The following is a 72,089-nucleotide window of genomic DNA, read 5'->3' as shown; positions in this document are numbered from 1 at the left end:
CAATGTTACTTTTTATTTTTGTTATATGATTTTTTTGTTCTGCAGTGGGCTGGCGCCCTGCCCGGGGTTTGTTTCCTGCCTTGCACCCTGTGTTGGCTGGGATTGGCTCCAGCAAACCCCTGTGACCCTGTAGTTAGGATATAACGGGTTGGATAATGGATGGATGGATGGATTTTTTTGTTATGCAATGTCATATTTTACATAAGGTCACTAAATCGGTCTGTGTCTTTTTTCCTAGGTAGTTATGCCACTACTACTGTAAGCTTAACTAATGGCAGATATCCAGCAACTTGGAAAAACGTTTTCCAATTAAATCTATTCACAGAACATTTCTTGGGATGTGGGTACAAGTTTATTATTTCTAAATAGTTTATTTAGGAAGCATTGGTGATGTCCAGTGATTTTCTATTGCTGTAGTGGTCAAAGCAAGAATATTCTACTTTATTACATATTTTTAAAATTTATATTTTAATTGCTACTACTTGATTACATTTTAGAAATGGCAAGTGATGTCAATTAAAATTTTACTATTAAACTAAAATAGTTACAGTAAACTATATTTTACATAACTAAAGGGAATGCCATCAAAATGAGCAATTTAAGTGTTTAGTGGCACAAACTAAACAGCAAAACATACAATACTACATCATATTTAACACAGATTAGGTACTCTTTTGTCAACCTATCAAGAAGAAGAAGAAAGAATGTTTAATTTGAAGTTATTACTCAAAGATAATAAAATGTTTCAAAGTATAGCGATGGTTTCACATGCTCAACTAAAGGGGGCCAACATTATTAAATACCTGTCAATTTCTAAAGAACTTCTGAATGGTACCTTTCAAAGTGAGTTTATTTCCTTATTTTTTAATATGGAAGAAAAAAAATAACTTGCATTAAATAAAATTAATATTTTAATTAAATTAGGGGGCTTCGCCCTCTGCTCGCTTCGTTCACTAACCCCCCTGCCTGTGCTACGCGCCAGCAACTTCGCGTCTCTGCCGCTCCCATATGTGGATTTCACTTTCACCAAACAACAAAACTTTTAATTCTCGTGGATAGGCCTCTTTACTGGGAAGAAACACTACTTTTCCGTGATGGCAACACAAATTAGACAATCTACAAGTCTCCAACTTAAAGTTTAAAGCCAAACAATAGCTACATACTTCTATCATATCACCTATGTCCATATATTCGATCTCTTTTCACTGTTCCGTAATTTCACCAAGTAATAATTTCCATTTGTTAGTGCTATTGTGATCTTTATTATCAGTTTTTCGAGACTTTTGAATTTTAGTACTTTCATAATCTCTAACCTGCTCTGCATTTATGTTTCATGTTGCATTAGAGGTATTGGTTGCGTTATACGTTTTTGTTCCTTTTGGCTTTGAATTTCTTAAAATACTTTTTAAACTTACACTTTAACTGTAACACTTCAGTAAAAACAATATTTGGAATTACCTTTTCATCAATATCGCATTGTATTATGATGTCGTGTTTGGAATTATATCGTGACAACACGATATATAACTGCCCATGAGTGAATATCATTTCTTCCTCACTTCATGAACTGTGTCTGACAATAGCATTCACACAAATGAGAAATGATTGAACCGTGTGCTTGGTTGTAAAAGCTTTAGATGTGGGCAGGACTTTTCCAAATCTCTTTGCATAAAGTCTCGTCTTGCGGGATTTGAAATTATCTCTCATGGGTCTTTAAATTATCTCAGAGAATGTCTTGTCTCAGGTTTTTCTTTTAAATCTTTAAATCTTTACTATTGTTCTTTACTATAATTTTTTTGAGACTTTCGAATGTTAGTACTTTCATTATCTCTAACCTGCTCTGCATGTGTATCGTGCCAACGTTTTTGCATTCTTTACGATTTTCTACTTTGTCATTTACTCTTTGTCTTTTATTTCTGCTGTGGTTACATCTCTTGGCACAAAGTCTATCTCGTGGGACGTGAAACTATCTCTCTGAAAAAGTCACGTCTCGTCCCAGGCTAAATAGAGAGACATCATATTTTAGGGAAACTTTCAATGATACCAAAATTTATCCAGCATTGTTAGAATACACATCTGTGTGAAAGACCTAATACCAAACACATTTCATATATTAAACTTTGTGTGCTTTGGGGTTGGTGAAAATATACTGGCTCTTAATAAGAATAAAAATGTCAGTAAAATCTTAGCTTTCAAGTATCTGCTGCACTGAACCCATTTTAAATTTAAAGGAGGAACTGTTACTAAATATTAATATACAATGCAAAAATATGTAGATTTGAGTGGATATTCACCTCAGAAATATTAGTTCTCCTAGCTAATGATATCAGTTATTAAAACCTTGTTTGAGACATTTGATAAAACTGCTTAAACGCTTAACCATGTCTTTAAACTGTTTTGGTATTCTATTCTGGAACCATCATTTGTTGTCTTTTTTTGGCATTGCCGCCACTGTCTAGCATCTGTCTTTGCATGCATGCAGAAAATGTTGTTCGTAGTCGCTATGCTTTTTGCTAGTAACATGCTTTATCATTGCTTTCCACCTATGTAACATGATCACACCCAGATGTATGATCCAACTATTACTGGAACAAAAGTATACAAATAATATTAATGCAAAAGAGGGACTGCAAAAGAAATAGCTAGCATTAGAACCTTTGCTAAAATTATTTTGAGTATGAGTTACTGCTTTTGTGTTTTGGTATACAATTTGGATGGTTTATTTTGGTTATTTTTCCTCAATCTCGTCCCCTGACTGGACTTTTCTGTGCCAAGCAGTGTGGTATTTCAATTTGTAGGGTTTTCATAATAACATTTTCAAGAACTTTGGCATAGAACAACTGGGATGAATTTGGTAGGTTTCCATGTTTCATTCTCTGGGACAATGTTTATTGTAAGGCTCTTATTACAATATTTTATTTTAAAGTATGTTAGAATCTCACATATCTTTTTCAGCAATATCAAATGGTGTGAACTTGTCACTTGTCTCAGTCGCTGCTTGCTCCACTTCTTTGATATGCAGTCTAGCATGTTTTTATATCTTCCTTGTCATTTATTTCAAGCTCTCTGACCACTTACACAGCCTGTATTATTCCTGAGTTTCCAAAAATCTCCCTTAATTTCCTTTTATGGCCCAATTATTAAGCTCTTCAGTTTTGCAACATATTTCATTGTGTATTTTGTACAGCCTTTGAATTATGTTTAGGTAGAGTATTATATCCATTTACAGATAAAGAAGAGGATAATAAATGAATCATTGTTAATTGAAGAGCACAGTCATGAATCTTTGCTCCCAAAATGACTGGCAACTTGGCTAGGGTCAGGAGTCATTTGCTCTGCTCTGTTATTTTCTGTTGCTGTAGCTTCAGTTCTGTCAACTTTTAGTTTCCCTTTCTTGGCATCCAATCCATACAACCCTGGCAGTTTTGAGTTGCTATTCTTTTATGTTTTAGTGCTTGTTTAGTATTCATCACTTTCTCTGTATAATTAAAGGTTCATTAGAAAAACCTTCCAGAATCAGTCTAATTGTATTGTGATTTTTGCCATAATTGAACTGTACAGGTAAAGTGCATTAGAAGAAAAAATTAAGAAATGTGGCAAAATCACCAACAAAATTCCAACAAAACTCAGCAAAACAGAAATTTGTACCTTACATTAGATTTTTCAAACAAAAGTAAATTTAGTTTGTTAGTACAAAAGCAAAACTTACACTAAAGCTCAAATGACGCACTTTTAAATGATACAGGAGTGAATATAATGTCATTTTTAGTTGTGACTAATTTCTGCATTTATATATCAGGCTGTCCAATTCTGATCTGATTCTGATCTACCATCGACCATATCCTGCCACTGAGAGTTCTCATGGAGCGCAAACGCAAATATTGACAGAGTTTCTTTGCAGCTTTTGTCAATTTTCGCAAAGCGTTCGACTCAGTTGATTAAGTTGCCCTGTGGGACATCCTGAGGATTTGTGGGATCCCCTTGAGGTTGCTGGATATCATGGCCGGCTTGTACACTGGTACTGTGAGTGCTGTGCAGAGTGGAGGCAGGACCTCTGTATTTTTCCAAGTTGATTCTGGGGTTCGTCAGGGGACTGGGTGTTGGGCAAGGTCGTGGAGTCCAGTGGCAGTGGGCATCTGTTGGTGAAGAAAGGTTCACAGATCTTGACTTTGCTGACAATGCTGTGATCTTCGCAGAGTCAATGGAGGCTCTGATTGGGGCGCTCGAGAGACTGAGCGAGGAGTCTGAGTTTCTGAGCTTGCAAGTGTTCTTGATAAAAACCAAGATCCAGGCCTTTAATGACCTCTTGGGCACAGCCATCAGCAGTGTGTCTGTTTGCGGAGAGAGTGTTGACCTTGTTAAGAGATTTACTTACCTGGGCAGTGACATTCATGTCTCTGGTGATTTTTCCTCTGAAGTCAGTAGATGGATTGGGAGAGCATGGGGGGTCATGAGGTCGGTGGAAAGGGGTGTGTGGCGCTCCCAATATCTATGCAAAAGGACGAAGGTCCAAGTCTTTAGAGTCCTGGTTCTTCCTGTCTTGCTATATGGTTGCGAGACATGGACGCTATCCAGTGACCTGAGACGAAGACTGAACTCCTTTGGTACTGTGTCTCTCCGGAAAATCCTTGGGTACCGTTGGTTTGACTTTGTGTCGAATGAGCGGTTACTCATGGAGTCGAGAATGAGGCACATTACCTGCATTGTAAGGGAGCGTCAGTTACAGCACTATGGCCATGTGGCATGTTTCCCCGAGGGTGATCCAGCTTGTAAGATCCTCATTGTTGGGGACCCGAGAGGCTGGACCAGACCAAGGGGTCGCCCACTTAACACCTGGCTGCGGCAGATAGAGGATCATTTCCGGAGGGTGGGACTGGGGGGTTGCAAACTGGGATCCCGAGTTGTTTCGTGGTGTAGTCAGTGCGGCAATGCACTGTACCAGTGCATGCTCCCCAACTTGACTTGACTGTCCAATTCTATGACTAATTCTGCATTAATGCTCAGGCAAAACCAACAACAAAGTCTTAAAGCGTGTGTAGGTAACATGAAAACAACAGAACAAAGACTATTTTATTTCATATATAATAATTTTAACCCTAACATACTGTTTATATTTCATGCCTTCAAAGCATGGTCAGTTTTGACCCCGCCAAGAATTCCCTTATAATAAGTGTCTACACCGAATTTTGAACTACATATCTATTTAGAATGCATAAATAGCCTATCTGACATTAATAAATCAATGAGTAATACTTAATTAATGTTTCAGAGAGCAGTGAGAATGTATTTTATAGGTTTTACAACACTCATTTTTGGAGGAAAACATCTACTATCACATAATATCATGTCCCGCTTTACCTAAGACATGAAAACATAACAGCCACAATGATTTAAATATATTTTATTGAAAGTGAAAATTGCAAGAACATTCTGAAACTGTTGGGATTTATTATATAACAATGTATAACCGTTACAACCATTAAACGCTGTCCTCACTGCAAAAAATTCATTAATTTTTTTTTATTATCATGAGATGCAGCAGTTCCACCCACTTGTCCCAGGTATCCCTGATTGCTACCAGTTTGTCAGTGACATGCGATGCAGCTCATGTCTCACAATTGTCAAATCTGAATACCACCGATATGGTACACAACTTTTTCTTGAACATGGTGGCACAAAATATTGGTTTTCCCATCTCAGTATTCCAGAGACTAGAAGCAGTCTCACATTGGGACCTGTTCATGCCAGCCAGTATTAGAAGCCCTATGTATGCATTTAGTCAGTCACATCCATGGTCTTCCATTCTTGACCATACCGTTTATCCATCCATCCATTATCCAACTCACTATATCCTTACTACAGGGTCACGGGGGTCTGCTGGAGCCAATCCCAGCCAACACAGGGTGCAAGGCAGGAAACAAAACCCGGGCAGTGTGCCAGCTCTCCACAGAACAAAAAAAATCATATAACAAAAATAAAAAGTAACATTGGAGATGGATATTACTTCAAAACAAAATGCAACTACTGTAGCTTGTACACATTTATTTGGTTTCAAACCAAACAATAAAAGAGAGACAGGAAATTTAAAAGAGGCTCTTTGCTTCCAAAGGTTTGTTGTTAAATTCTCAAATAAAATAATTTGTGAACACACATAAAACACAATCACACTGAAGCTTTTCCTCAGGTGTTAAAAATGACTTTAGTAATAATCCTCTTGATTCTAGTGAATCACCTAGTTTAGTGTTAAGAAGCTTTAGTTTAAGTATGTCTTCGTATGTAAAAACTTCACAGCAATTGAATTCAATGCATTTTCTGTTTAGTTTTCTGCACATTTGTTTTCACCATTACTGTTCCTACTATACTGGAAGAAGTGCTTTCTGTCAACTTTTGTAATTTCATGTAATTATTGTAACTGCTCTTTGGCATTCTTAGTATCTTTATCAAATGCCCTCATGTGCTAATAGGTTTTACAGTTAATGCTGGGAAATTTGTCTTGTATGTATTATGCAGATGTATTTTTCCTTCTGCACTTTGTTTTCTAAATCATTATTCATCCATTTTGAATGTTCTTAATTTCCTAATGTTTCTAAATTCACAGATGAACAGATGAATTTGCCTTGCATTGTATAGTATGAAAAACACTCCACTGCTACCTGAGTGTCTCCATAATTACACACACACACCAAGGACAATTTAGAATCGCCAATGCACCTAATCTGCATGTGTTTGGACTGTGGGAGGAAACCCGCACAGACACAGAGAGAACATGCAGACTCCACACAGGGAGGACTCAGGAAGCGAACCCAGGTCTCCTAACTGCGAGGCAGCAGCACTACCCACTGCACCATCATCATACCGTTTACTCCCTCTATACATGTCATTTCAATGACAATTTTTTCAATGGCTGGAGGGTGGAAGAGCTGGAATGTTATCAATATGTTGGATGCATGAGAAACAGCCAGTCTTGTGGGTCCTGGAGTCAATCGAATTACACTTTCTACTGCCATACTGCCTGCAGCTTGATGTGTAAGTGAGGACCAACTGATTGCATTGTTTTTGACATAGATATCTCCTTTGCTGCCTCAGAGTCATCTTCATCTTCTCCTTTTGTGTCATCTTTATCAGAGCGGCAGTAATCAGAGCTTTCCTGCATGTTGTCTTCCTGCTCTGAAACATCCTCCTCCAAATCACTAACTACTTCCTCATCTTGGGAGATCAGATCAAGGGCCTCTTGCACAGTAAGTCTTGTTGCTATATCGCTGTCACTGAAATAGGAGCTCAGGTGCCTTTATAATCTTAAGACCCTACAACCCCTCTTTTGATTTCTGTTTTAATCTTAATTAGCTCAGAATAAATGGATTCTTATTTGTTTATTTTAGGTTATTTCATTACATTGCAGGTGTTTGTGCTTGCAGGTACCGATCTAGTGTCTGTATCAAGGTACCCTCTGACCTCTGTTCCTTATGTACACTATATATGATCACTCCTCTGCTGTTTTACTATTTCACTGTTTCAAGATTCCCCCATGACCCTTCAAAGAGCAGCAAGTGCCTGTCTTTGTGGAACCAGGGCAAATGTGGTGGGAACACAGACAGTTCTTGTGACAATGTTAGGTCCCCCTTTGAATTCTGTCACCACTGTCCCCTAAAAAATACACACAGGCATGGTATGTACAGTTTCACAGTTTCAAGATTCCCCCAAACCACCATTTTCCTTAATTTGACCCACATTGGTGGATCTAAATCCCCTCTCAATAGATAACGGTCAAATTTGACACAGAACAGCCCCAATGTCCAAAGATTTGTATACCTATACAACAGTGTAAAATGTTAAAATATTTTTATTTTTTGTATTTTGGGACACTTTAGGAAAAGTCATCTAATGTCAGCCTTAAAAATTGACACTTATGGTATTTTTGCTGCTGTCAAAAGTCAAAATGGGTCAACTTTGTCCTGAACAGTATGAACAGAGTTAAATTGATAACTTTAAATTAACAAAGGTAATCTTAAAGTTGTGAGAAATATAAAAAAGGAATGAGAGATTTAGGAAATTAAAGCATCAGGTGTGTTTGATATTTTAAATTTTAATAATTTGACTTATCTGTTAAATATTACTCTTCAGCAATTGTTATTAGCCAGCTGATGTCTCCTCATTTCACAGATGCAGTCTCAGAACATCATTTATCACCACCAGTCACCCATTGCACTCGGGTCCCAGTCAGGTGTTTTGTTATGTGGTGGGTGTGGCAACGCACTATCAGCGCATGCTCCCATCCTGACAAGGTAATTTTCTGACAAATCTGACTTGAAAAGTATGTTTTTATAAAATCAACTTTAAAGAGTTACTTTAAATGAAAACATTTGGAATTTCTTTGAAATTAATTAATTCATATGATAATGACATGGTAGTGTTTACATTTTAGTATTAGTTTTGAGCAGTATTTATTTTTCAGTTAATAGAATCTGTAAGTGAATAAGTTTAATATATGCACACAATAAGATTATGTATTCCACGATTATCATATCATTCCTTACAAACAACATGCTGAAATCCCTCAAAACAAGTGTAATCAGAATATAAGTTTAATGTCACTGTGCTCTGTGCAAATATTTTAAATCTATTTTTTTTTTCTTTCTACATGCACAGCTGAGCCAGATTTAGTACAAAGGGACTCAGCATTTAGAACTGCTAGGCCAAGCATAAGACAAGATAGACAAAGACAAATGGGCAATGTGCACTATTTCTGTGTGACACAGTCAGCATGATATTGGATCTTCTCTTTGCCTTGTTTGGAATAGCATGATTTTACCTAAGTAAGGGCTTGCACATCGGAGAAAGAGTATAAAGCCTTGGAACATTGCCCGGCACACCTTTGAAGCCGATGGATGGATGGGAGATAACGTCATCCAATCCTGAAAATCCTTCCAGCACAGCGACGAAAATGGCAGACTGTATACATCAAGACCCCACTTCGATAACAGTCTTGCTATGGCTTTCTCGTCTGTTACGCTGCATTATTCGTCATTAAAGAAAGCCAAGTTATTTCTTCTTATGTAATTGCTTACCGTCATATCACTATGTGAGGGGTATCGCCTTTTAATATTATATCTATATAGTTTCAGGTTACTTAAGACGCTGCAATTACAAAAGAACTTATTCCATCCAGGGAGCTAGCGCCCCCTAGAGGAAAACAACAAGTACAATGCCCCATTTATTGCTAGCCTCGGTGTAATCCCTCTCTCTAAAAAGCATGAAATTCAAGTTTTAACTGTACATTTTTTATTAATTAAAAGTATTAGTAGTAGAATATACCAGACTAATGATTTCCCATATGTGCAGCAGCAGAAGGGCAATGTTTGGAAGCAATAGATCGTGTTTGACACAACATTGGCGACAACATCGGACTTACAGTCCCCTAGGTCGGAAGGCATTCATTATGCTACTGGGGAAGAGTTGATGGTCACCCAGAATATGACCAGTGTTTGTGAATCTGCTGGATCAAAACCATTAGGTCATCTTGATGCTGATGTTGTTGTATTGAAAAAAAAATCAGAAGCTGTAAAGATATTCTCAGCATATGAACATGGAATCGATTTAATAGGGTTCAATGAACTCAAATTGACAGAACAGGGACACTTTCAGACAAACAAGCATTGAATCTGCTACTCTGTTCACGAAAACACACAGGAAAGCACAATATTGTAGAAAGAAATGAAGCCAGTGATAACTTGATAACTGCTGCAAAACCAATCATCAATCATAAATATGCACCACAAGCATAGCCAATACACATTGACCACTCCAAATGGCTTGTATTGAAATCAAATTGACTATATCTGCATAGAACAGAGATGGAAACCTGCAGTTTTGATGACAAAGACTAAACCAGGAGCTGATTATGAAAGCGACCATGAGCTTTTGACATGTAAAATCAAGGTAAATCTTAGCAAGAAGAAGATCATCAGAGACATTCCAAAAAAACATTAAAAATATTCCACAAGATTATTGGATAAAATTAAACAACAGATTTGCCGTTCTTAATACAAGAGATAGACAGTCCAAAGAGTTATGGAATGACATCAAAACTAATTAGTGATGAAGATGAAAAAACACTCCAGGAAAGAAAGCCAGAAAATCACCTTGGATTTCGGAAGAAAGTAGAAAAAGTAGCAAAATAAAGAAGACAAGCAAAATTTTCCAATGATAGAAAAAAAGTATCACAAATTAGCTGAACGTTTCAATGTTAAGTTCTGAAAGACAAGGATATTTATCAGAAAATTGGAATTGGAGTGTGTAATAAACAGAAAAAAAGACAGGCTTATCAGGATGTTACTTGATGCAGAATTTCCAGCCTTGACTGGGGATGCTTAAAGACACCAATGGAATGATAATTTAACAATGCTGAAAGAATTAATAAAAGACTGAAAGAATGTATGGAGAATGTATGCAAAAAAGGCAATGTGGATAACACTGGGAAAATTGAACTGGAAACTGATGCAGAAAAAGAACCAGATACTTTAAAAGAATGAGCTACACCTGCGATTAAAGTTTTACTAAACAATAAATCACCTGGCATCGATGGTATTCCAATGGCCTCACTCAACTGTGTCAACATATCTGGAAGGTAATGACATGGCCAACCAAATGGAGAAGATCATAGTTCATACCTATATTGAAGAAAGGCAACGCCAAGGATTGTAACAACTACAGAACAATTACATTAATTCTACATGCCAGCAAAATATTGCTGAAAATAATACAGTGAAGGCTGTAATCATATGTTGAGCAAGAACTACCCGAAGTTCACACTGGTTTCAGAAAAGGTCCAGGAGAGAGAGATATTATTGTCAATGTTAGATGGATATTGGAGAAGACCAATGAATACCAAAAACCCATATACTTTTGCTTTTGACTGTTTGGACTATGATAAACCACGGAGAACTCTAGCACAAACAGGAATACCCAAACACATAACTCAACTGATAATGAGTCTATATAAAAATCCAGAAGCCCTGTCCACACCACATCCAGACCATCTCCAGGGAAGTCAACACAAGAGAGAAGATTTGTCTGGGGAAAAGAGAAGACAGCTGCTGAGGACATTTCTTAATCCCCCCTCTCTAAGAAACGGTCCAAATTATACAACAAGCCCAGAGGGCCATGTTTTAATTGCCAGCGACTGGAACACTATTGGAAATGCTGTCCCCCCTGGTATTTAAGAAGTGGAGGCCATAATAGTTGACACTAATCCATTCATTTAGATGGCTTTAGCAAGGGCCAACTATTATTTGACTCTGATTTTGTTTCTTACAGGAGCTGGGGTCATGGAACATTTGAGAACCCTACTCCTGTTCATGGAACTAACCCCCGTGTGAGACTGGTTGCTGACCTACAGGGCTCAGCTAAGGGAGGGGCCATGTGAGTGCTACAGGAGATGGACGGCATAGGAAAAGAAAATGAAAGGACAGGCTCTCTGGCCAGATGGGCACAAGTATCCTTACCCGGAACAGATGCCAGCATGATGGGAGAACCAGGAGAGACACCCACATCCAGGTACTATGTCCCCCGATATGCTAGAACGAAGTATCCCTCGGATTCGGGTCCCCTTTGGTGCTGCAGGAGGATATGGTCTCTAATTTGGGGAACTTCTTTCTGACCCAGAAGTGCTTTCTAAGGACAATGTCCTAGGCATGGAATTAAATGATGAAAGAAGCCACATCACCTAATCCGACAGACAGAGCTGGGAGGAAGTTTGACAGGACAAGTGTGGAGAAGGAGGATTGTTTTCTAGGCTGTTTACTTTGTTTGATCTTATTTTGATAACATTTATCAATAGAAAGGGACAATATTTAAAACTGTGGCTAATTTAGGTGTGATTGTGTCTGGGGTTTGGGGTTCAGTGGAGCCCACTACTGGTATATATTGTGGTCCCCAGGGGGCACTGCAACTCCCCAAACTCCCAACACACAAGCCTAGATACATGTTTACCAATGAAACATAGAGCTTATTGTATGAAACTCATACAAGGCAAAAGCTTCCCACATCACAACCAACGCTCTTTCCAAACAGCGCTCTGTCTTGCTCAATAGCTCTCTTCATGTCTCTCCTCCACTTCTTACAGCAAGCTTTGTCCTCCTCCTGACTTTGGCTTTCAGATTGAACCGGGTCTGCTTCTTTTATACTTTTCTTTATAATTCCAGTAACACAAGGCTGAAGCCCCACAAAGTAAAGATTTCTGATTCCCGCAGCTCCCCTTAGTGGACCCCATGGAACTCAACAGAGCTGCCCCATGGGACTACAGCACCCAGGATGCCCTGCAGAAATCTATATGGGAGTCCAAGCCTGGGTAGGCTTCCCTCCAGTGTCTTGGGGAAGGAACCAGTGTGAATAAACTGCCTTCCCCTGTTCTTCCATTATAACAGACTCCTGACCAGGTAATGACCCATGTTCAGTCCCGGCTGGGATGTCTGCCCATACAGGTCATCCATCACAATATATATATATAAAAATATAAAACTAGCTGTGTTACTCAGGGAAATTTACAATAGCACCATCAGTTAATTGAATGCTTGAGAAGTATATTATGTAATTTACTGAGTAGTTTTCTGTATATAATATTTGCATTATTATTATTATTTTACCAGGAAGTAATGTTTAGGTAACTGGTGCTTTTCACTCTTAAATATGCCATGTACAGTTTCACATGAGTAAAACATTCCTTCTGTAGATCAGTCCCTGTTTTTCTTGATGAATGACCCTGGCTTATGTTAATAGTCATGGCAAAACACAATTTTGCAGGAAACTATTCTTTTGAATTCAAACATTTATTTAGTAGGAATACTGGAAGCAAGAGTATAATTTCACCCTGTAGCACATCCTGTAAAAATGGTAGTTTAATAAGATTTGAATGTAATGCTTTGATCTGTAATCTTGTACCGTTACAATGATTTGGGGGCTGTAGACAAAAAGCAATATGCAAATTGAAGCAGGCTTGTTGTATGGGAATAATAATTTATCTTAGAGAAAATGAGGAATTGAAAATTGCAGACAATAAGAACTGAAATAACTGCTAAATAAATGTGAAAAACTGAAATGATTGGAAATCAAATAAACAGTACAGCAAACCACAAATCTATAACAATATGCTCTATGTATGAACCACACAGTGGTAGCAAGACAACTGAATTAAACTTGGCTTCGGATGTGTGTTTTTAGTTTGTTTATTCAAGAATTTGCTTGTTCAACTGAAGTCATATGTTCACCTTGAGGAGATAAGAGGGCAATACTTTAGTATTATTATTAATTTGTTTTTATTTTTTATTTTATCCTAATCCATATCCAGACAAGAAGTGCTAAAACTGAATTGTGTTTTACTTTAACTTATTACAAACAGCAATGCGTTATCAGGCCATGCAATTAATTGAATGTTTTAAGCATTGCACAGAAATGAGCAGGGGAAAAGAAATAAGATGACGAACTATGTACAGTGTCCACACCTCATTTTCCTGGCCATTGGAGACTCATTAAGTGAGCTGTGCTAGCATTTAAGCTTAACAAGGGCCACCATCGCTCCCACTTTATCTTGGACCCAAGGTTGACACTTCTTTCTCTGCTTCTCTCTCTTTTTGTTTGTGGTGAAGCAACACATGCACTGGAGCTTTATAGCACACTTGCCAACTCCATCTTCCTTAGGCTTCACTAAATTTTCATCTTTCCACTTCACAGCTCAGTTGTACATGTTAAATCACTTGATCTGCCAATTGGAAAACCAAAAGTAATGTTACCAATTGTATCATAAATGTTGCAAGCTGCCTTGGATAAAGATGTCAGCCAAATAAGTAAATATAATGTAATGTAATGTCAATGTGCCTGCCAAACATGATCCTGTCTCTTTTTGTTGTCCAGGAGACCTAACTTCTTCACTTGTCCATCCAACCGATTGGTCAGAACCTCTCTTTTTATACCCCTGCTCATTGTTTCTTCTGGCAGCTTTATGTGCATAAACCAGAAAGCACCAAATAGCCAGATGGCATCTTTTCTCTCAGCGATTCCTTCTCAGTGCCGAGATGAATGTGTGTTGTTATAGCCTACTCACTGAAGTATTATTAACAAAAAATATTGCCAAAAAAAAAAGGTCAACTGATTTTCTTTTATCTATAAACTTGCCAAATTTCATTAAAAGGAGTCAAGGCTTTTTAAGATTTTGGGATATTTGTTTTTCTATTGTAGCATTTGTTTATATCCACTAAATATTGATACTTTGAAATATCCTTTCTTAGCACATATGTACATATGTCTTAGATATACTGTACAATCTTGGAAATTTTTGTTTTTTTTAACTAAATGTGAAAAAAGCACTTTTGTTGATGAGTGAGTGAGTGAGTCAGCTTTGCATTTTATATACTAGTTATAATAAACAATAATTGCTGCAATAGGCTACAGCTGCTTCAAAACCCTGCACTATATTATTAGGTTGGTAAAACAGATGAATAAATGGTCTCAAGAGATCTCGTCATATTACTTTTTTCCATTAGGTGGCAGTATAACACAATTTGATACAGAACAGGTGGGTTGGGAAATCATGATGAAAGAAATAAGCTACCATTAAAATTATAAATAACGAAGAAATGAAACTGGTCTCACATTTTTAAATGGACACATCTTGAAAAACATGCTGTTTCAGGAGAGTCTGCTACTATGTCTTTTGTTTGCAGTTCAAGGTACCTTGATAGTAAATATTTAAAGACGAACAAATTAAAATAAAATATGTAATTTTATTTAACTGTTTCATTAGATAAAAATCAATTAGGTCTAATTTGCAAAATATGAGGATCTCATTAAAAAACGGTATTACTGCTGTTCTGTTACAGGTACTACAAATTAAATTTATGTAAGTTAATGTATTTTTGTGCATTTATTTTTACAGGCTTCAGTGGGAAAGAGGAGAATTCTGTAAGTCAATGGCCAGCCTCACTGAAAAAAAGAGAAGGGGATATGATTACACTAAATTGTAACTATACGCTTTATTCAGCTAGCACAAATGCTTACCTTCAGTGGTACCGCAAAAGTACTGAAGATAAAATGCAATATATTCTTCAAACAAGCTCAGTGGGTGGGATGACTTCAGATTCAACTGTTGATGGTCATTTCTCTGCTTTTATAAATACAACAATTAAAACAACATATCTAACAATAAATACAGCACAATTAAGTGACTCTGCAGTCTACTACTGTGCCCTGAGTTCCACAAAGGAGCATATGCTTCCACAGCTTGCTCAAAAACCACTCAACCACAACACAAAGAAGAGATTAGTATTATTGTTGAAATACATGCTCATACTTAATTGTCTTCCTTTTAACACATTCCATTAATTTTGTTCATTAAATTAATAATGTATTTATTACATGTACATCTTCACTGTAGCACACAGTTGATGCAATAAATTACAATATAATGCAATACAATATAATTTATTTTTGCATAGCCCAAAATCACCAAGGAATGCTGCAATGTGCTCCAAAAAAAAACCCTTATAGGAGGAAAAAAATGGAAGAAATCTTGTGAAAGGCAATTCAGAGACATACTCCTTTCCAGGTAGGTTGGGCAGTGGGTGTCAAAGAAGGAAGGTAAATACAATAAAATACACAGAACAGAACACAGTACTCCTCAATACAATACAACAGTAATATTACAAGTACAGAGCAAAATGCAAGAGTAGATTATATCACATAATAGGATTCAGATTTGTCCTGGAGATCTCGCCAATCAAGCTGCCTCCCCCGTACTGACCATTCCACAGCTGAGTCAGTGCTGGGCCAATCTGATGAAAGGACCCTTCTACTTGATGATTCCAGTGCTCCTCCATCAGATTTAAGTTTTTCTTAGGTAGGCAAACATCCTAGTAGTAGGGCAGTGGCACCAAGTGCCACATTTGAGTACCAAGAAGAGAAACAGAATAGGTGTGTTTAGTAACAAATTATAACTATCATATTACTTATGCTTTAGTATTAATGACTAACAACAGAGATTCAATATGCACAGTCAATCAGCAGCTCTTGTCTGGGTATGCTAAACTGAAGTAGTGAGTCTTCAGTCTGGATTTGAAAGCTGAGACTGAAGGGGCACCTCTTATAGTTTCAGGAAGACCATTCCACAGTTTAGGGGCCTGGTAGCTAAATTGCAGTTAATGTTGTACTAAATGTGAACATCTTTGTCCTCTGTAAATCTGGTATAGTGGAGATTTTTTTAACCATTTTTAATGGTTAGTTACTAGGGCTGCGGTGGGTTGGCACCCTGCCCGGGATTGGTTCCTGCCTTGTGCCCTGTGTTAGATGGGATTGGCTCCAGCAGACCCCCGTGACCCTGTGTTCGGATTCAGCTTGTTGGAAAATGGATGGATGGATGGATAGTTACTAGGGTAAACTTTAAGGAAATGAAAGTGATGAAACCTCACATTCTTGCTGGACAACCATACTTAGCAGGCAAATACACAGCCAGAAGAAAAACACACATTACAGAGGAAACAGGCATTTGTGTAAAAGAAAGAAGATACCAGTAACTAACATGAAGTACTACTTTCTTCCAGTGGAGATTACTTCATGTTCTCATACCTTCAACATGCAAAGGTCTTCTCCTAGTTGTTAAAGTGGAGTACACTTTGATAGTGACAGTACAGTAACAGCTAGGATCACAGGAGATTCATTTTGCATATTGTACTGCAGTGCAATTGCTAAGGCATAGCTACATTCCATTTTTGCTTTTGCTCAGTTTAAAGCTCCAATAATTTTGCATTTCTTAGATCAGTAATTAGACACTGTAAATGAAAACACAGACAAAGAAGATGTCTGATACATTGTCTCTCATCAAAATTGTAAATGACTTACATACAAATAAAAATTCAAATTATGGGAAACAGAGCACTCTGTCCTGGCAAATAAAGAACTCAGTTGGATAGTGATGACCTTGGAAGTGACTTTGCAGTAGATCTCTTTTGAAGTAAACTAGAGAGCATTAAGTTTTAATAGGGGAGTTTGTGAAGTTAAACTTTATTGTCATGTAGTAGTCCACAGTACAATAAAATTCTTACTTGCTTGCCTCCTCAGCAGAGGCCATGGAAAGTGCCAATAATTCTGCATTTCTTAAATCAGTAATTTGACTCTGTACATCAAAATATAGACAAAGAAGATGTTTGATAACATTGTATTTCATCATAATTCTAAATGACTTACATAATTTAGGTATGTGAGTGGGTTTATGGATTCAGAGAAACTATGGATAAAAGAGCACTATGTCCTGGTAGCTAAACAACTGAGTTGGATAGCAATGATTGTGGAACTGACTCTACAGTAGATCTCTCTGAAAGTAAACTAGAGTGCATTAAGTTTTGATATGGGACTTAGAGAAGTTATCTTTATTGTCACATAGAAGTCCACAGTACAATAAAATTCTTACTTATATGCCGCCTCAGACCAATTGACAATATTACAATACCAACAAAAGACACACTCACACAAAAAGCATAAACAGCATACAATACAAATAATTTTATACAATCTACTATATATATTTGCAAGTATTTGTTTGCACAAACAGTACACACTAGGAGATGTTATTTTTTTCTTTTTTTTATACATATGGATATCTTCACTTAAACAGTATCTATGGATAAATGTATTTATAATATAACAAAGATGTGCCACATTTACATTTTGCATTCCATTGTATAATTTAAATAAACATAAATGGAAATTTCACATGTGGAAAAAGTAAGTACCCGCTACATTTATCACTACCTAAAATTCAAATGAAGTGCACATTATCAGGTACAAATGATTAGAACATCATTTTACAGGATCTTGCATAAAGCTGTCATTTGTAAACCTCAAACCTTAATTTGGTTGGCTCTTTGTTGTTGAAGTGTTTGTTATCACAATGCTTAGATTAAAAGAGCCCTCTGAACAGGGTTGCCAGATTTGACAGACACTTTACAGCCCAATCACAGTCAAAATCCCACCCAATTCTACAAAATCTAGCACAACGTTGATTAGTCTATTTCAAGTAAGCAAATTGCCATCCAAAATATTTCTTCCTACCTCCAAAGCTGCCAACATCTGTAAATATCACTCATCTGATTAGGTAATTGTTCCTTAATTTGCATGAGTGGGTGGGACCAAAGTTAAATTTGGTGAGTAATTTTACCGAATGGATAATGTCCAAGTGTAGAAAAAAAAACATTAAATGGATTTTTTAAAATAAATGTCATCTTTTTTCAGCTGCAACTCTTAGGGGTTGCCACAGTGGATCATCTTGTTCCATATCTTTCTGTCCTCTGTATCTTGTTCCATTACACCCATCACCTGCATGTCCTCTCTCACCACATCCATAAACCTTCTCTTAGGCCTTCATCTTTTTCTCTTCCCTGGCAGCTCAATCCTTAGCATCCTTCTTCCAATATACTCAGCATCTTTCCTCTGCACATGTCTAAACCAGCACAATCTCGCCTCTCTGACTTTGTCTCCCAACCGTCCAACTTGAGCTGACCCTCTAATGTACTCATTTCTAATCCTGTCCATCCTCGTCACACCCAATGCAAATCTTAGCATCTTTAACTCTGCTACCTCCAGCTCTGTCTCCTGCTTTCTGGTCAGTGCCACCATATCCAACCCATATAACATAGCTGGTCTCACTACTGTCCTGTAGATCTTCCCTTTCACTCTTGCTGATATCCGTCTGTCACAAATCACTCCTGACACTCTTCTCCACCCATTCCACCCTTACTGTAATTTCTTTTTCACCTCTCTTCCACAATCCCCATTACTCTGTACTTTTGATCTCAAGTATTTAAACTCATCCACCTTCACCAATTCTACTCCTTGCATCCTCACCTTTCCACTGACCTCCCTCTCATTTACACACATGTATTCTGTCTTGTACCTACTGACCTTCATTCCTCTCCTCTCTAGATCATATCTCCACCTCTCCAGGGTCTCCTCAACCTTCTCCCTACTCTCGCTAGAGATCACAATGTCATCAGCAAACATCATAGTCCATGGGGACTCCTGTCTAATCTCGTCTGTCAACCTGTCCATCACCATTGCAAATAAAAATGGGCTCAGAGCTGATCCCTAATGTAATCCCACCTCCACTTTGAATGCATCCGTCACTCCTACCGCAGACTTCACCACGGTCACACTTCCCTCGTACATATCCTTTAGAACTCTTACATACTTCTCTGCCACTCCCGACTTTGTCATACAATACCACAACTACTCTTGAGGCACCCTGTCATATGCTTTCTCCAGGTCCACAAAGACACAATGCAACTCCTTCTGGGCTTCTCTATACTTCTCCATCAACACCCTCAGAGCAAACATTGCATCTGTGGTGCTCTTTCTTTGCATGAAACCATATGCTGCTCACTAATCATCACCACACTACTTAACTTAGCTTCCACTACTCTTTCACATAACTTCATATTGTGGCTCATCAATTTTATCCCTCTGTAGATACTACAGTCCTGCACATCACCCTTATTCTTAAAAATCTGCACCAGTACACTTGTTCTCCACTCCTCAAGCATCCTCTCACTTTCCAAATTTTCCATTAAACAATCAGGTTAAAAACTCCACTGCCATCTCTCCTAAACACCTCCATGCTTCCACAAGTATGCCATCTGGACCAATGGCTTTTCCATTCTTCATCCTCTTCATAGCTGTCCTTACTTCCTCCTTGCTAATCCGTTGAACTTCCTGATTCACTATCTCCACATCATCCAACCTCTTCTCTCTCTCGTTCTCTTCATTCATCAGCCTCTCAAAGTACTCTTTCCATCTGCTCAACACATTGTCATCACTTGTGAGTACGTTTCCTGTACTTCCCAATTCCACCACCAGGTTTCCTTTTCCTCCTTCTTCTGAAGATGTCATGACAAGCACCCTTTTTGCTGTCACCCTTACTACACCTGCTGTAGTTTCCCAACTGTCTGGTAATTCTTCACTACCACCCAGTGCCTGTCTCACCTTCTCACTAAACTCAACCTTGCAGTCTTCATTTTTCAACTTTCACCATTTGATCCTTGGCTCTGCCCTCACTCTCTTCCTCTTCTTGATCTCCAATGTCATCCTACAGACTACCATCCCATGCCGCTTAACTACACTTTCCCCTGCCACCACTTTGCAGTCTTCAATCTCCTTCAGATTGACTCTTCTGCATAGGATGTAATCTACCTGTGTGCATCTTCCTCCACGCTAGTACGTAACCCTATGTTCCTCTGTCTTCTTAAATACGTATTCACCACTGCCATGACCATCCTTTCAGCAAAATCCACTATCCTTTGACCTTCTTCATTCCTCTCCTTGACACCATACCTACCCATCACCTCCTCATCTCCTCTGTTCCCTTCACCAACATGTCCATTGAAATCCGCTCCATTCACCACTTTCTGTCCCTTGGGTACATTGTTTATCACTTTGTCCAACTCACTCCAAAAATCTTCTTTCTCATCCATTGCACACCCAACTTGTGGGGCATATGCACTAACAAACATTCATCATCACATCTCCAATTTCCAGCTTCATAATCATTACTCTGTCTGACACTCTTTTCACCTCCTTCAGAATAACCCCTACTCTGTTTCTCCTTCCATCCACACCATGATAGAACAATTTGAATCCACCTCCGATCCACCTGGCCTACCTCCTTTCCATTTAGTCTCTTGCACACACAATATATTAACCTTCTTTCTCTCCATCATATCTGCTAACTCTCTGCCCTTACCAGTCATACTGCCAACATTCAAAGTCCCTACCCTCAGTTCCACTCTCTTTTACTTCCTCCTCTCCTCCTGCCTCCGGAAACATCTCTCCCCTCTTCTTCTTCTTCTTCTTCTTCTTCTTCTTCTGCCAACAGTAGCCCAATTTCCGCCAGCACCCTGTTGGCTAACAGTACTGGTGGCAGTCGTTGTTAACCCGGGGCTCAACTGATCATGTATGGAAATTTGTATTGTTGTCCGCATATTGATTTGGCAAAATTTTACCTGACGTAATCCTCCCCATTTATCTGGGCTTTGGACCAGCACAAAGAAACACACTGGTTTGTGCCTCCCCTGTGGCTGGGTTTTTAAAATAAATTTGATGAATGGTAGAAAAAAGTTATGCTTGGAGCCCATTTGGCTATGTGTGTCCTTTTTTTTAGGTGAAGCAGTATAACAGAATAAATAAATAAATTTCTACGCTCAACAAAAATTTAAGAGACACAATGTTATAGCTGTATAGCCTTTCTCAGGTGTGTCACCAAGATGTTGTTTCTCTTACCTTTTTTCTGGTTCAATGTAGATACAAACTTTATTTTCCTTATCAGAAAGATATGACACCACTAAGCCCAATCAATACAATTACAAGCACCCCGGTAAAATTTAACATATTTTGTTAACTCAAGGAGCCATCCTTTTAAAACATATGGTCCCAAATGTGTAAATGTTTTTAACAGTTTAAAGGTTTTAACCTTAGTATTGGCTCAAGGAACAGAAGCGATCAAATGTTTTAAATCTGGAGTATCTCACAATACTTTCTAATACATTGTTTTTTTTCTGTTTTTTAATTTTTTTTAAATTTAATTCCTATATGTTTACAAAACATGGTCCAACAATAGCTGAGTAAATGCAAGTTTACTTTCATTACTGATGTCAGCCTTTGAATTGCTTTTTTCAATACTCATTTGTTCTTTTCTTTTTTTAGACAGGCTGTTTAATCAACTGTTATTGGTTGATTCCTTACTGCATTGCTCAATTTTATCAATGATTGAGTAGCAGTAGCTGTAAATGGTATGTCATTAATGGAATGAACTGTAACCATCTTTGAAATTTACAGGTTTTAAATGTTAAATGAAGAAGGTTGTATGACATTTCACTGTCATTATTTTGGAAAGAAAAATAAGTTGCTTCTTGGGCTAAAGTTGTGGAAATGCAAATAGAATTTTTTTGTCTTTACAAAATCATTCACAATTTCAAGAAAATTACCCAAAATAAGGAGTCACACCTAAGCCATTCTTTCATATACAATGGATTAAAAAATAGCCCCTTTGGGTGTGAAACTGCATAATTTGGCAACTATGTCTCTGAGATCTTTAGAACGAAGGTTATTGATGCCTGTAAGTCTGGGAAGGGCTTAAAAAAATCTCCAAACAAATGGAAATGAACAACAAATAAGATTTCTAACAACTGTCAGGCAATTAGATTTGCATGGAGGTTATGCCAGGAAGAAACCTTTACTGTCCAGAAAGAACATCAGGGCAAGACAAACGTTTGGTCATGAACACCTAGACAAAGGTCAGGATTTCTGGAATAATATGTTCTGGACAGAATTGGCAAAGATAGTGTTATTTGGCCAATAACTGGTCTCACATTATTCTCAGAATGCTGGAGGATAATGTGAGAAAATGTATCAAAAGACTGAAGGTAAAATGAAAGTTGACTTTGCAACATACCAGTAAACCTACCAATAAAGAGCTGAAAGATATAGAGGGTTCTGGAATGGTCAAGTCAAAGACCAGATCTGAATCCCATTGAGCTGCAGTGGGGGGAAACAATTTGAAAGAAACTGTTTACCCAAGACATCCCTCAAACACTGCAAAGATGAAAGACTTCTGTGTGGACATGTAGGAAAAACTTTCTTCAAGTTGATGTGAGAGACTGGTAGACAGATATAGGAAAAAGCTACTAGAGGTCGTTGCTGCCAAAGGGGGCAATACCCGCTGTTAGAACCAAGTGTGTCCCCAGACAGAAATGGCATATCTGTTAATCATTTGTTGAATAAACTATTACATAATCATTTTGTTTCCAATTACATCACTTTTATCTAAAGATAACATTTAACTGAAGATCAAATCATTGCTATGTCTACAGTAAATATCTCTCTATTATAATAAAAAAATCTTGGGAGACTTTTTATCCTGTGATGAGACATGATCTTTTGAAGAGAGACACTTTCATGTCCCGTGAGACGAGACATTGTGCCAAGAGATTTAACCATGCCCGGGGTCGGAAATTAAAGACAAAGAGTAGATGACAATTCTCACAGATAGGCATCTTCATTGGGAAGAAACACTACTTTTCCCGGATGGCAACACAAATTAGACGATCTACAAATTTCCGACTTAAAGTATAAAGCCAAACAATATCTACAGTAGCCATCCATCCATCCATCCATCCTCTTCCGCTTATCCGAGGTCGGGTCGCGGGGGCAGCAGCTTGAGCAGAGATGCCCAGACTTCCCTCTCCCCGGCCACTTCTTCTAGCTCTTCCGGGAGAATCCCGAGGCGTTCCCAGGCCAGCCGGGAGACATAGTCCCTCCAGCGTGTCCTGGGTCTTCCCTGGGGCCTCCTCCCGGTTGGACGTGCCTGGAACACCTCACCAGGGAGGCGTCCAGGAGGCATCCTGATCAGATGCCCGAGCCACCTCATCTGACTCCTCTCGATGCGGAGGAGCAGCGGCTCTACTCTGAGCCCCTCCTGGATGACTGAGCTTCTCACCCTATCTTTAAGGGAGAGCCCAGACACCCTGCGGAGGAAACTCATTTCAGCAGCTTGTATTCGCGATCTCGTTCTTTCGGTCACTACCCATAGCTCATGACCATAGGTGAGGGTAGGAACATAGATCGACCGGTAAATTGAGAGCTTTGCCTTATGGCTCAGCTCCTTTTTCACCACGACAGACCGATGCAGAGCCCGCATCACTGCGGACGCCGCACCAATCCGCCTGTCGATCTCAAGCTCCATTCTTCCCTCACTCGTGAACAAGACCCCAAGATACTTGAACTCCTCCACTTGAGGCAAGATCTCGCTCCCAACCCTGAGAGGGCACTCCACCCTTTTCCGGCTGAGGACCATGGTCTCGGATTTGGAGGTGCTGATTCCCATCCCAGCCGCTTCACACTCAGCTGCGAACCGATCCAGAGAGAGCTGAAGATCATGGCCTGATGAAGCAAACAGGACAACATCATCTGCAAAAAGCAGTGACCCAATCCTGAGTCCACCAAACCGGACCCCCTCAACACCCTGGCTGCGCCTAGAAATTCTGTCCATAAAAGTTATGAACAGAATTGGTGACAATGGGCAGCCCTGGCGGAGTCCAACTCTCACTGGAAATGGGTTCGACTTACTGCCGGCAATGCGGACCAACCTCTGACACCGGTTGTACAGGGACCGAACCGCCCTTATCAGGGGGTCCGGTACTCTATACTCCCGGAGCACCCCCCACAGGATTCCCCGAGGGACACGGTCGAACGCCTTTTCCAAGTCCACAAAACACATGTAGACTGGTTGGGCGAACTCCCATGCACCCTCCAGGACCCTGCTAAGGGTGTAGAGCTGGTCCACTGTTCCGTGATCAGGACGAAAACCACACTGTTCGTCCTGAATCTGAGGTTCGACTATCCGACGGACCCTCCTCTCCAGAACCCCCGAATAGACTTTTCCAGGGAGGCTGAGGAGTGTGATCCCTCTGTAGTTGGAACACACCCTCCGGTCCCCCTTCTTAAAGAGGGGGACCACCACCCCAGTCTGCCAATCCAGAGGCACTGTCCCTGATGTCCATGCGATATTGCAGAGACGTGTCAACCAAGACAGCTCTACAACATCCAGAGCCTTTAGGAACACCGGGCATATCTCATCCACCCCCGGGGAGTTTTTTGACCACCTCGGTGACCTCAGTCCCAGAGATGGGGGAGCCCACCTCCGAGTCCCCAGGCTCTGCTTCCTCATTGGAAGGCATGCTATTGGGATTGAGGAGGTCTTCGAAGTACTCCCCCCACTGACCCACAACGTCCCGAGTCGAGGTCAGCAGCGCACCATCCCCACCATATACAGTGTTGACACTGCACTGCTTCCCCCTCCTGAGACGCCAGACGGTGGACCAGAATCTCCTCGAAACCATCCGATAGTCGGTCTCCACGGCCTCCCCAAACTCCTCCCATGCCCGAGTTTTTGCCTCAGCAACCACCGAAGCTGCATTCCGCTTGGCCTGCCGGTACCTATTAGCTGCCTCCAGAGTCCCACAGGACAAAAGGGACCGGTAGGACTCCTTCTTCAGCTTGACGGCATCCCTCACCGCCGGTGTCCACCAACGGGTTCGGGGATTGCCGCCACGACAGGCACCGACCACCTTACGGCCACAGCTCCAGTCAGCTGCCTCAACAATAGAGGCACGGAACATGGCCCATTCGGACTCAATGTCCCCCTCCTCCCTCGGGATGTGGTTGAAGTTCTGCCGGAGGTGGGAGTTGAAGCTACTTCTGACAGGGGGCTCTGCCAGACGTTCCCAGCAGACCCTCACAACACGTTTGGGCCTACCAGGCCTGACCGGCATCCTCCCCCACCATCGAAGCCAACTCACCACCAGGTGGTGATCAGTTGATAGCTCCGCCAATCTCTTCACCCGAGTGTCCAAGACATGTGGCCGCAAGTCCGACGACACAACCACAAAGTCGATCATCGAACTGAGGCCTAGGGTGTCCTGGTGCCAAGTGCACGTATGAACACCACTATGCTTGAACATGGTGTTCGTTATGGACAATCCATGACGAGCACAGAAGTCCAATAACAAAACACCACTCGGGTTCAGATCGGGAGGGCCATTCCTCCCAATCACGCCCTTCCAGGTCTCACTGTCATTGCCAACGTGAGCATTGAAGTCTCCCAGCAGTACGAGGGAGTCCCCAGATGGTATGCCCTCTAGCACACCTTCCAGGGACTCCAAAAAGGGTGGGTACTCCGAACTGCTGTTCGGTGCATACGCACAAACAACAGTTAGGACCCGTCCCCCCACCCGAAGGCGGAGGGAGGCTACCCTCTCGTCTACTTGGGTAAACCCCAATGTACAGGCTCCAAGTCGGGGGGCAATAAGTATACCCACACCTGCTCGGCGCCTCTCACCGGGGGCAACTCCAGAGTGGTAGAGAGTCCAGCCCCTCTCAAGGAGATTGGTTCCAGAGTCCAAGCTGTGCGTCGAGGTGAGACCGATGATATCTAGCCGGAACCTCTCAACCTCACGCACAAGCTCAGGCTCCTTCCCCTTCAGAGAGGTGACATTCCACGTCCCAAGAGCCAGCTTCTGTAGCCGAGGATCGGACCGCCAAGGTCCCCGCCTTCGGCCACCACCCAACTCACACTGCACCCGACCTCCTTGGCCCCTCCCATAGGTGGTGAGCCCATGGGAAGGGGGACCCACGTTGCCTCTTCGGGCTGTGCCCGGCCGAGCCCCATGGGTGCAAGCCCGGCCACCAGGCGCTCGCCATCGAGCTCCACTTCCAGGCCTGGCTCCAGAGGGGGGCCCCGGTGACCCGTGTCCGGGCGAGGGAAAACGGCGTCCAAATTTTTTATTCATCATAGGAGGTTTGTATAACCGCTCTTTGTCTCATCTCTCACCTAGGACCAGTTTGCCTTGGATGGCCCTACCAGGGGCATAAAGCCCCGGACAACAGAGCTCCTAGGATCATTGGGACACGCAAACCCCTCCACCACGGTAAGGTGGTGGTTCGAGGAGGGGTAGCATACTACAGTAGCATACTTCTGTAATATCACCTATGTCCATATATTTGATCTCTTTTCACTTTTAACTTTTCATCAATATTGCATTGAGTTTTGATTCCATGTTTAGAATTACATTGTGACAACGCAACGTACAGTATAACTGCCCGTGAATGAATATTGTTTCTTTCTCTCTATAAAAAATGTGTCTGACAATAGCATTCACACAAATGAGAAATGATTGAACCTTTTGTGTGGTTATGTGGGCAAGACTTTTCCAAATCTCTTTGCATAAGCTCTTGTCTCACGGGGCTTGAAATTTTCTTTCACGGGATTTCACTTTCAGCAAACAACAAATCTTTTAATTCTTGTGGATACACCTCTTCATTTGGAAGAAACGCTACTTTTCCCTGATGGCAACACAAATTAGATGATCTACAAGTCTCCGACTTAAAGTTTAAATCTGAACAATATATTCGATCTCTTTTCGCTGTTCCATTATTTCACTTTGTAATAATTTCGGTTTGTTTGTACTAATGTGATCTTTACTATCATTTTTTTGAGACTTTCAAATTTTCGTACTTCCATTATCTCAATATTGTTTCTTTCTCTCTATAAGAAATGTGTCTGACAATAGCATTCACACAAATGATAAATGATTGAACCTTTTGCGTGGTTATGTGGAAAGGATTTTTCCAAATCTCTTTGCATAAGCTCTTGTCTCGCGAGGCTTGAAATTTTCTCTTGTGTTATTTCACTTTCACCAAACAACAAATCTTTAAATTCTTGTGGATAAGTCTCTTCATTGAGAAGAAACACTACTTTTCCCTGATGGCAACATGAATTAGACAATCTACAAGTCTCTGACTTAAAGTTTAAATCCAAACAATATATTTAATCTCTTTTCGCTGTTCCGTTATTTCACAGATTAATAATTTCTGTTTGTTTGCGCTAATGCAATCTTTGCTATCATTTTTTTGAGACTTTCGAATTTTCGTACTTCCATTATCTCTAACCTGCTCTGCATGTACACTGCACCAACATTTTTTAATTCTTTACGATGTTCTACTTTGTCATCTATTCTTTGTCTTTTATTTCCGGCCCCGGCTGTGGTAAAATCTCTTGGCACAATGTCTCGTCTCGCAGGACGTGAAAGTGACTCTCTGAGAAAATCACGTCTCGTCACCTTCCAAGATTTTTTATATAATAGAGAGATGTTTCTTACAATACCTGTATTTGTTATTATGACTGGCTATTCAGTAACCTTACGACCTGTGGATAGACATTGTCCCTGAAACAAGTGGTGTGATTGTCAATGTCCCTTTACCATTTACCAGATGGATAATTAAAGAAAAGAAACTGAGGGATAGCTGTGGTCTTCATTAGTACTTTTATCCTTTCAAAGGTTGCAAGTGTTGTATATGTCCTGAGCAGAAGACAGCTGGCTGCTGGTAATATTTCGTGCCTCCTTCAACACCGTGTGCAGGTCTTTACAATCTTGAGCCAAATAGGTGCCAGACCAGAATGTGATGCAGCCATCGAGAATGAACTCCATTTTGCATCTGCGGAAGTCTGTGAAAACAAATGGAGAAATGCAAGCTTTCCTCAGTTTTCTGGGGAAATAAAAGTAGTGGTGAGCCTTTTGTATAAGAGAGTTCAATTCATCAGTGAAGGTCTCTGCTAGAATTTTAAAGCTGCTCACCCTTTCAACTTCATCTCCTCTAATAAAGAAAGATGTGTGGTCTGCTTTCTACTTTCTTAAGTCTATAATTAGCTCCTTTTTTGCTGAGAGTGAGATTGCTGTTTTTCATTACATGTACTGAAACAATTTGAATGACTGTAAGTGTGACATTTTTTCAGTGATTAGTTGTCTGCCAAAATGAGACAGCAAATCATACTGAGAATAGATACTGCAATTGTTCAATAATGTTGATAACAGTAGCAGGAGGGGATTTGTCAAAATAAAAAAATATGTAAATGCAGTGAAGTGCCAGAGTTTAAAGAATAACCATGAGTCACACATGGGTGCCACCACTCAATGCTGTTGTTTGTGGCAGTAATAGAGGGTCTTTCATGTAAAAATAAAAAAGAAAAAATTTTGAGTTACAAAAGTACGCCATATGCAGGGTAGCTATTTAACAAAATTAAACAAAATTAAAATAAAGATGGGAGTCCTTTGGTGTTATCCATGGCGCTTATAATGTTAATTCAAATGGAAGTGAGTTATCAGGATGATGCAGCAATAGTGTAAAGGAAAATAAAACATTGCCATTAAGGAAGTTTCTTGAGGTTCTGGAATCAATTCAGATTGTTTAAAAAGATTTCTTAGTAGTGGGTAGTACTTTATTGAACAGAACCGTATTAGGGCCATGGAGAAGAAAAAAAATAGACTCAGTGAAGAAAAAAAAGTGTATGTCAAGAAAAACGTTGACATTATTCTGAACATTTCCACTTTAATCTTTCCGTTTATGTTGAGATTAAAGTCAACATTTCCATTTTAATCTCGACTTTTCCACTTTAAACCCTTGTTTTTTTTCTCTCTAGTCAAACTTTGCCATGTGTAAACTTCATCTTAAAATCAATGTTTAATTTACTAGATTTTCTCAAACCCCATCATAACTAATGTAGCACATTAAATGCTTTGTATTAAGTGTTTCCTGACCCAGTTGTTAATCACTACGTGTTTCTTAAACTGGCTCAATTCTCTTTCATTGAGAGGAGCTGCATGCAGCGATCGCCACACAGAATACATTCACTTCATAATATTACTGCTTCCTGAACATTTAGAATGCTAAGATAAATTCCTGATATCATTTTCACGATGAAATGCATTAAAGCATGTATTAAACATGTGGGGGCATGGTGGCGTGGATATAGTGCTGCTACTACACAGTAAGGGGTCCCCAGGTGTACGTTAAATGTAGGACTCATTTAAGGCAGCTGTGACGAGGCTCCAAAAAGCTAGATGTATGAATGGGTATCAACAAGAACAACAACATTTATTTATATAGCATGTTTTCATACAAGTGGTATAGCTCAAAGTGTTTTACAAAATGAAGAAAGAAAGAAGAAAAATATAGAACTAAGATTAGGCAATACTATGTAACATAGAATCAAGTAAGGTCCAATGACCAGGAGGAAAGAAAAAAACTCCAGAGGGCTGGAGAAAAAAAAAACAAAATCTGCACGGGTTCTGAGACCACAAGACTGCTCACGCCCCCTGGGCATTCTACCTAACATAAATGATCTAACTCAGTCCTCATGGTTTTCAGGCTTAATTTGGAAGAGTTAGATGATGATGGCCATGTGGACATCTGGCCTTCAATCCATCAATGTAGGGATCTTCATAGTGCCTTGATCAGGTGGTGGTGGCACTGATTTATCTGAAATATTGCATGAGCTGGTGGTTGGACACAAACACAGAATTCAATGGATGTTCTTCTGAGCGGGCTTTCTTTATTGCAGAAGTGCTGTCTCTGTCAAAAGTATCAAACCCCCAGTTCCTATCCATCCTTTTTATTTCTCTACATAACCAATCACCACATGATAAAAATCTCTGTGAAAGTAAAACTAGCTATAAACTTAGGACATGGAGTGTTCAGAACTTTTAAGGAACTTTGAAAAATCTTCGTTATACATGTTTAATAATGCCATCCATTCAGGGTTGTGCCCATCCCAGCAAGCATCGTCCTCAAGGCAGGAACAATTCCTGAATGGGGTGCCAGCTCATCGCAGGTTGAGTACGAGCACACACGTACACAAGGGTCAATTTAGCATAACAAAACCCCCATCCTACATGACTTTGAAAGGAAACTGAAACATGCAGAGTAAGCCCACCAGAAAGACATATGGACTTAAGGCAGGGAACACCCAGGAACTCCTTGCTGCGTTGCTGCAGCGCAACCTCCACACTTCAGAAAGTGGAATAGCAGACTATAATATATGATAAAATGCATATGCATAAAGATAGATAGATAGATAGATAGATAGATAGATAGATAGATAGATAGATAGATAGATAGATAGATAGATAGATAGATAGATAGATAGATAGATAGATAGATAGATAGATAGATAGATAGATAGATAGATAGATAGATAGATAGATAGATAGATACTTTATTAATCCCAATGGGAAATTCACATTAAGATACTAGTATAGAAAATGTATGCATAATTGGTAAAAGAAGCCTACTATATGTGCATAAATTTATGTAATACTGTCTTTGTAAATACTGATATAAACAATATATTTTCACTTTTGATGGTATTAAATGTTCACCCATGAATATTCTGAATACAAACACAATTTAAAAGCCTGTGCTCACTGTACATATTTTTTCTCTTATTCCTAATATATGTGAGAGTTCAAAACATAATAACTAAGATAGCTATTGTTTTGTCACAGAATCACACCATGATCCATCCCTGGTTACACAATTTGAACTGTTGTAACTGCTAGTGGTCAGCTGTAAGCCCACAGTGTCTGGATTACAAAGGCACTCAGAAGCAGTTGCCTCTACACCATGAGCAATAGGAAAACTGTTATTTATTTATAGGAAGGGAGTACCTGTAAACACTGAAATTGGAGTGCTTCCCAGTGACCTCAGCTGATGTCTCTTTCACTCAGGCCCCACATTTTTCATCCAGAACCAGTACTACACTCAACCCATCCATAGTGCAAATGCTGCCAATTATGCTGAGTGTTTTATCATGGGGTGAGTGGAGCTCATTAAGTTCGTTTCTGGATTGATCTACTTTCACACTGTAAATTTAACACACACACAGAAAGATGCACGCTCATACACATAAACTGACCACATCCATTTAAATACAAAGCTTATCTCTCCTCAATACACTAAATAGGGAGCTAGACATAAAGGCTAACACACCATAAATCCTCAAAAATAACCTAGACACATGGATGCTGATACAAATTGACTGATGCTATGAACGATGTATTATTTTCATTGTGCTGTCCTCTGTTGGTATCTCTCCCTCAGAATGATATCTTTTGGGAATGAAAAGTGGTAATATCCCCACTCCATGGGCCTCATGTATAACGCAGTGCGTAGAACTCACACTATAACATGGCGTAAGCACAAAAGTGGAAATGTGCTTATGCACAAAAAAATCCAGATGCAGAAATCTGTGCGAATGCCAACTTCCATGTTCTTCCGCTGCATAAATCCCGGTCAGCGTGAAAAGCAACGCACGTGCATGCACCTTCTGTCCTGCTCCAACTCCTCCCAGAATTACACCTCTTTGAATATGCAAATCAATATAAATAGCCCTTAAGCTCAGCCTTCAGCGAAAAGACAATGGCAAAAGCAAGAGGGAAAATAGAAGAATTTCAGCAAATACGAAGTGGAGGCAAGGAAAAACATACTATTTGTTGGTTTGAACAGTGGTGTAAACACCAAAAGGAAGTTGATCGAGTGACATAGCGTGTCGGAGAAACTCAAAAGCTGAAGTTCACAAAGTCGCACAGTGCCCGAAATAAAAAAGAAGTTGTCATATATTAAAGTCACCGTGAAAAGGCGAGTCGGTGCCCACCGTCTGAGTGTCATATGCAAAGCTTAATAGGTTACAGAGAAAGAAAAAAGGCACACATTGGGAAAAAAGCACGAAATGTCAACTTTAATCTTTAAATTTCCACTTTAATTACATAGTTTATTTTGTCATTAAAGTACAACATCATAAACTTCACCCTAAATCATTTACTTTACTAGTTTCACAAACCCATAGTAACTAAAGTAGCATGTTAAATGCTTTGTTTTGTATTTGATCTTCTATGTGCTCTGTGTGTGAATCACTACATGCTTCTGGGCTTTCTCTTTCTCCGACAGGACACAGAATCCATTACATTCGTGATATTACAGCTCTCTGAATAATTAAAATACTGAGATGTATACATAATATCATTTTCATGATGACGGGAATTAAAGCATGTTATTAAACATGGGAACACTGATTTGCATTGGATTACTAACCATAGTGACACTTAACCCCTATAAAGAGGAAACAGAAGTTAATTTATTCAGTCACCTAATTCAATAGAGTGGGCAATACTTTTCAATATCCAAAACTAAAATCAAAACACAGAGGATCAGTCAGTCATTGTCCAACCTGCTATATCCTAACACAGGGTCACGGGGGTCTGCTGGAGGCAATTCCAGCCAACATAGGGCACAAGGCAGGAACAAATTCCAGGCTGGGCACCAGCTCACCGCAGGGCACACACACAACAAGCACACACTAGGGACAATTTAGGATTGCCAATGCACCTAACCTGCATGTCTTTGGACTGTGAGAGGAAACTGGAGCACCCGGAGGAAACCTACGCAGACACGGGAAGAACATGCAAACTCCACGCAGGGGGAAGCAAACCCAGTTCTCCTTACTGCGAGGCAGCAACGTTACCACTGTGCCACCGTGCTGCCCACACAGAGGATCCAATATGTTAAATACCATATAAATTGCCTGTTTGGATTTTGGAAAAGGTGGTTTGTTCAGTGTCTTTTTATCTACCAGATCTGTATTCACATATTAGGAAATCCCTAAAACAATCAAACTGTGTCTTAACCTGTTCTTAAATTGCCTTTTAGAACCAGCTTGCCCTGCATATAGAACTGTTACTTTTATTTACTTATAAAAAGTAACACTTCCCTTCTTTATGTATCCAGACGGCAATTTCCTCTCTGTAATGCTCAACAGGATACAAATGCTTGCCTCAGGTCCTTGTTTCAAGCTTATAACTTCCCACCGTTTTTCAGACAGCAGCATATTACAGAGTCTCTTCACTCTCTCTGTTTTTTTCTTTTAATTTAATTTTAGAATTAAATTTTATATGGCATTTGGCCTGTCATTGAAAGTATTTGCCAAAACTTGTATGAATTTATTTTATATCTCCCAATGATCTGTTACTTTTATTGCAAACCTGTACACAAGCTCTTCTCGACTGCCTTTTGGACAAGCTGCGATCTCATGAGATGTCACAGAGAGAGTGTACAAGATCTGATGGCTACTTTCTGCAACTCAGGGAAACATAACAGACACTAAGAAACTAAAAGTGGGGTGTTTTAAATATCCCAGAACTAGCTGAAATACCCAGGGTTGCCCGGGAGGAAAATAAAGTGTTTTTTTAATTGTTTGAGAAAAACATAATAAAAAAAAACAACTTTAAAAATAAAAATAAATTAACAAAGAATAAAGACCCACTAATGTGCTTGTTTTGCGGTCTTGTATGTATGTTATCATCCATTTGACGCTCGATCGGAGCAGGCCAACTCAGTTTAATTTGAAAAGCAGCAGGGGCGCAGTGGTGCTCAAACATAAAGAATGCTGGCAGTCGCCTGCTATATACTATTTGTGTAAGCAGCACGGGATCCTAGAAAGTATTTAAATTGTCAGAACTATTCTGGGCATCTCTCTGCTATGAGGATTCGTGTTGCCAACGTGCTCGCATCGTTTGTGCATTAGCAGCTAAGCGACTGTCTTTCTTAGTAGACATCCTTTTGCCGATATGCTGGCTTCGCTTGCGTATCCTCGGAGCTGGAGCCCTCACCCCGACTGTACGTCTCACTTCCGGGCCGGACAGATAGACACACTTGCACACGTAGAACTCTATTTCATTTCAAAAGAAATAGGTGCGTCGTGGTGCTCAAACATAAAGAATGCTGGCAGTCACCTCCATTATACCCTGAAAGATACTGATATTATTATGCTACCAGTAGACATAGATGGTGATATTTAAACAAAGGTCTCAGACAATTAGATAACACTTCTTTTTACAAGTTAATCCTATGTCACATAGATAACTTTTTCAGTGATTTTTCAGATGTAGCCTTTATTTATATAATCTTAGCCAGCCTCAAGCAGTTGGAGGCATGAAGCTGATAGAATAATGTAAAATTCCTAATGACTGACACCAACTAGTCTGTGCCTGGCAACAATAAAATCAAACAGGTTTGATTTTATCTTTAGTCAGGGAGATGGCAGGAGAATTGACAACCAACGAATACTCATCTAGAAGTTTAATGCAGAGAATTTTGCTGATGAGAAAAAAGGACAACATGGGTTTTGAACCGAAGAGATGTTCATCTTTCTGGTGTCTCATGTTTTACATAATATTAAAGGTTGTAAAAAAGAAAAAAATGGGCCAAGACTGAGGCTAAGCTTGTTGCAAATGTTAACCGTTCACACAGCAGAGGCTCAATCAGGCAGAAAGTGGACTTTGGACCTTAAAAACAGAAGAGAGAGTCATCTGTCTGATGTCTTGGGATTTAAACAATTTGACAAAAATAAAAAAAATAAATAAAAAAGGCAAAGACTGTTGCACTGTGTGTCAGGCAACATGCTATTGACTGTTAATAAAAAGGGGGCAAGCACAGTTATGCTTGAAGGTTGTAAGTTGGTCAGTAAAACAGACATACCTAGAAATTTCTGGTGCCATTTAATTTGACATGGTGCAGCAACAAGATAAGAGATTACGGTCAGCACATCTAACATGCCACATGACAAGTCAGTGTCACACACAAGCGAATAGGAGTCAACCAAAGGGCTTGAATAATGGCAATTCCACATCCAACTAGGGGGCGGCGGGGTGCACTAACAGTCTCTCTGGATTCCTTGCAGACCATTCTTGGGAAATTCCACAGGGTTCCAGTGCCTCAGATGATGTCACTTCCGGTCCCGCCTCCAATTATGTCTCTTCTGGTCCTGCCTCTGATGACGTCATTTCGTCCACTGGCCTTTAAAGGCGCCATTTTGTCTGTATTCATCAGTTCTACTTTGGACTCAGTCAAGTAAACAATGTTCTGTTCTACTAAAAGACCTTTTGCAGCCAGAGGACATTATATGGGTGGCTGCCCAAAACCTTTATGAATGTCTAAGTGTCGTTCTTGTCACATCAGGTAATGTGACATCAGCTTGTAGGTCATGTTACATATTTATGACTGTTTCAGCAATTTTCAGTTACAGCCTTCATTTACATAATCTTAACAAGTCTGAGGCAGTCAGCATCATGCTCATGTGAAATCAGTTGCTTAATGTGACATACCCAGTGACACATTCAAACTACTCTGTAACATGCCAAGATAAAATGAAACAGGTTTGATTTTGTTATTATTCACTAGTAGCAGGCTTAATCTATGTGCATGACAGCTGACAACCAGTGAATGCTCATTTGGAAGTACAATAGAATTTGGTGATGAGAAATAAGGAATGTGGGTGTTTTGGACCTTACAAACATAAGAGGAGCTTGTCTGTCTATTGTCATGTGTTTTACCTACCATGGTGGTGCAGTGGTAGCGCTGCTGCTTTGCAGTAAGGAGATTGTGGGTTTGCTTCCTGGGTCCTCCCTGCATGGAGAGTGCTTTGAGTAGTGAGAAAAGTGCTATATAAATATAAAGAATTATTATTATTATGATATTATTGTTATTATTACTGAGTAAAGAAAGAAACTAAAGGGACAGGATTGCAGCTGAATTTACTATATAGATGCTTACCCTTCATACAGCTCCAGCTCCATGTAAATCTGCTGAAGTCTCTTTATTGTTGCCCCTCTGTAGGTCTCTTGCATAATTCAAATATCTCACATCCCTTCTCCATTAGTAGGGGAGCTAGGCAAGGCTGTCCTTTGTCAACTTTACTCTTCAGCTTACTTCATAAACTGCTTGCAATTGCCATCCATAAATTTCAAGCTTCTAACTCCCTTTACAATTTCAAATTCCAGTCAAATAGTATTCTTATACACTGATGACATCCTTCTTTATCTAGGTTAGCGGTTCTCAAACCGTGGGTTGTGCAGTAACAAAAAAGGGGATGCGAATGTTGCCATATGTGGTGTAATTTCTCTATTCATAGGAAAATTTTAAACTTGTAGCGGTGTATCGGCAGCAAAAAATATAGGAATACATTTTATTAGGGATTCAAAAAAACGTTAGGGGTGCGTGATTAAAACTGTTATGAAAACTAGGGTCACAAATACTTAAAGGTTGAGAAACGCTGATCTAGGTAATGCCCCAACTGACATCCCTTGAATGCTAGAACTGTTAGGCCTTTTCAAGCCCTGTCTGGTTACAAAATTAATTGGTCTAAATCTTCTCTCTTGCACCTTAATGATAAGTGCTGTCAATTCTCCCTACTAACTGTCATCCCTGTATCTGGTAGCCTAAGATATTTAGAAATTGAGATTACTGCCTCAATCTCAGACATATCATCTAATAACTATCACAACATCTTCGCTGAAGTGAAAGCTTACATTAATATCAGGTTCAAACTTTTTCTCTCTTTTCAGTCTCATTTGACCATTATCAAAATGAATATTGTACTCTGTTTCAACTTCATTAACTCTATATTGCCACTTCCCCCTTAAATATTGGTCCGAAGTTAGGTCACTGATCTCAAGGTTCCTCCGGAACGGTAAGAGACCACACCTTAAACATTCAACCCTGGTTAGAGATACACTGAGTGGAGGTGTATCACTGTCTGACCTAGAACTATACCATTGGGCTTTCAGCCACCACCCTCTTTGGTCATGGCTCTGTTCTCCCACTCATCCCCTTCCATGGATCCCTATAGAATCCTCCCTTGCTTTCCCACTTTCTCTTCACGATGTTCTCTTTACCTTCTCAAAGTCTAAAGCCACCAAACCTTCCTTGGGACCTGTCTTGTCATATACCATCTACATCTGGCACCATGTGGAAAAGTTACTTGCACCCTCTGCAAAATGGCACTCCCTCACTGCTATATTTCATAACCTTGCTATCTCTATAGGTGGCCAGCCTTGTGTAATTTCTTTTTGGTAGCATATGGGAATAAACGTGTTGAGGGATTTATTTAATAGTTCAATGCTTATGATGATCCAGTCTTTAGAAGCTCATTTTAGTTTCCCTTGTTCTAGTTTCATTCCTACCTACAAATCTGATCTGTACTCAGAACATGTGGGATTCCCTTGATTGCCCCCATTATTTAATCACTCATTCTACTCTCTGTTTTTATTTTCCTCTCCCAAGAAAAGAACTGTCTCTACCCTCTTCTCTTTATTTTGCAAAGCATCTTATAACTCTCTGCACTTGATTTATTTTTGGTCCAGAGACCTTTCTCCCCTCTCTCTCCACCATTTTCTCCAATGTAAGGTTTTGTTCTAGAAACCCATCTATCAGCACACCTAGTTCAGAATTCTACACAGGCTTCATCCTACTCCCTGCAAGCAGTATCTGTTGATACTCTCTGCCAATTATGTTTCCTTGGTTTACCTGGCACTCTTCTCCACATGTTCTGGCACCATCCTCCTTTCTTTTCCTTTTGGGCACACATTTGTCACATACTGATTTCCTTTCTTTCCTGCAATATACCTCTGTTACGTCAAATCTTTCTTATTTTAAACCTTTCTAGAGTTCCACTTAAACTATCTGAACGCAAGGTATTTAGTCTGGGTACCATGGCAGCCAAATTAATTATCGCCATCTGATGGAAGACACCTGAATGTATTACTGTTGACAACTGTCAAGCCTCCTTCTATAACTTAATACTTTAGGAGTTGTCTGCAGGATGGATTATTGGTATTTCCAGTAATGTAACTGAAATCTGGTCTGCTTCTGCTTGGTTGCATAAACTTTTTTTTTCACGTCTTGACTCAGGCTGAGTGGGAGAGGGTCAGGGGTGGGTGGTTTGGGTTCCTTTGTATGTTATGTTCGTTTATTGTTTATAACCTGTAATTTTATCTTTATTTAATAAAAAGTTGATCACAAAAAATATGTTGACAATGGAAAGAGTATAATTGCACACAAACTTTCCCCAAGCCTCTGCTTTACTTATTGTTCAAAATATGCTATTAAAATGTTTAGCTTTTCAAAACTTTATTGACTTTGTTTGCATGGCTTTAACATAATAGCCTAAATAAGAATTTCTTTGTGTTTAACAACATATATTTTATTTGGAATGGTGATTTAGATTCTTTCCACCATTTTCATACATAAATCTATAAAGACTAAAGTAATAGTTTAGCATATGAACATACATTGTTTATTAACACACACCTATCGCTCACAGCCAAAAACTTTTTTAACAGAATTGTTAGTAATTACATTCCCTTTACAATATTACTTGAACTAGCATGCAGCACAGAGAGAACTTCAATAAACAAGTTATTTTTTCTAAACTTTTCCCTTTAGCTTATGAAGTTTGTTGTGATGAACTGACAAGCAACCTGTTGTATGTCTTTTGTCTGACATTGAAAATGACACCACAAGTAGATCAGTTCCAGAAATAAACATGGGCTTATATGCACCCATCCCTAAAGATTGATGCTTATGAAAAATATGTTGATTCTGTTTCAAGCAATATGGACAGGAACATAATATGCACATAACTTACACAACACAAACTCTGGCTCTACCAGGAAAATAGTGTTGATAAGGTTGCTGTAAACCAAATTAAAAACAAATTGATAGAGTCCTTCTGAAAGTAATAAAACAGTAATTTTTTTTTTTACAAAACTACCTAGTAAAAAATTCAGTAAATGTTTAAGGACAGATAAAAACGAACATGTACAGAGTGTATAAATAAAATTCCTTTATTATTATTATTATTATTAGTTGTTGTTGTTGTTATTATTATTAATAAAGAATATAAAAATAACTGAAAGAACAATTTAAACTATAAACTGTTTTATAATGTATAGAATATATACAAATATAACCATAACATCCATAGACTGTTTCTTGCTCATTCTACTTTTGTCCAGGATGGGGCAGTATAACGCATAATTTAACACAACACTGAGAAGGTGGGAAATGAAACTATTGATGAAACAGATAAGCTGCCACTAAAATTATAAAGTGAGTGAAACTGATGATAACAACGTTTTTAAAGAGACAAAAGTTTAAAAGCATGTTTCTTCAAAGGAGTCTGTGTTTATTCCTCTTTTTTGCATCTAAAGGTACAGCATTTATCAGTAAATATTTATTATGAAGCTTTATTGATTAAAATCCAAGTTTTAAAGTTGGGATTTCTTATTATTCAAATAAATAGTTAATGGCACAACAGGTTCTTTTAATGGTAAGAAAGAATATTACTTTTTTTCTCTTAATATTTATTTCAGGCATCAATGGAAAAGATGAAGACTCTGTAACTCAGTTCCCTTCATCAGTGAGGAGCAGAGAAGGAGATGTGAGCCTACTGCATTGTAACTTCACACACTCTTCAGCTTACCAGAATGTGTTCCTTCAGTGGTACCGCAAGGAAGAAGGGAAAATAAAATACATTCTTCAAACATCAACGCTGGATGGGATGAATAAAGAAGTAACTGCTGATGGTCATTTCTCTGCTTTGTTGGACAAACAACTTAAAACAACTTATCTAACAATACATGCAATAAGAGTAACTGACTCTGCGTTCTACTACTGTGCTCTGAGCCCCACAACAGAAAATATGCTTCTGCAGAGCGATCAAAAACCATCTCAAGCACAATACAAACATCTGTTTAGCAAGGTGTCGTCAGCTATTAAACATCTTGACTATCACTCAAACATGACGTTTTTTTAGTATATTAGTGCTATTTGCAATTCAAATGTGTTTTTACAAAATAAAAACTATTGAGCAATATATATTAGCTGCTATGATATTCAATTGTATGCATTCAATTTTTAGCTACATTTAAACATCACTATGATGAGTGCAAATGTCATGGTACAATGATTTAATTGGTAGAAGCTGAGCTGCTGCACTATTCGCCAAATGATTACGCCAGAGTAGAATGAATTGAAAATATACTGTTTCTGATTCTAAGAAATCTGGTTTAATTTGTTTTAAAATATTCACATGAGGTATACTTACTGTCATGGAGTGACACCATCTATCAGACAGATATGACCAGAACCAACCATTTCTTTTTCCATTCTGGAAGAAGAATGAGAAGAAACAATAGTTGAAATGAAAAGAAAATTGTGGCAATTGGATTGAACTTAAACAAGGAACAAGGAATATGTGCCAATATTCACTGAACTAAGATGAGAGATGTTTGGAACAATACTCACTCTAACTAAGAAGAAATGAGAGGCACTATAAAGGTGTGAATTGGAGAATTAGGGTGAAGAAAGGAAGACTTCATATTCAATGATAGGTATAAAAAATAGATTTCTCTGAGGATAAACAAGTAAATTTACAAGTCATCTACTACCAGTTGCACTACTGTAATAATATACAAGTCACGGACCCAGTGTAGAGTTATAGGGGACTAGAGCATATCCTAGCAGCACTGGGTTCAATGAAGTTACTATTCATGAAGATGTCACCAGGTGATTGCTGAATCCAGTTATGCACACATGAACAGTAACACACAGCAAATGTGGAATTACCAAATACGCATGTCTTTGTTAATGTAGGAGACAAACCAATGCAGACAAGGGAAGACTATGCAAATGTCACACAATGACAGATCATGGCTAACCTTTTTTTGCCAGATTTCATACACTATAAACAACATGTGTGTATGGAATCCACATTCTTCCAGTTTCACAAATAAACAATTTTTACATAAACATTAAAGAACATCTTTAACATGTATGACATTCATTTAAAATCTTTAGAAAAATGAGAATATCGTAAATGCACAGCAATACATAACCAATACTTGTCGAAAAATATCATTAATAAACGACGTAAGCACAGCATATATACAGTATCTGCAAATTCCTTCATTTCCATATTAGCTAATTTTCTCTTTGAGTACTGCCAGTAGATGGAGACATTTGTTGTTTAATGTTAGTTAAATATATGACCTTCCTTGCAGTCTGTCTAAAAGTACTGAACTCCGTTAAAAGTAACAATACAATTTAAACAACGATGTGTATCCACTATTTGTAAATATGAGCGTCCTGAACATTTTTGTATTTTAGGAATTTAAAAGAGAGTAACCTTAACTTACGAACCACAACTTTAAACGACCGATCGTTTCTAAAGCTATTTTATTAACGATGAATCATTGAAATGTCTTGAAGGAGTGCAACAGGAAACTATCAACCTCATTTTTTTAAGAATGCGATCTGACGTTCAAATGTATATAAATATTCACGGTTAAAGCTGTATTGCACCATGGCATGTTGCGTCACCGACATCCGAATCGTTAAAAAAAAACAAGAACTCCATTGGCGGGTCTTATTTGACAAGGACTTACAGACAAAGGTTAACTTGAACAGGAAAGTAGAAATGGACAAAAGAAAACACAATGCAAAATGGTTATTAAATGTTCTTTCTTGGACAATATTTCTTGGTAAGGAACCTAATTTAGAGGAGTTAAAACGTAATTTCAAATATATGTATAAATATTTAACTATCATCGTTAAATATCAATTTTACAATTAAAATTTTTTTCTGTTTATTCATTTATTATTTTAATACAAATAATTTTGTTACCGCAGTTGGATCTGTTGGATTTATCATATAGTATTTAAATACCAAATCATATTAAATATCAGTTGTAAAATATTTTCTCATTCAATTAAATTACAAATAAGTAATAAGCAATAGAAGTGGATAACTTGAATTTTTGTACTTTTTTTTTAGTAAGAAAGAGTAATTAAAAAAAAATCTGTTTAATTTATGAATTTTCATTATGTATGCTTAAACGTGTGCCTTCTAGTTTTAGTTGTAATCTAATACTTCCAAAAGCAGACAATAATTTGTGCACGAAGAAGTACGTTTAACAATGTCTTTACAAGCAGGACTAATATTTTTCTTTGTTTTAGGACAATGTTCTGGAGATTCCGTGTCACAATTCCCGCATATTCAAAAAACTACAGAGGGACATAACGTAACGTTGAACTGTACATACAACACTTCATACGCTGGCGTTGTCTATCTACAGTGGTACCAGCAATATCCCACAACAGGTCCACGGTACCTTCTTCAGACTTTTTCATCGGATAGTGGAAAACACGTAAAAGAAGGACAATTTTCTGCAGTACTGAACCACACTGGGCGATTTACACAGTTAACATTACGAGAAGTGAAACTGTCAGATGCTGCTGTATACTACTGCGGTCTGACGACCACAGTGACTCAGTTCTGGTACACTAACTGAACAAAAACACAGAATAAACATGTGCTGGATTTACATATTCATAAAGCAACTTTTCACATTACACATTTAATACACATTAAAAAGTAAATGTGTATTTAAACATAGGTTACCAATACACATATTTTTGAAGTTCGCTTCAAAATTTAAATTTTAAAGTTACTTAATACCAACCCACCATCTAAAGATATGTTATATTAGCATAACCTTTGAGTTCAATCAACTAAATACATTTTTTGATTTTTTTGCTTTTCAGGTTCCACAATAATAAGGTCAACATCACGGTTGTGGAATTACATACAAGTTTATATTTCATATATATCATTATATTAATTCCTGTATGATAATCTAGAAATCCTAGCCTTCTGAATTTTTGCAAACCATTTCTTAAAACATTGATGAACTCAATCCAGTCTTAAAATAAAGGACATGAAATAACATATGTACTGTATAACAAATGACTTGAAATAATTACTGTCCGCTTACAAAATGTATCCTTCCCTCTCATGTGAGCCTTAGTATACTAAATACAAATACAAAAGACTTTATTATTTGAAATAATCCTGACCCTTCCTCTATACTCTTAAAACTGCCAGGGCAGTTCTTCAGAGGGATGCCATAGGAGAGCCATCTACACCAATCCATATGAAGGTTTCAGAAAGAACCTTTATTTATTTAGATCCGTAACAGGCTGCATACAGTAACAGGCTAAATTCAGGTTTTCTTAATCTGTTGGTGTCAGGAAGCTTGCTATACATTAAATATTTAATTTATTTTTCTACATATTCACACGTTTTTCTAAACACAAAGAATCAACTTCAGGTGCAAGGACCCATCCCAGAATATCATTGGGCTGTGACAAGCAATAGTTTTTTGTTGAATCACACAATCTAGTAAAGAACCATTACTTGTAAGAGATAGCTCTCTGTTCTTAAAGGTTAAATTAGCCAATAAAATTGAAGTGTACATGATGGAGCTATGCAATTCCTATGTAGAACTTATTCCACATTATATGGTTTCATAACATCTGACAATAGTCTGAAATCAATTGATTAATTTTGGATAGATTAACATTATATTGTTCAAATATACAACATAGCATTTGATAAATGGGATACACTGATTGAACACAAAAAGAACACCATTGCCATATCTTTCAACCATAATTGTATAAACAGTTCCCTAATCAACTTTTCCTAAATTATTTAGAGCATTGTAACAGTTTAAACAAGAAACATTCAGCCTAACAAAATCTAATTCAATCCATTTATACACCCTCCAACTCTGCACAAACTCCGTCAGGGCAAATGTGGTTCGATGCTCACATTGAAAATATTCATGGTTCGGATACAAAGCAATTGTAACTATTTATTTTTGTATCTATGAAATACAACATGTTTGTTTATTTTTCTTGCACAGTTATTTTCAAAGCCACAGCCTTGAAATATGGTGAGAAGTACCTGAGCGCCAAATGTCAGGCTTTTGACATTTAATTTTAGTTTTGCCCCCTTAAGTCCCAGTTAAGGTTACGTTTAGAGTTAGAGTCTGTCAACAGAGAAACAGTATAAACAGGTTGTAATGATAGTGTAATGTTTAAGACACATGCCCTTCTTGAAGACCTGAAGTTGTTTCTACCCATTTCACTACATTTTTACTTTATTCAAGCATTTTCCTCATTTTTCTTGTCATGAAAATTTGGGGCTGCAAATGTAATCTCTCACCATCACACCAACAACAAGAAGTGTGCAGCACTGTTTGTCTGTTGTATTTGAAGATAAGCTCTGCTCAGAGCCATTTTTAAAAGGTGGTGACAGGGACGGTTGCCCTGAATTATGAAGTTTGGGGAGGCCCACATTTCACAAACCCTCCATAATATAACTTAAAATCTCTTTTCACAAATGCATAAAAATATAAATATGCACGTTGACAGTTTCAATAAAGCTACATATGACTAAACTTACCCCAGGCACTACGTCCAGTCTCACTTATTTATTTTTAAATATTGAGCATTGTGCGGTCAGGTGGCACAGCAGGGATGTTGATTACTGTGCTGCCATGTTGTACAGCAGCATGCTCTGTACTGTTTTATGCTGTCCTTTTGTGTAAAGATCTGTCCATTACATGTGGGAATGCTCTTAACAATAATGATTATTTAACACAATTTTACTGTTGTGTGGTCCTTGGTAGACCACTTCCTTCACATAAACCCCCTCAATTCTGCACTGTAAAAAAATTAAAGTTGAGAAAACTTAAAAAAAAAAATAAAGCAACCAGCTGCACAGCTTTTTTAAGTTAACTCAACTTTGGGGCAATTTAGTCACATAAACTCAATTTTGTAAGCAGTACAAAGGTTCCATCTAATTTGAAATTTTAAGTTCGGTAAACTTGTCTTTTAATTTTAAGTCAAACCTACTTACATCCTGTAGTTCAGCATACCTAACATTTTAAGTGTTGTTATTGTACGAGTGTCAATTTATTAGACAAATTAATCTTTGTGTATAGAAAATGCTTTTAACTTAATTCCTATCAGTTCATATTCAATGCCCATTAGTTCAGTACACTTGAAAATACTATGCAGCTGGTTGCTTAATTTTTCCATTTTTAAAAAAGTCAACATACATTTCTGCATTTGTAATAACTATTTAAGTAAAACTGTTTAAAGAAGTCTAATAAAAAATGACAACACAAGTTCGAAAAAAAATAAATTTATTAAGTCAACAAGACTGCAAAATGCTTTCATATACTGTACACGTTTTATACTTATATACAGGCACATTTATGTTTTAATATCAATTCCATTAATTCAATTTTGAAAAAAATAAGGTTATCAATGAGTTTTGAGCCAAAACAAAAGCAAATAAAGTCAAAATTTATGGTGTGACTGTTTAGAAGACTGAGCATTTATGCTTAAGAAATTAAAGGCATCTTCTTCAGTTGAAGTTTCTATTCCCAGATTAGCCCAACAAAAGAAAATTTGGTCAATGTTGTTCAACAACAACCATTAAATCAGTAATGAATTAAAAATGTAAAATACAGTTTTGAGCAGAGTGAAGGGGTGCCATGCTTGCAAGGGCTTGTCAGGAACAGGGGTACCACTAACATGGCTCAGGAAAGCTTTAACTCCTGCATAAACTTTGAAAAAGAGAAAGAAAGCCAAACCAGCAGTAGAGGGCTTGAACATGCCACTCTGGTAACTGAGGTATATGCAGTAGGGTGGACATAAATTCGATATGAGCTTTGTTCTCCTAGACCCAGCACATGACATGGAGGCCTGATCCTCTAGAGGGAAATTGTGAATACCTGGGAGGGCAGGCATGAGGTTGTAGAATCACCTGACAGTAGATAACATGAAATCACTGGAGCCAGGTTCTCTGATAGCGAGCAAGTGTAGGACAACTAACACCCCCTTAGATGGTCCATTTCTTAACAGCACAATTGCATGCTACCTGCCGATGAAAGGAAAGATCAGTGTTTTCCCACCCTGCTAGATTTCCAAGGAGTCACTCACTAATTGGCAAGCAAAAGCCAATTCAAGGCAATATGTTTCTAGGTCTCGGTCAAGTAATCCTGTAGCATTATGCCAACCTTCCCCGGTCCTTTCTTTCACTGTGCACCAGCAGTCCTCTTAATTTCCCTTCTGGGACAGCCAGCACATTTGTGTAACACACACACACAATCTATCATTGTAATGCTAGCATGTAGCGGATCTCTGTTTATGCTCATGTGGTTCTCTGAATGCCTCACACAGGAGTGACTGCTGCCCAGTACAATCTCAGTGACCCTCCATCTTTGCAACCCATTGCCACCCTTTCACAACACTTTGAAACACACAAGGAACTTATTCTGTGCTGAAAGAAGAAGAATGAGAACACAACATATGGCCATTGAGCCATTATCAATTTCCAGTAAACAATATACTTGTTTTCCCTAATCTTTCTCACATCTGATGAATGTTTCTTTTCAGCGGGAATAAACACACTACTTGTTTATAAACCATATGTATTTTTTTTCTCTTATGCTAAGAGTACTTTAGGAATAAAAACAAAACAAATAAATGTGGAAATAATTAAACTAAAACTGACAAACATCAAAAAGGTATCTGTGATTACTGCAGAAGTTTGTTTTTCAGAGTCTGGACTCTTACAGAGCACTAGGATCCTAGGTTCATAAACACCGTTTGAATCACCTCAAAAGTATATTTTAGTTCCCTGGGATAGTCAAAATTTAGTACATAGAGTAAGCCAAACAGGAGTGCAAATGCACTGGGCAGATCACGCAGCTCATCCAGCACAATCTGCTCCTCCAGTACAATGCCTGTTCCGACAATATTGGGGTTGGAATGGACAATGGCAACATCATCCTCCAACAATAATGATGATGATACCCACTTTCAAGCCTTGGGTGCAACTTTCCTCTGGGTCTGTTTCCTGAAGTAAAAAGAGAATTTGTGAAATAGAATACAATACAATAAGATACAATATAATATGGCAAAATCCTTACCAAAGTAAAACTCCATTCTCTTGATTTAGCCAAAAGCAATAATAAATACTGCACTAGAAGTAAAAACCATGTGACAAACGTGGAGATAAATGCAGACTATCCATTAGCAGTCTTTTCTGTCTCGAGACAAATCTTTGTTTTTTAAAACATGCATGTTACCGCTAGGGCGGCACGGTGGGTAGCGCTGCTGCCTCGCAGTTGGGACACCTGGGGACCTGGGTTCGATTCCCGGGTCCTCCCTGCATGGAGTTTGCATGTTCTCCCCATGTCTGCGTGGGTTTCCTCCCACAGTCCAAAGACATGCTGGTTAGGTGGATTGGCGATTCTAAATTGGCCCTAGTGTGTGCTTGTTGTGTGTGTGCCCTGCGGTGAGCTGGTGCCCAGCCTGGAATTTGTTCCTGCCTTGTGCCCTATGTTGGCTGGAATTGCCTCCAGCAGACCCCCGTGACCCTGTGTTAAGATATAGCAGGTTGGACAATGACTGACTGATCCTCTGTGTTTTGATTTTAGTTTTGGATATTGAAAAGTATTGCCCACTCTATTGAATTAGGTGACTGAATAAATTAACTTCTGTTTCCTCTTTATAGGGGTTAAGTGTCACTATGGTTAGTGATCCAATGCAAATCAGAGATTTGCGTATGTTTGTGTGTGTCCTGCGGTGGGTTGGCACCCTGCCCGGGATTGGTTCCTGCCTTGTGCCCTGTGTTGGCTGGGATTGGCTCCAGCAGACCCCCCCCCCCCCCCGTGACCCTGTGTTCGGATTCAGCAGGTTGGAAAATGGATGGATGTTACCGTTAGTGTGAAAAACATTTAAAATACTTTAAAATTCATCAGATAACATTACATAATTAAATTGTCAATTTCCTATTGCATAAACAATTCAGATCGATTACCAGACAAGTCCTCAGCAGAATGTCAGTCTTCTCCCTCAAAAATAATGGGAGTTCCTTGAAGAGCTGTATGTTTTCGATGTACAAGAACATCAGTGGTCTGGTTAGTCAATGAAAAAAGGAATAAAATAAAAGCAATTTTTTTTTTTTTTTTTTTTACACAATTTTGCTGTGTTGTTAGCAATAGCACAACAATGTATAAGATTTGCATCTTACAATACTGATAGATTCATTGACTTTAAAAATTATTTCAGCTCTTGGTTAGAGAATACAAAAATATTACCTGTTCATGAAGTCTGTCTAAAAGGATTTGAATATCCTCGCCAAGTACTCCCTCTTGCTCTGTAGAACTTAATCAGCTTTGTCGAATGTGTATCCAAGGATGAAAAGAAAGTTTTCTTTAGCTCAGTTCTTGTGATTCTGTAAAACTGCACATATCTGTTGGTAAAACGTTTGTCTTTTTAGTTTTGTAGCAAAAAAGTGTTCATTAATTAAAATGATTGCTACATTTGGTACTTACGTATATAATCTACTGCATAAATGTTTCAAGAGGCTTTTGAATAGGAATGCTGTAGGCTCAAAAATATAACCTACCTGTTCTTGCAAGAATAGTGCAGGCCATCTTTTTTTGACATTCTGAACCAGGGGCTCTTCCTCCACTATCTCTCTTCTGCGCAATGAAAATGTAATTTCCATTTTTGAGGTAATAAATATCATGTTGGGAAGTTTCTTCTTCATCTCCTCTTCTAAAGCCTGCCTTTCCTTTTCTAAAGTTTCATCAGTATTCCTTGTTGAGTTGTGTGGGAGAAAATTCACTTCAGCTCTTTTTGCTTTTTTGAAAGGACGTTTGCAGTCCTCTCCCTTGCTTTTATGATTTCTAGTTACCTCTGTGCAGCCTGCTGCTCGTAATTTCTGGCGGTAATTTCCTAATTTATATTTAAGACTCACAGCCCACCCTTGATAACCTTGTCCTGACCCTGCATCTTTAAGACATGGATATTTTTCAATTAGTGAAATGGCCACCAATTCTATTTCTTTAGTGTTTGGGTAGGCCTTATAGGCAAAAAGAGCTTTGGCTATTTTATCTAAGATGTCCATTTTCATGCTCTCATGGTACAGTGAGAAGAGTTTTATATTTTCTCTCAATATAATAATTTATTATATATACATACATACATACACATACATATATATATATATATATATATAATATACATACACATATATATATATATATATATATATATATATATATATATAATATACATACACATATATATATATATATATATATATATATATATATATATATAATATACATACACATATATATATATATATATATATATATATATATATAATATACATACACATATATATATATATATATATATATATATATATAATATACATACACATATATATATATATATATATATATATATATATATATAATATACATACACATATATATATATATATATATATATATATATATATAATATACATACACATATATATATATATATATATATATATATATATATAATATACATACACATATATATATATATATATATATATATATATATATATATAATATACATACACATATATATATATATATATATATATATATATATATATATAATATACATACACATATATATATATATATATATATATATATATATATAATATACATACACATATATATATATATATATATATATATATATATATAATATACATACACATATATATATACACATACATACACATATATATATAATATACATACACATATATATATACACATACATACACACATATATATATATATATAATATACATACACATATATATATATATATAATATACATACACATATATATATATATATAATATACATACACATATATATATATATATAATATACATACACATATATATATATATATAATATACATACACATATATATATATATATAATATACATACACATATATATATATATATAATATACATACACATATATATATATATATAATATACATACACATATATATATATATATAATATACATACACATATATATATATATAATATACATACACATATATATATATATAATATACATACACATATATATATATATATAATATACATACACATATATATATATATATAATATACATACACATATATATATATATATAATATACATACACATATATATATATATATATAATATACATACACATATATATATATATATATAATATACATACACATATATATATATATAATATACATACACATATATATATATATAATATACATACACATATATATATATATAATATACATACACATATATATATATATATATATATATATATATATATATATATATATATATATATATATATATATACACATACATACACACACACACATATATATATGTGTGTGTATATATATATATATATATATATATATATATATATATACATACAGTGATCCCTCGCTATATCGCGCTTCGCCTTTCGCGGCTTCACTCCATCGCGGATTTTATATGTAAGCATATTTAAATATATATCGCGGATTTTTCGCTGCTTCGCGGGTTTCTGAGGACAATGGGTCTTTTAATTTCTGGTACTTGCTTCCTCAGTTGGTTTGCCAAGTTGATTTCATACAAGGGACGCTATTGGCAGATGGTTGAGAAGCTACCCAACTTACTTTCTCTCTCTCTCTCTCTCTCTTGCGCTGACGTAGGGGGGTGTGAGCAGAGGGGCTGTTCGCACACCTAGACGATAGGGACGGTTCTACCTTCTGTGTGCAGCTGCTTCCTGAAGGACATGCTGCACGGTGCTTCGCATACTTAAAAGCTCGAAGGGCACGTATTGATTTTTGCTTGAAAAACAAACTCTCTCTCTCTCTCTTTGTCTGCTCCTGACGGAGGGCGTGTGAGCTGCCGCCTTCAACAGCTTTGTGCCGTGGTGCTTCGCATACTTAAAAGGCAAACAGCCCTATTGATTTGTTTGCTTTTGTCTCTCTCTATCTCTCTCTGTGACATGATCTGCTCCTGACACGCACTCCTTTGAAGAGAGAGGAAGATATGTTTGCATTCTTTTAATTGTGAGACGGAACTGTGATCTCTGTCTTGTCATGGAGCACAGTTTAAACTTTTGAAAAAGAGACAAATGTTTGTTTGCAGTGTTTGAATAACGTTCCTGTCTCTCTACAACCTCCTGTGTTTCTGCGCAAATCTGTGACCCAAGCATGACAATATAAAAATAACCATATAAACATATGGTTTCTACTTCGCGGATTTTCTTATTTTGCGGGTGGCACTGGAACGCAACCCCCGCGATGGAGGAGGGATTACTGTATATATATACTCATTCCCTTTGGAAAGTCTCAACTCAATATCGTAAGAAAATGATTGAATAGGGAATGGACAAGGCCAGTGCTCTGCATTCTCATGCTGTATCCGTAGTACTGATGGGGAACTCTGGTGTGAACTAGTGGATGAGGAGGATGATAAACTAGCAGTGTCCAGAGAGGATATAAAAGACATCTCCTCCGATTCTCCACGAGTATTCCCAACTATTTTCAATACTGCCCTATCTGAAGGAAGATCTGATTTAATCAGTGAAATTGCAAAGTTCATGGCCAAATTCAGGATCTTCAAACTGAAGCAAAAAGTCATCTTTCAGCTACAATTTCTGTTTCAGATTTTCTTTTAGCTGATCCACTGACTCGGGTGTTTATGAAACCTGAACTCTCCTTATATTATTAGGAGCTATAATTACACGCAGCAACATCTGGGGGGGGGGGGGGGGGGGGGGGGGGGGGGGGGGGGGGGGGGGGGGGAGAGATGTTTCAAATACATTATTGTTATAAAACATTGTGGAATAACATGTATACAAGCTGTGGCAGCTGTGACTCCAAGAAAATCATGGCACTGATAAACAGCACTTCCAAGGCTAAATATAAAACCACCAAGACAAAAAATAAATTTAGAAATAAACAGTCAGAAATAACTTATGAGAGCTTAAACTAAGGCAGTCATTCACCCTATTCATATCCTCTCAAAAAAAATAAATAAAAAGACACTGGTATGCTGTCAAAATACCTCTTATGACTTTAGTTAAATTCATACCTCTCAAAATAAATAACATTACTGTGTTTAAAAAGAATCAGAGGCAATTTTGAACCATTCACTTCAAATAGAAAAAAAAAAAATGCAGGATTCTGCTTCTAGTCCTCACCTCAAACTGATATTTTGTAAATAAAACCAGCTACTGTCCTATAAATATTAAAGATGTTTACTTTTAATAAAAACACAATCAATGAATGAGAGATATCTTCAGAGAAAATCAGTGCCCTCCTTCCAACTCTGTAAGCTGTCAAGGGATGGTAATCATTTAGGTCTTCAATCTCAAGAATTTCAATATGTGCAACAGAACAACTGCACATACTGCATTTATACCGTAGTAAAGTTAGTTTGACATTCGGACCATTAGGCTTCGTATCTCCAAAACAAATGAGCAATAGCATTAAAACCAACTATGCAAATTTGTTTACAAGCATTCCTTTTTTACAGAAATGTCCCTGTTTTTGTAAAAATCAAAAATAGTTCTCAAAACGCAGTAAAAATCCTAAAACGGTCCGAAATGGGTGCATACCACACAAATTCGGCACCAATATATAGAACAGCACTTGTGAATTTTCTGACAGCTTTTACATTTCTTGTGACCATTACTGCTTTTTAAAATAAATTTTAGAATAACGCATAAAACTTATACCAATGCAAAGTCAACTGCGTTAAAGATAAGACAGACACAAATCATTTTTTTTTTTTTTTTTTTGAAGTTCAGTTCCTAAAGTACATTTCACAACTCATATTTTGCCTTTTTATTCAAACGGAGACCTTTAAAATGACATGCAATACTGACATGTTATATTTGGGGTCTTTTATTTTTGAAATGCATACCTACCGTTTGAGAAGCTGTAGCGCCAGGCTACAGAAACCGGGGGCCTTTTTATAAGTCTTTCTAAGGGTCTTCGATTAAACAAAAAGGCAAAATATGATACGTAAAATGCACATTAGGCATTAACCTTCAACAAAATCAATGTTGGGTTGCTGTCTGTCTTAGCTTTTACGTAGTTGACTTTACACTATGTAAATTATGCGTTATTTTAAAAATGAAACAGTAAAAGTAAAAATATATTTATAAAGCGCCTCACAGACAAATGTCACAAAGCAATGTAAAATATGGAATAAAATGAAATATTAAAAAGATAGTAAAAACATAACCCTCAGATGACAGAGCTACCTAAAAGTCAGTCCGGAACAGATGCATCCCACTTTGACACCCGAAAATTCTGCCAATCTCAACGACAGTGGAAAACTTCCATAACCTTGGAATATGCTAGGCCTGAGACCATCAGGAAACAGAGTGACGATCCGATCCGAATTTGGCCAAAATGCAGTTGGGATTCATCCCAGAAAATAAAGCCAGATGAAACCTATTTTACTAACAAAACCACCGCGCTTTCCCCACGTCCGGTATCTTTTTCGTCTTCTCCGTAGATGTACTGTACAAACCGGAGCGCGCCAGGGTGAGCATGCATGTCTGACAGAAGCGGTGACGTTTTCTGCTCACCCAGGTCACATTTCATCATTCTTTCGTCATCAAGTCGAATCTTAAAGAGTGTTAGGTGATTTAAAACTAATCTGTAACATTCACAAAAAATGTAAATGCTGTCACAAAATTCACAACTTGTATTCTATACACTGGTGCCGATTTTATGTGTATTTTGCACAATTTTCGTACTTTTATTGCGTTTTGAGAACTATTGTCCATTTTTACAAAAATTGGGACATTTCTGGAAAAAGTAACGCTTATAAACAAGTTTTGGGGAAAATGTCGAATTTTCTACAATTGGTTTTAATAACACTTCTTTTCATTTAGGAGACATGAAGCTTCAAAGTCCCAATTTCAAACCGTTTAGACCACAAGTTCTCGGTATCCCAGGTTTTCTACAAGAGAACTTTACGTCTCTCAAGAGAGCTCACACTCGAACACCCTTCAAAGTGATAAATAACACTGTACTAAATAGGAGAAATTCAACATTTGTAAAACAAACTGGAACGAAAACTTCATACACGGGGAAAACCACATCAAACAGACCAAACCCTCGACATGTAGAATACGTTTACTTTAGTCTTTATTAAATCCTAAATATATATTCATCAAGATTGTTTATATAACGAGTGACTTAAGCAGATTAATGTAACCTTACCTTATTACGCCTAAAGATATCACCTTGTCGTTTCAATCTGATAAAGAATTTGTATTAGCGCTTTTCTTTCGGAGAAACTGAAGAAAATGACGATGGAGAAAGTAATGACGCTTACTTTGTGTTTTTTTTCCCTGTGACGCGACGCTGCTGCGGAGGGCTCAATGGAGCAACAGACTCCTTCACTCCAACCTCGATTACTAATTTTTTTATACATATAAAATTCACGGGCAACATATTCCATCACCTAATTAATCCATGTGGACATCTCCACTTGGCACTCCAATCTTCATTACGCTTCACTGAGGCCGGCGCGCCTGTTGCCGCTTCTACGGCGGTAAGTTATTTTACACGGAAATCTGAATATCTCGAAAGTATGAAAACAAGCTTTAAAACCGAATAAAAATGTAAAAACAAAATAATGTCGATCTCATCTTCATAAAATATATATAAAAAATACAAAAAGCAAAAAAAAAAAAAAAAAAAGTGCTTGGCCTAGCTATTTACCCCCACGTGCTGCCGGGTGGAAACAGCAAAAGCTGGCTAAAATATAGCTTTATCTGTTAATGTATCGTCACTAAAGACATTTATGCGGGCCCGCTCCGACCTCCTTCACTCAGGGCCTTGTACGACAGTCTGCGCTGATAGCCTGCAAATTTGGCTCCTGTCAGTGTCAAACGGAAATCGTCAAAAAGTTATGGTTGTAGATGCCGGGAAAATGCATTTCTGCAGCCCAGAATGCAGGAAATCGCTTGGCGGCCGGAGCTCTGCCCCGGACACCCTAGCTGCAGGGGTCGTTTGCTTCGACCTCCAGACCTGGAGGGCCGCAGTGGCAACAAGTTTTCATTCTAACCCTTTTCATAATAAATGACCAGTTTTCACTGCTAATTAACTTCTTTTCTTTAGCCCTGTTTTTTAAGGTTTCAGGCTCCTGAATTGATTCTTCATTAAATGACAGCCAAACAGGTATGAGACATGAAACGAGCCAACAGATGACCAATTAAACTGGGGAATCAAACTCCAACCAATTTCACTCCAACCAGTTTCTTAATGAGATGGTGATTCTTGCTGTTAATTAAACCCGTCATTTAATTCCATATCTTGTTGCTGCTTTCATTGTGCCACAGCAGACATTTCCAAAACTGTTGATTTTCTGTTTTACTGAGACTTTCACCTTTCTTTATTTTCAGCTATTGTGTGATGGGCACAGGTTAGCTGGTCATGTGGTGGCTTGTTTTGTGTCTCATTATTGTTTGGCTGCTAATTAAGGAAAAAGAAACAGCTAAGTGGTCTGAGTCATGTCAATTAAAACAAAGGCAAAAGAAGTTAATTAGCAGCAAAAACTGATCACTAACTAACTAACAAATGGTTAGAATGAAAACCTGCACCCACTGCGGCCCTCCAGGACCGGAGTTCGACACCCCTGCCTAACCCAAAATGGCTCCTAACATGAGAGTGTCAAAGAATGCAATGAGCATGTGCAATATCGTGGAGTATCAAAACCAGTTATAAACGTAAATTATTAAGTTCCCCAAACTTTCTTTCGCACATTCCCCTAACTCAAAGCTAAAAACACTGAATTTAATTATTTTTTAAAGTTGATTCAACATTTTAACTTTTAAAGTCGAGCTCAATTAACATTTCTGAAGTTGGTTTTTTTACAGTGTGGGAAGGGTTTTTTGAATGTTAAATTGATTCTTTGGGCTTTAAAAAGATTCCTAATAGGTGCCAGGTCCTGGACATTATCTTCAATACTCTCCCTCCCTACAGCCACTCCATAGCACCACTAAGATCTGCCTCATTCTTTGCCTGCAGTCTTACCACTGATTCTACCCCACACTGCTCACCTGCAACTTCATGGTGGCTTTGCTGGTGGCTGCACATCAATACCGATGGATCTTAGAAGAGGGAGAAGCATTTTCAAAGTGGTGGAGCTACAGAGGTGACAGTGTTTAGTCAGTATTCCTTCTTGAATGATGCTGAAACTGGCATTGGAGGTTCTGAATCTCGGTTTCAAAACTATCAGCAACTCAGAAGAGCCAAGCCAATGGCACTCAGTGTTTTCCCAGTCAGATTATAGATCTCCTATTCATCCTAACATGTATATTGCTTGCCTGCCTGACCCAATTTACTTTATGCTCTTTTCATTTCTTTGAATTATGCCTAACTTTAATCACATTAGTTGGAGGTCATGCAACTGTGGTGGGCTTAGCTTTTTAAAAGTTACCCTTGCAGCTGTCACTGAAGTTTTTCTTTTGATTAATGAAGTGCCAGCTCATACTGTGGCTAACTCTGAAATGAAGTCATTCTCAGGCTGATGAAATTTATTAGTGCTGTAACAGTATTAAGTTTAAACTAAATCATGTTACCTTTTTAAAATTCCACAAGAATTTGAAAAAACATTGAGGACACATCCTGAAGGCACAAATCTATCTTTGTAAATAAATCTGACTTGGTGTTTGTTTGTATGGTTTTGTGTATATTTGTTTGTTCTGGTTGTGATATAGTGGATCCGCAGCTCCGAAAGAATGGCCGGATTTTTAACTAATCCATTGGCTATGTCTCTGTGTGCACGCTTGTGCAGCTGCTGTGAGGTAGTTGTGGTGAGTCGCACCTGCACTTAAGGATGCAATCTTTCTCGATTGCTTCATCAGCTTCCTGCGGTGAGTAATTGAGACATATGGTATTGAGTACGGGCTGGCACAGAAGGGGAATAAAATGGAAAAGGATGAAGGATAAAGGCTTGTAGAATGAGAGTGCAGCATTGGGGCAGGGAACGACGATGAGCCAGATGGCTGGAAAGAGAAGTCAGCGCAAGGGTTTGGTACTCGAGGGACTGATCGTACCCAGTTATTGTGTGTAGAGTGGGTACAATCAAGGTGGTGTCCTTTACTGCAATCCGAGGGACGACTGCATATGTGAGAAGGAGGGCGGGAGGACAACCGACCCTGAGCGTTCTGCCAGACGCTAATGGGGGCAGCCAAGACGGGGGTCAATAGTGAGTGAACTGCGGCTGCTGAATTCTCTCAATTTGAGTGAGCCATGGAAGAAGTTGTGCTTGGCTCATTTGTCCCAATGACTGTTGCTGGTTTTAGTGTCGTTTTAGCCTGGTTTTAAACATTTGGATTTTCATAATTTTTGTGGATTATTTATGGACCACTAACAGCGCACTGTATGATAATGTGCAGTGAATACACTTGACTTGAGCATTCATAGTTTTCATGCTCTTTCTCTGTATGTTTATCATTCATTTGCTCAGAGGTTGATGCGCTTGCTGCTTCCTGAGCAGCTCTTCTTTTCTCCACCCTAGTGGCCCGCTTATTCTCTTCTTTTGTCAGTATCTTTTCATGTTTAAATTGATAAAGTCAGTGTTTGTGTTGCAATTACTTGGTATGTTTTCTTTAATTTTTCACTTCACATAGTATATGTGTACCAAAGTTCAGGTCAAAGGTCAAACAGTTTGCGAGCTACAGGTGATTTAAAATCCTGGACAGACAAACTAACAGCCACGGTAGCGTATTATATAAAAAGATTATACTGAAAAAAGTAAAAGCTGTTCATATAATGTGTTATGTCATTCCAGTAGAAGAAAATTTTTAGTTTTTTTTCATTTCAACTACATTTTCTAATTTGTTAATGGTTTAACTATATGTATATACACAATATAAACTGGCTACATGGACATCAAATTGAAATTCATTCGATCAAAGCATTTTTGTTAGATCATGCACTCCCACCTATAGTTGGCAGGGATGCGCCTTAAAAAGTGGTTGTCACCCACCTTGAAAAGTTATTTTTTTTATTTAAAAAAAAAGAAAAGAAAAAGGAGGCAATCTGGCGGTAACCATGAGATTTTATCCACCTAGGCCTGCCTGTAACAGAAGAACGAGCAAAGTTAATTCTGGTAAGGAGAAAAGAAACTTTGCATTCTGCTGACGTTTACATTAGTCCAAGTATACCTGCCCTTTGCTTTGGTCCTAATTTCATCACTTATGCTTGATAGCATATGTCAAGTAGCATGATTTGGTGATTCAGCAGTGCGATATGCAGCATTACCGCCTGTGCACTTGTTTCCATTTGACTCATTTTTAGTGGCAGCTGCCTTTTGCAGCCATTAATAGTCATACTAGTTTCTCTCCTTTCCACATGGAGTGGACACGCAGTGCAGATGAGGTGACGAGAAGGTGTTTCTAAAGTTGTTTTTAGAATAGATTTTTGCCACCAAACGTTATGGCTTGTTATGTTGGCCAGATTAAAATGCTTTTGCTCTGCCAAATGTTTTCAATACTGTTTGTCTCTCTGATTGTTTAAATAGTAGAAAATGTCATTTTTGTGCTACTTCTGATTAAGGTCATTTGTGATCTTTTATGCATCTTCTTATGTGTTCAGTATTTATCGGCCATAATGTTACAAGGCCTAAGCAATTCTAGCTGGTAATAGTTTACTGCTTTGTGACAGCAAATACATGTGGAAGAAATGTACCAAAAATGTTAGCCAGCTGCCTCAAGTTCTGCAATTCGATTTTTTAGGGGTGCAATTTGAGAATTTAGGTACGTTAAACAATTTATAAAATGAAAAAACAGAAATTCACTGTCAAAAATTATAGAAAAAAATAAACACATTTTTATTTTTTATAAAGACTTTTATATATTTATATAAACAAAGAAGAGATGATGAAAGAACCCTTTAATTTATGATTTTACAACTAGCTTGGGTTTTTCTACTTAGAAATTGTTTTTACCATTAAAATAATATGAATTGTAACAATGATTATAAAATTTTGCAATATAACAAAATAATATATAAATGATTTCGAATTAGAAAAACCCAATTGTAAATATATTGAACTAGGTACTAAAATCAGTTATCAAATGTATCAATGCGATCAAATCTAATGTCAAGTCTGACCATGTGAGACTTTTACTTCACACTGAGGTAAGGTGGCTCTCAAATGGGGAATTGTTTGAAAAGATTCATGGAACTATTTAATGTTCTTAGTGACTTTTTAAGTGACAAGTCTGAAATGAAGCACCTGCTAACTGTTGCTGGTAAAGCATTCATAAGTTATTTAGCAGATATTTTTGAAAAAGTGAATATGTTGAATAAAGAACTTCAAGGAACAAATAAAACTCTTGTTGATGTAAAGTGAGGATATTTGGCTTCATCACATTTATAGAATTATGTCAGAAACATATTGCTGACAAAAATTTTGACCAGTTTCATTGGCTAAAAAAATGTGAGGTGACTGATGCTGCTGTACTTGTCATTGTGGATCACCTGCAAATATTGGCCTCTGATTTGAAAGAAAGAGATTTTCCAACATGGGTGATGCAGCCATTGCTAGTGGATCTGTCTGATGTTTCAATGCAGTACCAAGCAGAACTCTCGGAAATGCAAAATGATGAGTCAGTTAAAGCTTTATTCAATATAAAAGGAGCGATGGCATGGCTTTGTGATGAGAAACAAACTAAATACCCAAATTCAACTAACTATGCAAGAACACCTGTTACCATTCCCATCTTCATATTTAGCTGAGTGTGGCTTTAGTGCTGTAAATGATTTGTTACTGAAGAAAAAAAATTAACTGGATATCACTAAACGAGGAGACTTGAAATTGAAGTTAACTAAATTGGTGCCTAATATAAAATCCCTCTGCAGCAGGCATGAAGCACAAGGATCTCACTAACTTTTAATCTACTTATCTTGAAGTGAGCTCAAATTGTATTTTGAATTTTTTTTGTACCTTTTATTTTTATTTGTTTTTATTTTGTTATATAGTAATTAAAATGATCAAAATATGACAGAAAAAGCTGCAATTGAAGTTATTTTATATTTATGAATATCATGTCTCATATGTTTTCAAAACTGTATTTTCATATTACTTCATATTATATATTTTTTAAACAATTTCTTAATGATTTCTTTGTCCGTACTTCAACTATCCTTTCCCTCTTTTGTTTCCATGTTCTTTGGAAGCTTGTTTAGACCAAATTATGGGCTTCCTCCACGTGAATAGGAGTTCACTTTTTGATAATAATAGGTAATAATAATAATAATAAAAATAAGGTATATGTTACAGTGGGGGACATCATGATTTTAGAGAGGCCTAGGTGTGGACATGGCCAAAAAAAGGTTGGGAACCACTGGGTTAGACTATGCTGGTAATTCAGTCGAATTCAGAGATTCTAAAAAAAATCATCAAATAGCCTAGGCAATTATAAATTTATTTTACTGTCACCTCTCTGAGGTTGGGATTTTTAAGGATAGGTCATGATTCACTTTCTCTCTCTTTTTTTTTTTCTCTGCATGCTCTTGGTTTTTATTTCATAGATCAATGCTGAGTTGACAAGGATTACAACTGTCCCTTTGGAGACAAAGTTCTTGGAGCAGTAAAAGAGAAGACCACCAGGATCTTGCGGGTTTTAGATGAGGTATGTATGAATGAGTTGTGCATCGGTGAGAATCATGGCTGAATACTTTGTATAAGAACAGTTGCTATTAATTTACACACAGACTATGGACATCACCATCAGAAGAGAATTAATCCTCAAATCTCTGATGTACTTGGGTGAACCTGTTCAGCACCTTATCAACGAATACCAGGTAAGAGCATCTTTCTCACTCGCTCACACACCTGAGGATGGGTCTGTAGATGTAACATTTCAGGCTGTATTCTTATTAGGTCATGATATAATTAAATACCCTAGCTATAATGAGAACAGATGTAGTAACTGACTCAAATATTTATTTCACCATAGCCACAAAATAGACTGGGTGCTTGGGTTTTACAGCATGTAATATTTTCAAATTGGCTGGAATTTTGTTTCAAAAATCAAATTAGTTCAAAATTTGATTATAGTGGACAGGCTTTCTGTGGGTCCTTAAAGTCTAAAATCCAATCTGAATTTTCAGTCTTGAAATGTCTTAAATACCATTTTAGGTTAAACAGAATGAATTATAGTCTAATTCGGACTACTTTTTAAAATATGGGACAAAATTTAAAATTGGTTTGCTCGACATTCAGAAAATAGTTTGAATGGAGTTGAAAAAAGGTTTAACTGAAATTCTTTACACTGAGTCAATGTCAAATTTCATGATCAATTTATTTCAATTTTTAAGCTGATCCTATGTTTTTTCAGTGTACCTTTTGAATCGCTGCACTATTTATTTGGACACTTTGGTGTGTGTGGTGTCACATGTACACATGGGAGGCAGCTAAAGGGCTTGAATGAGGGTAATTCCGAGCGAGACCGGGATCTAGCGGAGTGCGCTGACTCTTTTTCTCTCTTTTCTACAGACCGTTCATGGGAAATTCCGCCTGGTCCTGATAACATCAAGTCTGTTTCTGACCCCTTTGATGTCACTTCCAGGTCCAAGCCTATGGATGAAGACCCTTCCGGGTCTGGCCCCTCTGTCATTTCTGGGCCCGAGCCTATGGATGAAGACCCTTACGGTTCTGACCCCCTGATGTCATTTCCTATATTGGCCTTTAAAAGCCGACTCCTTTCCCCTATCCCCTCAGTTCTATTCTGGACTCCAATCTGTACACATCAGCACAAACATTTAACTATTTTGCAGCCAGGGAATAATATACGGGTGGCTGCCCCAAACCTTTCTGTGGCTTCTTTGATTTTTGTGACAGTGGTGTGTTTTGTTAATAAAAGCACAGAACATTTTACATCATCCCCGTGCTCCAAGTGTGATTTGTCCTCCTCTGCCAGTTCATTCAGTTATGTTATCAACGGTGGTGGGTTTGAGAGGCTCCCAGAAGAGAAGATGGAGCATGGAGCAGGACCTGCATTGGCATCACCCAAATAAGCTTCACAAATGTTCATGAAAACTGGGAATGATTCAGGGATAGTCCATCTTAGAATATGGGCTATATCAGTGATTCTCAAGTTTAGTCCTTGGGCCCTCTGTGGCTGCAGGTTTTTATTCCAACTAGTTTCACAATCATTTTAAGTGTTTATATATATACTTTAAAGTTTTAAGTATGTCCTAAAGATACTCTGTGAAATGCTGTAGAATGTTACACAAATATCTTTCAGTACCATCCCAAAGATCAGAAGATGGTGGTGCTTCACTCAGATGAATAGTACTCTGGGAAGGTATGCTAATGTTGGAACCAGTGTAGAGCCTTACCCTAACATGTGAAATGCTAAAGCATGTGCTCTTAAGAACACAAATGATTCTGAAGACATTTGTCTTTATAATCAAATAGGTTTTGGTCACACAAACAGCAATTTCTTGGGTTGGCTTCCTGGGTGGTGTGCTGTGAAAAAATGTTTGACAGCATAGTCACCCAATGGAATGTAGAGGCCCATCTGCTTGTATGTTGCCTTTCATTGTTGGTCAGTAAAATTTCATTGTTGGTTTATTAAATAACTGATTGATTAACATTTTACAACCATAGGACATTACAAAACATATGTCCTCCATGTGGCTACAAAGAATGTTCTGAAAGCAAGTAAGGTGACTCACATTGCAGTTGACCAACAAACTGATGCTTTGTGGCAGTTCCAGAGCTTGGTCTTGGATGGTGAATACCCAGCCTTCCATGGAGAAAATCCAGATCACATTCTTTAAAATGTAAGTGAGCTAAGGCACTAAATGTCAGTTTTCTTGTTGGCTGTAGGTCTGTGGTTCTATATTGCTTAGAACAAAACCCATTTTATCCTGATTTAGGCCATAGTACATGTCTTTGTCTTGGTCTCTCCAAAGAAAATGTATGGACAGAATTCCTGCATTGACCATCAAGAATATATTTTATATTTGAGCTTTAAATTGCACATCCAAACAAAATTACAAAAGGCAGAAGGTATAATAGAGTGTAATATGTTTTTTCAGTAAGCAGGAGGAGTTTGATAAGAACATCCTTTAAGTTGCCTGAGGAATTAAGCTGTTTTAAACATTTTAAGTGAGTTTATGCTCTTAAGATTTGCAATAGAGCAAAGAATTATCATATTTAATTTCCCAGGATCAACTATGATTGTCTTCTCAAATGTGTGCTGTTTTACTATTTACTGTTATTGATTAAAATTAATGCTACATTAAGAACATAAATGTAAGTTTTTTCCCTTTTCTAAGGGACATACTGTATGTCTGTCTTTATGAAATAATACTCTTAATCCTAATTACTCGTATTATCTAGTAGTGGAGTTCCAGACTGACAATGTAGAGTATGTTGTCTAATAGTAGGTACCATCGGGCAGATGGGTGAAGGGCTTAATGTCTTCTTGCTTCAAATTTACTGCAATATTTATAGTTTAGGTCTTTATTCCTTTAACTTTTGATTTGCAAAAAAAAAAAATTAAAGGTTGTCTGCTTTGGTTTTCTTAAGTGTATTTTTAGAAAGCTATTTTTACTCATTGTCCTAATATCTATCTATCTATCTATCTATCTATCTATCTATCTATCTATCTATCTATCTATCTATCTATCTATCTATCTATCTATCTATCTATCTATCTATCTATCTATCTATCTATCTATCTATCTATCTATCTATCTATCTATCTATCTATCTATCTATCTAAATTTATTTGTATAATGCAAAGAATCTACCCATGTTTCTTTCTTTATAAAAAGTAATTGCAAAGAATCTCATTTGCTGATTTGCGAATGATGGTTAGTATAACTTGTTATGATGGTGTGTGGTCCAATTTTATTGGAGTACTTGAGCATTCAGGATTTTTTAGTTACCATATGTAAGTGCATTGAAATGCTTAATCTGTAAGTAACCAGGTCTTATAACCAACAGAACAGAGGTAATAACACAACTTAATTTTTATAACAACTTTAATTTTGAGTATGATTCCACCATAAATTATGCAAGGTGGGTTTTGTGGCACGCGGCTGGGGGCGGTGCCCAGCCAGGACGCCCAGGAGGACAGGAGGAGGGCTCGTGCCTCCTCCAGACCACGAGAGGGCGACCGCCCTGGTTCCTTTAGGGGCCACGGGTGCAGGGCTTGGAAGCCCAACCCTGTAGGAGCCCGTGGTCTCCACCAGGGGGTGCCCCTATGCCTGAAGGACCCGGAACCCCAACACTTCCGCCACACCAGGAAGTGCTGGGGGAAGAAGATTGGGAGCACCCAGAGGGCTTCCGGGAATACAGCTGGCATTTCCACCACACAGGGGAGTGTCTAGGGAGTGTCGGGGATCACCTGGAGCCCATCCGGGCACTTATAAAAGGGGCCGCCTCCCTGCAAAGGAGGACTGGAGTCGGGTGAGGAGTGGACAAGGATTTGGAGGCAGGAGAGAGGAGGCGGCCTGAGAGCAGGCAGAGAGAGAGCCTGGACTTTGGGAGAGATTGGTGCTGGAGGCACTGGGTTTGTGCACTTTATTGGACTTATTATGTATAATAAACGTGTGGTGGACTTTAATATGGTGTCCGTCTGTCTGTGTCCGGGCAGCTTATCACAGTTTACATTGTAAGATGTGCATCGGGAGAAGCCTGAATTTAAATCTGACTTGTTAGTAAAGGAGTGTCTTTGTAATTCATGACAATGTGGTGGTTATATAGTAACCTCCATAAAGAAGACACTCTAATGACTTCTTTTGTAAGTAAACACTAACAAAATGTACAGTTCAAGGTAAATATATCCATTGTCATTTATCTACAATGAGATTACATTAACCACATTTAGTTCTCAACTTGATATATTACACTGATATCTTTTTACTTTTATTCAAAGCCACTTACACTTGAGGAAAACCAGTACAAGCAAATGGCCTTTAAGTAACCAACCTTGCTGTCTGATAAATCCTAAATATTGTTTTTAGATATTAATTTCAACTAAAGTATGAATAGTCAACTTCATCTTAATTCTTTGACTTATAAATGTAAAGCCCAGAATGTTACATGCCACTTCTGATATGTTTTTGTGCATCAGTCTTTGCTGAAAAGATTCAGATATATAGTTAAGAGTAATGGACTTGAGCAGAGTGTGCTTTGTCCTTTTCAGAAAAGAAAACTACTACTTCTAGGAACTCCTGCGGCTTCTTCTCATGCCCGACTTCCTTTGTTAAATTGCCTCTCTATTACAAATAAGAAGTCATAACTTCATGATTTATTATGGAGAAAAAAGTGACTTATTTTTGATCTGAGACATTGCAGCAACTAGAGAAATATATGCAATTAAATCTATTGGTATCATTGGGGTAAAATGTTTTATCTAAACTCTATTTGAAAAGTAAATAAAGACTGTATGGTATATTTTGTAGTAACTTACACATTGAGGAAGGCAACCTATTATTTTTATTTCTTTTGAGTACATGGTATACGATGTTACCAGCTCTATTCCCCTCCTTATTGCTTTTAACATATTGCACTCTCCTTTTTACCTTTCTTTGTGGTAAAAAGAGCATTAAATTGAAAGTGTATAAACTAAACTACTCCTGCATTCCCATGAGAAAGGGTAAGAGTGTTGAAGATAGCCCAAATAGATAATAGCTTTGTACTTTTTGCTCTGAAAAGCGTTGAGTTTTTTGTTTGATATGTGGAGAAAATGTGGTGAAGCTATATCTGGGTTCAGCAGATGCTTTATTTAGTAGCTAAACTGTGTTGTGGTAATGGCTTATTTGTGTTAAACACAAAAATTTGTCATTGGATTCATTTTATAATGCTGAACAAAAAATCCCAGTATAAATGTGCATTCTTGGAAAAGAGCTATACTGTAGTATATAATAGGAGTTCTCAGCCTTTTGTCTTGGCATACCACTCCCAGGAATTTAAATGTTCCAAAAAACAATAATTTGTCAGTCTTATATTGTTAAGCACTAAACGCTTATTATGTAAAGCTAAAGTTGATAGTTCTTTATCCACCCAAAATATTGCTTGGGGATTTTACAAAGGTGTTACAGACACCCACAAACTATTCGAAGTTACATTTTTCTTACACCTATATTTTATTTATTTTTTTATTTATTTACACAAATAATTTTTTGAATTTATGAACATTAGGTCATAACAAACTATAAAGCCTTATCTTTTTCACAATTTTAAATTTTCCTTGAAAGATAGAATGATTAGAGTGATGGGGGGGTTGGGGGGGATTCCCTCAATCTTTCCCTCCATTTTAGATTTGTTTCAACTTTAAAGTTAAATTTGTAAATGTGCCATATTACCTTTACTCTAAGTTTAGTTGTTATTGTTATACTATTAATAAAAAAAGTAATTTTTTTAAACCAATATAATAAAGTTAGTGTTTTTGGATTCATTTTCAGGAATTTAGTATGCCATTTTACATTGCCCATTTCTGCTCTTCTGTTAACACCTTGTATGTTGTATGAATGGAAAGGTTTGCCTTGCACCTGAAAATATTAACAACAACCATCTATCTAAAGTGGAAATTATGGAACACTGCCTAAATCCATTCTATGCAAGGTTGGCACCCTGGCCAAGGTTGGATCTTGTCTTGCGCCTGGGCTAGGTACCAGTGACCTTAAAAATGAAAAATCAGTAAGAAAATGGATGGTTCTATATACAACTGCTATGTACATAATAAACTGAGGATATATGCAAAGCTTACCTTATATTATAGTGGATATATGGCACATACTAAAATGCAAGTAATCATGCCATTTGTTAAACTCACTCAAATAATAGTCAATTGATTACAACATTACACTTCTCAAAGCATGAGCAAATGATGTACTTTTATTTCTAATTCTATAATGAATAAAAGAAGTAATGGTGAAAAGCCTTTTTTACTTGAGTATATAGTGGGATTCTCCCACTTTGCTATGTAAAACCAAGTTACTGATTTTTAAGTAACAGGCACTCCCTTGCATAAATTCAAGCTCTGGAACTCTTCTCCACATATAAATTCAATTGTGACAGCTTCTCTTTTTCTTTCTGCCTACCTTCACTTATGCTTGGTGCGCCCAACTTTGTATTTATTTATTTTTTTTCCTGCTGCCTCGGGTACCACCTAGTCATTCTCTGCATATCATCACAAGTTGAAAACCAATGGTTTATACAACTGTTTGTTTATAGTATAAGGTTCTAATTTCTGTGAGTATGTTTGTCCTTGTGGCATATTTGTTGCAAGAAACAATAACAACATGACACTATCGTGTATGTAGAGTATTGGCGTAAGGCTGTGTGAATGTGTTTTTTTCACAAAAAAGTGAGTGCATATAAAGACTTGCAGGCTTAAAAATGAAATGCTCTTTGTGCACATAATTTAAGCTGACAATGAACAGGACATAGCAATGGTAACCTATTTATAAAAAATAAATAAAATAATAATAAAAAGTATCCTTAGTTGGCAAACACTTATTGTACTGAAACTCTTGTTATACTCTTGGTATGAGAGCTCCCCATCAACTGTGTGTTACAAATTCTCATTTCTCCTCTTTTTTCTTTTTTTTTCCTTTGGTGCTGTAAATTTAAAACAGCTACCTTATGTTAACCAAAGCAAAAATCTGCAAAGTGTAAATGTGATGTTCAAAATTCTTAGAGGCAAGTCTCAATATTTAATAATTATGTAAAATATAAGCCACCATATGTAAAATTCCCTAAATGCTTTAGTTTTGATCATGTCAAAAATATGCTTTATCAAGTGAGGTACAATATAAGGAAAAGTTACTATCTCATTCTTAAACCTACTGTATGTAAAAAATCATTTCAGTAGAAATGTCAAAAAGTTTAATTAAAGATAACAATATTGGTGGCATTTCCTCTATTGGATGATAATAGAACATGACTTTTGCTGTCTGCACCATCTGTGCATGCACGTGCTATAGTCACATAGGACTAGCATGCCTGATCTGCCCCCATAGGAGGCTTACCTTGCTTACCTACAGGCTCAATGTCGTCCCTCGGCTTCCAAAGCTGGACACCCCTTTTCAGAGCCATTTTTGCTGCGTTTAACTTGTTTTGCCTTAGTTTTAATTGATATGACTCAGACCCCTTAGTTGTTTCTTTTTCCTTAACGAGCAGCCACATGACCAGCTAACATGAAAATAAAAAAGGTGAAGGTCTCGGTCATGTTGGTCTGCTCAGATCATCAAAACATCTTGATGGTGGCCTTAGAAAAAACAGAAAATCAACAGTCCGCTGTGGTCGAATGAAAGCAGCAACAAGTCATAATTTTTAATAACGGCTTTAATTAACAGCAAGAATTGACTTCTCATTAAGAAACTGATTAGAGTGAAATTGGCTGGAACTTCCAGTTTAGCTGGTCATATGTTGGTTCATTTCACATCTCATTTGTGTTCGGCTGCCATTAAATGAAGAAACAAATCAATTCAGAAGACTGAATCCTTAAAAACAGAGTTAATTAGCAGTGAAAACTGTTTGCTGATTAGGAAAAGGGTTAGAATGAAAACCTGCAAGCACTGCAGCCCACCAGGACCAGAGTTGGACACCCCTGATCTAAGAAACTGTATATCAGAAGAAGTGAGCAATTCTCATCCTGTGCTATTACTTGCTTAAGTAAAGTGGAACAATAGAATGCAGATTATTAATAAAACTTGCAATAATGAGTTATTTTCATTAGTTGAAATTCTGCAGGTAGCAAGGCAACATTTGAAATTTTAACCGTGAAGGATTTGAACTTAATTTGCATGAACAATCATAAAGTTTTTGCTTTAATCTTTTCTATGTTTTGCAAAATCTACTTCCCCCATCTTGTAAATATAGCAAAATTAATGTAATTACACGGTTACTCAGATACGGCAGAATTAACATTTGCGATATTTTCTTGATGAAGAATTCAAACACTTTTTGTACCCCACAGGTGCCACTTAAAAATCTGCAATAAGGATCATAGTCTGGGAGAAGAAATACCCATCTACAAAATGTGTTTATTTATTTATTTATTTAATAGGGTAATACATTATTCTACAAGGAAGTGGAAAGTCCTAAAATGGTTCCACTATCATCGCAGTGAATTTATTTTAATTCAATCACCATTATTTGTCAGCTGTAAATTGATTATGTAACAGATAACATGAATGTGTACATGAGTGTGCCTTATAATGGTAATGAGCAGGACTGCAGCACTTCTGCCACACCTGTAATTGCGGCTAGAAGAGGAGCTGTGTGCACCTGGAGCACTTCCAGGTGCCTATGCAGCATTTCCACCACACTCGTGAGTGCAGGAAAAGGATCAGAGTGCACTATAAAGGAGGCCGCCTCACTTCTTTTAGGGGCTCAGAGTCGGGAGGAGGGAGACAAAGCTTGCCTGGAGGAGTGGAGGAGGAAAAGAGAAAGAGAAAGAAGAAGAGTTGTGGTGTGCTGTGCTTTTGGTACTGTGTTGTGTTTGTGGGAGACGGGGAGGATGTTTCAAATAAGGGAGAAAGAAAAATAAAAAACATGTGCTTGCACTTGTGTCTCCTGCATCACTCTGTGTCCGTTTGGGGTGGGGGTGCCTGCCTTGGTGGACCACAGTATCCAATACTTAATATATATTGTGTCTTATACATTATAAGAATTATTTCAACAGCATTTTTGTTCAAATCAAGTAATTTTATAATTGACTGAATTAGCATTGTTTACAGGAAGATACGAACAACTTCTCACTCACTTAGGGTTACCAAATGCCTGCGAACCCAAAGGAGGATACCAAAGGTCATAAAGGAGGACAAAGCCATGATAAAGGAGAACAAAGGAGAATGTGTACTGTTCTATTTATGAAACAAAATGTGAACTGTATGTTACAATGAAAACTTTAAAAACAACTAATTTTACAGGTCACAAAATGAGTCAACAAAATTAAAAATCATAGTATAACTATGCAGTTTCATATTTTTCAGATGAGGTGACTTTTTGCAGCAGTTCCTTGTTGTCAGCAACATATGCATGCAACTCCAGACAGTAAACATCCTTAAAATTGCACTTTGTAAGACGAATTCCTCTGACAGAGTCAACAGTCAAATTCTTTCTTTTGTTCACTGTGCATTGGCATTGTGCCCAGGAATACAAAAGAAAAATTTGCAGATTTTAAGCAGCTCTGAGTAACAGGCTTCATTTGCACAACTTTGAAAGTATGAACACCACTTTTCATCTTTCTGTCCTGCCAATTATTTCAGGGTGCAGTACTTGAACTGAACATCGTCTACAACAATACCATTTTTGCTCATATACTGTATGCATGGCAACAGATCACTTTGTTTAAAAACATCCAACGAAAGAACTGAAATTCATTGAAGGGTGACATCCACCTTTCCAAATAATCAATGCACCCCTGGTACATGGACTGAATCTCTGTCATCCCAGCCATCTTCATGCAGTTTTTTTCAGAAGTTCTCTCACTTTCAGGGAAATAAAAGTTTCACTCTGTCTGCTAAGATGTTTCTTGCCTGCTGCAATTTTCACATGAAATACTGATATTAGCGAATGCAAAACCCACAAATATACTTCTGAAAAACTTGATCAGTACCGGTGGCTGATTTATGCTCGGAAAATATACTTTCAGCACGGGGAATAATTGCAACAGCCTCAGAATTGCTAGAATACTAGATGGCTAGACTGAGACATCTGGTTTTGCTGTGGTATAGCAACAGCTGATAGTTAACATCAAGAAATTCACAGAAATCTTTTAGAACCTCCGTGCAAACAGTATACTGTATACAGAAAAATAGTTGAACAACTTCAGCACAATTGCTTCAACATCAACAGCCATTGAATCTGCACTGTGTCAAATACAGTTATGAAGAACATGGGCTGGGCATCCAAGGCCCACCAATGGCTTCTTAAGGTTTGTTTTCAACTGTGAAAAAACATTCTTGCCTTCTTTCCTGCTGATGCCACCAAAGATCATGTTTGCATTGTCTCCTGCAAATGCAACAACTTTTGACAACATACTATATTTCTCAGGGGTTTCCAGCAGGTAATTACAGTAGGTACAGTTACAGACATTTCATTTGGCAAATTTCATTTGGTATGCTGCTGGTGCAAACAATGTAGTTTGAGTTTCACCGCCTTTCCAATTAAAATATTTAACGATTGCTGGGAATAATTTCTCCACACCATGGTTATTGGCATCAGTTGCAATTCCAAAGCAGTTAATACCATTTAATGACTTTACTACTTCCGTTACAGTGTGAGGACTAATGACATTGTTTATAATTGCCTCTGTTTTTGTCCTGGCACATTTAATATTTTTAGCAGTTTTGGAGTCACGAAACAGCATACACATTAGATCAGCAGTGCCATTAGGGTTACCAGACGTCCAGCAAAGGCAGGTCATGTCCTCCTTTTCGGCGTTGTGTCCTCCGTCCTGCAGGCATTGCCTAAACGGTGAAAATGTAGTGCTTTCATCAGCAGGCCCGGCCTTAGGCATAGGCGAAGTAGGCGACCGCCTAGGGCCCCGGCGTCCGGGGGGCCCCGGATCGACTCCTTGGTCTAATTTTCACGCATTTCACAGAGCTTCCAGGGGGGCTCCGTCCCCCTCAGGGGGCCCCTGGACCCCCCTTTCGCCTAGGGCCCCATAATACCTAAGACCGGGCCTGTCATCAGTCACTGACTTGACCGTGTTATTGGCTGATACCGCACGCTATCATCTCTTTGTTTTACAAAAATCATCGATGTTTGATCGAAAACAACATACGGCTACGCGCCTACGTCCACTTCGCCATTCTGTGTTGTCCGTACTTGTTATACGAATATGCACTAGTCTTTTATCTAAAAATGTCGTCCAGCAGTAACACTAACAAGAGGAAATGCAAAGGACCACATGAAGACAAAGTATTCGTGCTTTGGTAAAGGACGCACCGAAAACGAAGCAAAGTGTTTGCTTTGTGATTCTTACGTGTCCGTTGCAATAAAGGGTAC

The 72,089-nt window shown here is 37.8% G+C and overlaps 1 long non-coding RNA gene and 1 gene segment (V, D, J or C); one reads left to right on the top strand and one right to left on the bottom strand.

The window, feature by feature from the left end:
• The first annotated feature begins 39,322 nt into the window (after positions 1-39,322).
• On the top strand, positions 39,323-40,072 carry LOC127529215 (T cell receptor alpha variable 12-3-like). The segment is given in 2 exon segments: positions 39,323-39,467; positions 39,630-40,072. Coding segments are annotated over 2 exon segments (531 nt in total).
• A 6,756-nt stretch (positions 40,073-46,828) lies between these two features.
• Positions 46,829-54,364, bottom strand: LOC127529093 (uncharacterized). The gene is made up of 3 exons (XR_007935751.1): positions 54,311-54,364; positions 47,999-48,095; positions 46,829-47,032 (listed from the first exon to the last, which is right to left on the bottom strand). It is a non-coding gene; the product is annotated as an uncharacterized LOC127529093 (long non-coding RNA).
• Between the last annotated feature and the right edge of the window lie 17,725 nt (positions 54,365-72,089).

Source organism: Erpetoichthys calabaricus, chromosome 9 (assembly GCF_900747795.2).
Source record: "Erpetoichthys calabaricus chromosome 9, fErpCal1.3, whole genome shotgun sequence".
NCBI classification, from domain to species: domain Eukaryota; kingdom Metazoa; phylum Chordata; class Cladistia; order Polypteriformes; family Polypteridae; genus Erpetoichthys; species Erpetoichthys calabaricus.
The sequence above is the reverse complement of the archived record's forward strand: the minus strand, read 5'-3'. Positions and strand labels throughout refer to the sequence as shown.